Genomic DNA, 72,089 nt, shown 5'->3' on the forward strand with positions numbered 1-72,089 from the left:
CCACTTTTCATCATTTATATCAATGATTTGGATGTGAGCATAAGAGGGATAGTTAGTAAGTGTGCAGGTGATACCAAAATTGGAGGTGTAGTGGACAGCAAACAAGGTTACCTCAGATTACAATGGGATCTTGATCAGATTGGCCAATGGGCTAAGAAGTGTCAGATGGAGTTTAATTGAGATAAATGTGAGGTGCTGCATTTTGGGAAAGCAAATCTTAGCAGGATTATACACTTCATGGTAATGTCCTAGGGAGTGTTGCTGAACAAAGAGACCTTGGAGTGCAGGTTCATAGCTCCTTGAAAGTGGATTCACAGGTAGATAGGATAGTGAAGAAGGCATTTGGTATGCTTTCCTTTATTGGTCAGAGTATTGAGTACAGGAGTTGGGAGGTCATGTTGCAGCTGTACAGGACATTGGTTAGGCCACTTTGAGAATATTGCATACAATTCTGGTCTCCTTCCTGTCGGAAAGATGTTGTGAAACTTGAAAGGGTTCAGAAAAGAATTACAAGGATGTTGCTAGGGTTGGAGGATTTGAGCTATAGGGAGAGGCTGAACAGGCTGGGGCTATTTTCCCTGGAGCATCAGAGGCTGAGGGGTGACCTTATATGGGTTTACAAAATCATGAAGGGCATGAATCGGATAAATAGACAAAGTCTTTTCCCTGGGGTCGGGGAGTCCAGAACTAGAGGGCATAGGTTTAGGGTGAGAGGGACAAGATATAAAAGGGACCTAAGGGGCAACGTTTTCACAAAGAGAATGGTCTGTGTATGGAATGAGCTGCCAGAGGATGTGGTGAAGGCTTGTACAATTGCAACATTTAAAAGGCATTTGAATGGATCTATGAAAAGGAAGGGTTTGGAGGGATGTGAGTCAGGTGCTGGCAGGTGGGACTAGTTTGGGTTGGCATATCTGGTCGGCGTGGACGAGTTGGACCGAAGGGTCTGTTTGCGTGCTGTACATCTCTGTGACTCTGTGCTCACCTCAAAAGCCACTTTGAGCTAGATTTAATTACTCGCAAATGCCAAACCACCTTCAAGACAGGACAACATACCATTTTATTTCTTCTTTGTTCACAACACAATGCGTTAACTTCCTGCGAGTTCCAGAACTTGCGAGCAGTTTAAGAGATGTCATGGGCGAATGCAATGGCTTTACTGCCACGTGTAATATTCATCTTTGAAGATGGTGTAGTTTCTCCCACGTGACATATTGCCACATAGAAAACTGAATAGATCACCACATTTGTGTTGAACGGGCATTTGAAATCACTTCAAACTTTGGTGCATGAATCACTGACAAAGAAAAACAGGAAAATATTGCTGATTTTTTTTCCCTTCACCAGAAAGGTTACATTTTGGAGCCATGGATCAGTCGCTAACACTCACTTTCCAATCACAAGGTTCTGGTCTCAATGGCTGGAGGACAATAATCAAGGTTTACACATTCACACACATTCATATTGCACTCACTGACACTCTCAGAGTCTCATACACAATGTTACATAAATGGCCACTCTCATTCTGACATGTGCTCTCTGTCTCTGTCTCACACACACACACACACACACAAAAGCAAGGGGTATGTAGTTGATCACTCGAGAAAATGGGTTTTGGCTCACATTCATTATGTGGACACAAATCATAAATTATTGGTAAATAAATAATTGGTTATTTATATAAATGATTAAATCCAGTTTATTGAATAATGCTCCACACACTGCAAACAAATAGAACACAAAGACACAAGCCCAGATTGCATGCACACACACGCACGCACACACGCAAGCACACACACTCAAACGATTAACACACAGCCAATCTCTCAAGCAGACAATCACTTGCATTCTCTGGTATACACACACACACACAGAGAGACTGAAACTCATGAAGAATACACTCCCTCACTCTCGAACACTCTCTGAGTCATGATCTTCCTGACAAAATGTTAAACTGAGATTCCATCTGCCCATTCAGGCGAATGCAATCTCTTATGACACCATTTCAAAGAGGGCAGGGTGGATTGGTGCATTTGTCAGTATTTACACTCAACAGACATAATTTTTAAAAAATCTATTTAGTAATCACAATGCCATTTGCTCAATACAAGTTATCTGCTTCATTTCCTACATTACAAAGTTGTCTATGCTTCAAGAAGTACTTAACAGGTTATGAGTTGCTTTGAGATGCCCAAGGCTCATGAAAAAAGTGAATTGAATTGAATTGATTTTATTGTCATGTGTACCGAGGCACAGTGGAAAGCTTTGTCTTGCGAATAATCCAGGCAGATCACATTGTTTGGTAGCATAGATAGTAAATAATAGGTAAAGAGCAGCAAAAACAAAAAACATGTACAGGCCAATATTAAACGTTTGCGAGTCCATTCAGTATTCTAACAACAGTAGGGTAGAAACTGTTATGAAACTGGCTGGTGCGTGTGTTCAGGTTTCTGTACCTTCTCCCCGATAGTAGAGGTTGTAGAAAAACATTGCCAGGGTGGGATGGATCTTTGAGAATGCCATGGGCCTTTCCTTAACAGGAGGCCTGGTAGATGGATTCTATAGACAGGAGGTTGGCCTTTGTGATTGTCCAGGCTGAGTTCACCACTCTCTGTAACCGTCTCTGATCTTAAATGGTACAGTTGCCATACCAAGTAGTGATACATCCAGACAGAATGCTCTCGATGGCGCACCTACAAAAGTTGGCGAGGGTATTTGCCGTCATGCCATATTTCCTCAGCTGCCTGAGGAAGAAGAGATGTTGTTGGGCCTTTGTAACCAGTGCATCCGCATGAAGAGTCCAAGAAAGCTTGTTGTGGATGACCACTCCCAGGAGCTTGACACTCTCCACTTGTTCCACCTCTGTGCTTTAATGTGTAGGGGGGCATGAGTAACATCAAATATTTCTTGCTCCCACAATCAGTTAATGTCTGTATGATACTGCCCACGGAGTAGAATTAGCTGAGCCTCTCTTCCCTTCTCCGTCTCTCCCCATTTCCCTTTTCCCCATTTCCTCCTCCAAATGAAATGATAAACATTGTGGAAACTCACCTGAATAGTTTCCTGATATTTGTCTTTCTCCTAGTGGTTTTCTGCCAGCTCCTTTGTGAAATGTGTAACAAGTCTGTGAGTGGCAATGACTGAGCAATAACTCTAACTCAGACTCACACTCATTTCTGTTTGTTCACACCCACAAGCTCATGTCCAGGGGCTGCTCCCAAGGTCCACGTGCTGACCAACTCTTCCATTTGCAGTATATCCAATTGAACATCATGTAAACTGGTCTGCAATTTAACAATCCGCAGCTCCCTTTTCAACCTTATTTTCAATAAATAATCGTCTCAAGTATTCAGTTAGGGTGTAACTTGACATTGTTTCCAAATTTATTCTGAGCTGAGCTTCCTGTCAATACGTCTGGAATTGGTCAACTCACTGTAAAAGACTGAAAAATGAATAATTGATTTGAAAGGACTTGTCTTTTCCAATGTTAAATATGGAATCAGAATTCTTTTTTACAGAAATGGTTTGTTTAGTGTTTGCTTCATTATATCTGGAATTGGTGTAGTTACAGAATTAATACCTTAAGGTTCATGGGCTGAATTTTTCCAGAAATTGGTCAGATGTCATTTTTGTTGAATTTCATGGAAGGTTTCTCTCTGCAAGGCCTGATGAGTTTGCTCACACTATTGTCTCAAACACACCTCATTACCTATGCACCATCCCCCTTTACCATCCTGCTTGTTGCATTTTTTAAAATCACTATAGCACTGTAAATGGAAGTATTCCCAACTGCCAGAATATCTTGGATCTTTGGTATCAACACCATCTTTAAGATGTAGCCATGCACCTGGTCAAGGACTGACAGTCTGGAGTTGCTAATCAATGTGCAAATAGTGAGTGAGCAACCAATGCTTCTTCGGGTGCATGGGTGTCACAGCTGATCATTCATTGCACATAGGAGTGCACGTTCTTACATCTATAGCTATTTAAATGTTCAAGCCCTGCAGCTTAACTGTCCCTTAGTCACACCTCATCTTACAATGCTGTTGAAGTCAGTGTTGCTGTTTCCCCAAAGCCCACTATAGCACAGCTCCTTCTCATTGTTCAATGTGGGACCATCACATACAGGAGAGCTTTCAAACAGTGTCAAAGATTCATTTTTATTCAGCCTCAAAAGTGAACTGAAAACACATTTCCACTGCATTTGCCTCCTGGAACAGAAATGGACTGCTTGACTTTCAAGTACTAATAAATTTATAATCAAAGAATGATCATTGAACCAAGCCTTCATTTTCTGCAACTAGGTCTCAGTTAAGGTCTATCTGGATTGTTACAACTGAAGCTGCAGAGCTTTATCATACAGAAAGCGATTTATTTCTTCTTCAATATCCTCATCTGCTTCCTCTGAAGACTGCTGCCACTTTACCAGTTCTTCAGCGTCCATCATATCCTGTCTTTGTCTGTCCCAGTTATGCGAGGCACAACATGCAAGGATTATGTGGTGGACTCAGTCTAGAGTGTAATGTAATGTACTCCACCCAGACAAATCCAAGCATTGAACTTCATCTATATGTTACTGAACATCTGCTCCACAATGACTCTGGTTGAAGAATAGGCTGCGTTGTGTCTACACTCTAACTCAGTCAGCGGAGTTGCGCAATGGAGTCATCAACCGTGCTTGAAGAGGGTTGAACTTTTCTCTCAGTAACTATCTGTGTAAGGCATCAGGCTCTTGTAAAGAATCTGGTATATAAGAATTCTCAAGGGTATTGACATCACGGCAGCTCTCACTTTATCTGGTGCAGACTTCTACGATGTGTTCCTGATGATCACAGATGACTTGTACATTGGTGGACTGAAACCCCTTTCTCTTGGTGAACACTGTTGGTTATGATACAGCTGTCTCTAAGCAATGTGTATGCAATCTGTAGGACCCTGTACCTGGGAAAGCTAGCAGTATTGGCAAAGCCTATAGCCCAGGCTGCAGCACTGGCCTTGTCATAGGGAAATGTATTAAAACAGTGAGATCTGACCCAGATTACATTGGCAACAGTATGATACATTTGTGGGTTAAGAATTGAGAGATCCCACACAGGTTTCCTTGGAAGCAACCAGTTTCATCAATATTTAGCATAGCTGTCACTTTGCCAGCCACCAGGAATAGTATAGCCAAACTGAGAGGGCACAGGTCCTGTTCCACAGGTTGGTACAGTTCTGGGATGATATTCCAGAACATCTTCAGTCTGTGCTTCTCAGATCCAGAGGAAACAGAATTTAGGATGATACACTCTGGGTCCCTTCCATATCCTGAGGGAATCTTCAACTCCTTCTTGTGGAGGTTGTTCAGCACCAGCTGGAGCCTGCTGCTGCTCCTGGGCTTCTTGGTACATCTGTTCCTCCTCCATTTCTGTGCACCTTTATTGGGTTACAGCAACAGCAATGATAACCCGTGTTGTAGATTGAAACATAGCAAGCTGCCTGCAAGGAGACTATACGTGGAACTTAAGAAACAGAGCAGCTCATTAGTAATGTGAGCTATCAGGATTTGCGTCACTCACTAATAACTGTTAAACATTTTCCTCCATAGAGTGGGACATGGAGTATTCAAAAAAGCGAGCCATGGAATGTCTCTGTTCGGAAAGTTGACGGAGTGATCTTATTCTGATGGAAACAGAAGCAGTTATATCATGGAGACAGTTTGAGATTGTACATGTATCAGTCGTGACACCTTGACCTCCCAGCCAACAGCACCCAACAATGTGTGTAAGAACATCCTGCTAAATAGTTATAGTTCAAGTGAAGGGGAATCAGTTCTCTGTCTTGTGCAACCTCCGGGATCTTGCATTTTCTTTGCTGTGTAACCCAAAGGTGCTTCTTTTAAGGTTGTTGTGATTACTTCTGCTTCAAAGGGATGACCAGCTTAAATGTGCAGTGGCCATTTAAGAATGGTGTAACAAGTTGCAGGTACACAGGCCAGTAAACAAGACGTTAGGCACACTTGCCTTCATTAGTCATAACATTGAGTATAGGAGTTGAGATGTCAGGTTGCAGCTGTAGAGGACATTGGTGAGGCTGCTTTTGGAGTACTGCATACAATTCTGGTCACCATTCTATAGGAAGGATGACATTAAACTTGAGAGTATGCAGAAAAGATTTACAAGGATGTTGCTGGGACTGGAGGATTTGAACTATAGGGTAAGGCTGAATAGGCTGTGGCTTCTTACCCTGGAATGTTGGAGGCTGAAGGTTGACCTTATAGAGGTTTATAAAATCCTGAGGGTTATGGATAGAATGAATAGCCAAGGTCTTTTTCCTAGAGGGGGGGAGTCCAAAACTGAGAGAGTAAAGATTTCAAAGAACCTAAGGGATAACTTTTTCACATAGAGGGTGGTGCGTGTATGGAATGACCTGCCAGAGAAAGTAATAGAGGCGGATACAATTACAACATTTAAAAGGCATCTGGATAAGTACATGAATAAAAGGGTTAAAAGGGAATATGGGCCAAATGCTGTCAAATGGAACTAGGTCAGACTGGGATGTGTGGCTGGCGTTGATGATTTGGACCAAAGGGATTGTTTCCGTGTTGTATGACTCTATGACCAGATGAGAAAAGGAACCTGGTCCAAACCAGTGTGGCCTGAGATCACTCATGCTGAAACATTAATGTCCTGATCACAAAGAAAGAACCATTGTCTGTTGTTGTGCTACTCTCCCATCAGATGAGGAGGAACTTCTTCAAGCAAAGGGTTGTAAATCTACAGAATTCCCTGCCCAGTGAAGTGTGGAAATAGGCCATTCAAATAGCCAACAACTCTACACCGACCCTCCAAACAGCAAGCCACCCCCCTCTGACTAATGCACCTAACACTATGGGCAATTTAGCATGGCCAATCCAGATGACCTACACATCTTTGGATTGTGGGAGGAAACTAGAGCACCCAGAGGAAACCCACGCAGACAAGGGGAGAAAGTGCAAACTCCACACAGACGGTTGCCTGAGGCTGGAATTGAACCAGGGTTCCCAGTGCTGTGAGACTGCAGTGCTAACCAGTGAGTCATATGTAGCTGAAGCTACCTTATTAAATATTTTTAAGGCAAGGTTAGACAGATTTTTGAACAGTTAAGGAATTTAGGGTGATGGTGAATGAGTGGATAAGTATAGCTGAGTCCACAAAAATTTCAGCCATGATCTTATTGAATGGCAGAGCAGGCTTGATGGGCCAGATGGCCTACTCCTGTGCCTCTTTCTTACATTCTTATGTCCCGAGAGATATCGGGGGAGCCTGTACATGGCTCTTCCTCTGGCTGGGTACACTCTGTGCCGAAGGACTTGGACAGGTTAGGTCAATGGGTAAAGAAGTGGCTGATGAAATACAATGTGGGAAAGTGTGAAGTTATATACTTTGGTTGGAAGAAGACTCCTAGTTCAGAATTCTTTTAAGGTTGACAGTTAGGAATGCAAATACAACTAAAAGGGCTAAAATACAAGAGCAGGGATATACTGCTGAGGCAATATAAAGTTCTGGTCAGATCCCATCTGAAATATTGTGAGCAGTTTTGACCGCTGTATCAAAGGAAAGATGTGCTGGCTTTGGAGAGGGTCTGGAGGTCCCAAGGATGAAGTGCTTTTTATATGAGGAGTGATTGAAGATTCTGGCTCTGTACTCAATGGAGCTTTGTAGGATGAGAGGAGATCTCACTAAAACTTACAGAATACTGAGAGGCCAGGATAGAGGGGATGTGGGGAAAATATTTTGTCGAGCAGAAGAGACTAGAACCAAAGATGTACAATCTCAGAATGAAAAAATGACCCTTTAGAACTGAGATGAGGAGGAATTTTTTCAGCCAGAGAGTACTAAATCTGTGGAACTCATTGTTGCAGACGACTGTGGAGGCTAAGTCACTGAGAGAATTTAAGGCAGAGATTGATAGGTTCTTGATTAGTGAGGGGTTCAAAGGTTATGAGGAGGCAGGGGAATGGGGTTGAGAAACATACCATCCATGATAAAATGGCTAAATTCTTCTCCTATATCTTATGGCATTAAGTTTATTCCGGATTTGATTTAAGTTTCAATTCCACCATGGTGTGATTCAAACCTAGGTTGGTGGATTAATAGTCTAGCACCAGGCCATAACCTTCCCATTTGGATACAACAATTTATGATAAAAACCAGGACTGATGGTGAAGATGCTGATTGGTGATTGCCAGGACTAGTGCAGCTACCATGTTTGCTACCACCAAGTGAAGCATATTGAGAAGAGGAACTTATCTTATTACAATGAAGTTTAATGTAATCAGGTACAAGTTATAATAGTACAATAAATATTGTTACTATGATTGAGGAAACCTACAGTATAGATCTTCAGTCTGTTAGATCCAAGCTGTTCTGCTTTATCACCACCCCCTTCCCCATGTCAGCATGACATCAGAAAATTGGGTGGAGCCTAATGTAGTTTATAACATTAACTCTTTCAGAAAGTATTATCTTATGTAATGACTCTCCATTTTTCTCCCCAATAGGAGTGAACAATGTAGTATACCTGGATTTCCAGAAGGTATTTGATAATGTGCCATATGGCAATATACTCATGATTTTTTGTACATTTCATCTTCAGCTTTCAGAAGGCCTAGTTTGTCACAGGAAATGTCTACTGAAAATGAAAGGAATGATATAGCATCCAACAATCGGGAGATAAATGCATCTACTGTTTCTAACAAAATTTATGCTGCTAAATACTGTGAAATAAGCTGGATCAACATTGTATAAATTATTTTTGTGACTTTTGGTAATAAGTATATTTATGAATTATGGGCATTACTGGCTTGCAAAGGATATATCATGTGGTGACTTGGAACTGAAAAGGCATTTGTACAAGGAGACTACGATCTATTTTCTATTTACTGCACAACAAAAGTGACTTTGGAAAGCACTGTGATTATATTATTGTCAATAAGGAATTTTGCATATTTTCACTTCTTTTATTATGCGATTGCTTGCTTAACAGTTTTTTAAAGTCTGTGTCTGCTGCTATTTGGAATACTTGATCTACACTTAAATTCTCTTTTGAAAGAACTTTATTGAGTGAATCATATTAGAGACCAATCAGAACTTTGTCACGAATGAACTCTTGTATATGTTTTCATGGCTACCAAATTCAGATAAGAAAGGGATTAAATGACATTATTGCAAAATAACTTGCAGAGCAATATTTAATGGCATACAGTTGTGAGCTGCTTGCTGTGGATAAACTGGTAAGGACACAAATAATATATGGGACTGTTTGTTCTAGAAGCCAAATTATCTGCAAGGTAGCAAAGGAATACTAATGCTAATGTTCATAGCTATACAAAGAGGTTGTAGTTTTATTGAATCTCTGAGCCTTGAAAGAAATCATTAAAACATGAGAGACATCTGACAATGGAGGACAATTGATACAAGTCAAACACTAACCATTACGTTAAAGACAAATTGTAACCGATAGTGCAATCAGACTTGAGAATATGATCTTCTATTACAAATAGACAGTTGTACCTATGTAGTGACAGGTTTATTGTACTCTTATTCGATGCATGATGTAAACCTAATCAATAGCAATGATTTATACAACTGTACACCTTATTGTATATGCTAATTTCTTGTGAGCAAATCCAAGAGTATAACTGTTTCTATAATTCTTTGTTTGGTATCTCCAGCGTGCCATTTTTAGATATTCTGGAGTTCCTTGCTATAACTCGTAATAAAGGCCAATCTCTGCCTGGTCACTCTGTGAATAAGGGTCGGGGATGGTAGGGCAACTATGAGACCCTGGAAATGGCCACAACAAAATGGCACATTCAACATAAGTTTCAGTTTTCTTTTACCAATATGACTTACTTCCCTCCAAGGCCCCAAGCGATCCTTCCATGTCCACCACAAGTTCACCTGCACCTCCACACACATCATTTACTGCATCCGCTGCACCTGATGTGACCTCCTCTATGTTGGGGAGACAGGCCACCTACTTGCGGAATGTTTCAGAGAACACCTCTGGGACACCCGGACCAACCAACCCAACCACCCCGTGGCTCAACACTTCAACTCCCCCTCCCACTCCACCAAGGACATTCAGGTCCTTGGACTCCTCCATCGCCAGACCATAGCAACACGACGGTTGGAGGAAGAGCGCCTCATCTTCCGCCTAGGAACCCTCCAACCAGAAGGGATGAACTCGGATTTCTCCAGTTTCCACATTTCCCCTCCCCCCACCTTGTCTCAATCAAATCCCTTGAACTCAGCAACACCTTCCTAACCTGCAATCTTCTTCCTGACCTCTCCGTCCCACCCCCACTCCGGCCTATCACCCTCACCTTGACCTCCTTCCACCTATTGCATTTCCAACGCCCCTCCCCCAAGTCCCTCCTCCCTACCTTTTATCTTAGCCTGCTGTACACACTTCCCTCATTCCTGAAGAAGGGCTCATGCTGCTCCTTGGATGCTGCCTGACCTGCTGCGCTTTTCCAGCAACACATTTTCAGCTCTTCATCAGAGATGCGTTAAAGACATTCCCTTTCCGTGAAGGATTTCCCAATGATCTGTGGCTATAGACTTCCTCAAATTGGTTTCACTCCATAAAATTCAATAAGGTTTTGACTGTCTTAATGCTGTCTAACATGACATCATTGGTGCCGATGCTTTTGCATCAACGGTATTTTCAGGTCAAATTCAAGAGCAGATGGTCAGAGACTTAAATTTTTTAATTTTAAATTTTTAAAAAATATATTTTAATGACTAACATCAATAGAACTACTTCATTGTTGAACAAAAAGTTGCAATTCAAGGCATTTAAAACAAAGAACAAAGAAAATTCGGCCCTCCAAGCCTGCACTGATCCAGATCCTCCATCTAAACTGTTGCCTATTTTCTAAGGATCTGGATTCCTCTGCTCCCTGCCCATTCATTTATCTGTTTAGATCCATCTTAAATGATGCTATTGTGCCTGCCTCTACCACCTCCGCTGGCAACGCGTTCCAGGCACCCACCACCCTCTGCGAAAAGAACTATCTCCCTTAAACATTTCACCTCTCATCTTGAACTTGTGACACCTACTAATTGAGTCCCTCACGCTGGGAAAAAGCTTCTTGCTATCCACCCTGTCTATACCTCTCATGATTTTGTAGACCTCAATCAGGTCTCCCTCAACCTTCGTCGTTTCAATGAAAATAATACCAATCTACCCACCCTCTCCTCATAGCTAGCACCCTCCATACCAGGCAACATCCTGGTGAATCTCCTTGGCACCCTCTCCAAAGCATCCACATCCTTTTGGGAATATGGTGACCAGAACTGTACACAGTATTCCAAATGGGGCTGAACCAAAGTCCTATACAATTGTACATTACCTGCCAAGTCTTCTATTCAATTCCCCATCTGATGAAGGAAAGCATGCCATATGCCACCTTGACCACTCTATCAATCTGCATTGCCACCTTCAGAGTACAATGGATCTGAACACCCAGATCTCTCTGTGCATCAATTTTCCCCAGGGCTTTTCCATTTACCGTCTAGTTTGCTCTTGAATTGGATCTTCCAAAATGCATCTCCTCGCATTTGCCTGGATTGAACTCGATCTGCCATTTCTCTGCCCAACTCTCCAATCTATCTATATTCTGCTGCATTCTCTGACAGTCCCCTTCACTATCTGCTACTCTACCAATCTTAACATCAACTGCAAACTTGTTTATGAGACCACCTATACCTTCCTCCAAGTCATTTATGTATATCACAAACTACAGTGGACCCAACACAGATCCTGTGGAACACCACTGCTCACAAATCTCCTTTTAAGAAACTCCCTTTCACTACTACTCTCTGTCTCCTGCTGCAAGACGGTTCTCTATCCACCTAGCATGTACACCCTGGACCCCATGTGACTTCACTTTCTCCATCAGCCTACCATGGGGAACCTTATCAAACACCTTACTAATCATAAATAATTTCCCTAAATTCATTATTAGGCTCTTATATTTTGAATTGCAATAACAACTTTTACTTCCCCATTTCTTATTTTCTTTTTTCCAATCACTTTTCTCTAAATCTGTACCTAAAGAATGAATTGAACAAACTGCTGTAACTGTTTTTTTGGGGAAAAGACCTTTTTCTTTGCTTCTTCCCTTGGGTCAAGACTCAGACTTCAAAGTAACGCATTATTACACATTTAATACTAAATACTGCTCTACATGGCAATCATAGATACACCAGCACCTGATTTATAATTGGAATGTACCGATGAACCCTTGTACACTCATATACAAATCTTCTAATCAGTTTTCCGGTCTGTGTTCCTGCAATCTAGTAGTCTTCTTCTATGGAATGCAGTCTTCCAGAGTGTAGAGTGTTCTAATTCTACCCAACCTGTCTGTGTCTCAAAATAGTACAATGATTAATTTCAACTGAGCATACTCATCTCTGCTTTTTATCAAGTATGCATACATATGTACGATACACAAGTCAGTTTTTTTAAAATACTGAATAAAAATTGACATTTTAAAAGATCGTTTTTCCATTTAACAACACACTTTTTTGTGTGTTTTTAATGTTTTTACCACTTATGTAAAATTTAATTCTGCGATTTTGTACTCAATGCCAAGTCTCATGACATCATGGTTGTGTTACAACAAAGTCCTTACTCAACACTCTTAAATACTCATATGTTACAGATCCACAACCAGCATAAAAAAATGCCAATTAATACCTCACAACTCAAATTTTTTGTCAGAAAAGCAATAGTCAGCATAAGATAAAGCTAGCTATCCAATCTATATACAATTCATTTACAGTGGTTAAATTATGAGGCAAAATGATATACTGGAATACATAAATGAGTAGAAATCATATCCAAATTGTTCATTTAAATATTTCAAACATTGAGCTTTCTCTACATAAAATAAATTCAGTTCCAGCAAAAAATTCTTAAATGCAAGTTTTCAAGGTTTTTTTGAGTGGAAAACCCAAACCTCTTTAAGCCCATTGTTAGTGAAAGTTTCTACAGATTATGCATTTCAACCAACTCCAAAAACTTAAAGTATAATCCATTAAGCTTAAAAATCTTTGAATTATGCGGTTTTAATTTCATTAATGACTCGGCAGCAATTGATTGCTTTCCAAGTGCCATTAAGGCAATGACATGCAAAGTGAAATTTTGTGTGAAACCTTAACTCTTTTTCACATTGACGTGGCAGGTGGGTAGACAAGTGCCAAATGGAATTCAACCCAAAGATATGTGAGGTCTTGCAACTGGAGAGGTCATAAGAAAACAAAGGAATATTCAATTATGGGGATAATGAGGAGTAGAGCAAGTGAGGGACCTTGGGCTGAATGTTCACAAACTCCTAAAGGTAACTGGATAGATTGATTAGGTGATTAGGGAGACATATTAAGGAGAATTCTTTCCTTGTTAGCCAAGGCATAGAAATATAAGAATCTGAAGGATATACTGAAAAGGCATTAGTCACTAGTTAGGGCAAAGTTTGAGCACTGTGCATAGTTCAGATCATAGGAAGATATCACTGCAGTCTTTGACAAAAGAATAGATTTTAAGTAGTGCCTTAAAAATGAAAGCAAGGTAGAGACGTTTAGTGAGGGATTTCCAGACCTTCTGGCTTTCACTGCTGAAGCAATTGAAGAAGAAGATACCTTGTCAATGAGGAACATGCCTCAATGTCCCATTCGCCCATCACTCTTGTGGGAAGAAGTACACTGGCTCTTGGGAAAGGGAGTGCTCTTGGCATGGAATGAGATCCATTATACTCTAACAGTTTGAGAAAGTGATAGACATTTAATATATTTAAGTTTGCTGACTATACAGAAAGGAGAACAGTGTTGTAAACATATGTGTACACTGATGGGTTAATGATGGTGATAATGAGATTGTAAGATGCATCATGATGTAACAGTGACGTTAGCAGTCACATTGCATGAGACTAAGAGGAAAGTTGGAATAGTTTGTATCAGAGACAGAAGTAATTACGATGGGATTTAGAATATAGAACAGTTTCAATAAAGGAGTTTTAAAAAGGCATACTGATGTTGTCACTTCAAGGGAAATGGAAATCTTTTCAATCCAGTGATTGGTAGAAAAGAGATCTGAACAAACTACAGTGTCTCTGATGATGGCTCCAATTTAAAACATTTTGCTGCTGTTTACACAACACCATGGGGAGAAATTGGAAGAAGACTTCCAAAGCAAAAAAAAACTTCCATTGGTGAAGTGCCCACTGAGAATGAGTAGTGCTGTGGTATAATTCTATCCCGAGATGTTCAACAACATTGACGGTTCACAGAGTGGGCCAGAGCTGGGAGCTTTGGAAAAGGTCGTTCCAAAGGTGTTGGGACTGAGTGGGGAAAAACTGAATTGTTAAGTTTTCATTCGTGTTTTCAAATTACTTCATGACCATGCCACTCTCTCCATCTCTGTAATCACTTCCAGAATACAAGCCATTGAGATACTTCTGCCACAGAAATTCTGCTTCATGATTCAATATTATCAGGGTTGCTTATCCAATTCAATACCCCATACCTACTTTCTCCCCATGCCCTCTGATCCCTTTAGCCATATGTGTTGTACTTATCAGCTTCTTGAAAACCTTCAATGTTTAGGTCTGAAACAGTTTCTAGGCAGAGAATTCAAACAGCTCACCACTTTGTTGATGAAGAAATTTCTCCTCAGCTCTGTCCTAAATGGTCTACCTGCTATCCTTAGACTGTGACCCCTGGTTCTGGACACCATAGGTATTGTGGCTATCCTTCCTCTGGTTACCCTGTGTACTCCTGTTAAAATTCTATTTGTTTCTATGAAAACCCCCCCTCAATGTTCTAAATTCCAGTGAATATAGTCCTAACTGATCCTATCTCTCATATTCCATGAGTCCTGACATCCCAAGCATCAGTCCAGTTAAGCTCTTTCTATGAAAGCTAACATGTTGCTTGCCTTCTTCAGTGCCCACCCTATCTGCCTGCTTACAGTCAGTGACAAATGTAAGAGGATACCCAGGTCTCATTGCATCCCTCCTTTCCTAATCTCCTTTCCTAATCCCAAGGAGAAAAAAGTATTAATTTAAACTTAATGATTATTTTGAGCTGATGAAATCTCCTGAGACACCTTCAAGCCAGCATGAAGACCGGTAAAGGAAAGGAGCCTAAAGGAGGACAGCAGACAGGGCACTCCCCTACTGCATCGGGGGTGCCTACAGCCAGTACTCAGTCTCCCGGGATGGCCCTTTTGGATCCAGCAGGACATCAATACTTACTCTCGGAGTTTGTTAAACTCCGAGAGTGAATTCAAGCAACATTAGAGCCACTTTCTGCCATGCTAAAAAAGCATGAGCAGGAAGTGCGGCTCCTGGAGGCAGTGGAGGAAAGGACCGCAGCAGAGGAGACCCTGGCTGAAGTCTCGGGAGGAAGGACTCGAACGCTGGAAGACCAGGTTCGGGTCCTTCAGGAACAAATCGATAATCTAGAAAATAAAAATAGAAGAAAAAAAATTTATGGATCGTGAGCCTCCCGGAATGTGAAGAAGGCGAAGATCTCGCTGACTTCCTGCAGGGATGGCTCCCAAAGTTTTTGCAGCTAGATCTGGAGTCGGGCCTGGTAGGTGTTGAGCAGGCCAACACAGCATGCAGGTCCAGGCTGGAACAGCGCCCCCATGTGGTCATAGTGCAGCCCCTGTATTATAAAGAAAAACAGTTAATAGTGGAAGCAGCAAGAAGATTGGGAAAGCATTCACAAGTCTTAATGTATAAAGGTTCAAAGAAGATTTTTTTTCAAGATTTCTCAGGAGCCCTGGTCAAGAGGAGAAGAACATTTGATGATGTTAAAAAAATAAGGAACTTAAACATCCAATACTCCATGAGCTACCCAGACGTTTCGCATCTCACCCATGGAGGAACGGTATATAAATTTGACTCTGCTGAAAAGGCATAGGACTTTGTGAAATCTCTGAAATGAAGGGCCTGAGTTAGGACAGGAGGGGAGGGGGCATTATTGTGAACATTGATTTGGAGGGGAAGATTTCAAATTACCCCCCCCTTTCTATTTCCCTTTACCCCCTCTCTCTCTTCCCCTTTTTTTGCGATTGTTGGTTGTACATGTGTGGTGTTTTTTAGATTAGATTCCCTACAGTGTGGAAACAGGCCCTTCGGCCCAACGAGTCCACACCAACCCTCCGAAGAGCAACCCACCCAAACCCATTCCCCCACATTTACCCCTGACTAATGCACCTAACACTACAGGCAATTTAGCATTGCCAATTTACCTAACATGCACATCTTTGGACTGTGGGAGGAAACCGGAGCACCGGGAGGAAGCCCACACAGACGCAGGGAGAATGTGCAAACTCCACACAGACAGTCACCCAAGGCGGGAATTGAGCACTCATCCTTGTCACTGTGAGGCAGCAGTGCTAACCACTGAGCCACCATGCCGCCCTACGTTGTAAATTTGTTAAAATGGAACTATTTCATATATCGGCCGGCCGGATAATATGTAGGATTTTTGTTTTAATGCTGTCGCTTTGATTTTGCATTTGGGGTGACTATATTTGTGACTAAGATATGTGGGGGGTGGGGGGGTGGGTAATGGGAATTCACTGTTTCAGAATGTAAACAATAAGTCTTTATTATTTGTGAATTGCCTGGGGCTAGGCCACGGCCTCAGCTAGAGGGATTAAAATGGTAGTAAGGATTGGGAAGGGTGCCCTCTACGGGCAGGGGGGATGATCCCGAGTGAATGGGGGATTATTTGCGTATTTGTTTCAATTAAATGTAGTGTTTATTTTCTTAGATATAGTTGTTTCTGTATGAATAGTTCTTAGATTTTATAGAGTTAGTACCTTTGTAACTCGTCACACGTCACACTCGTTCCTTCCTCCTGGGAAACCATGGGCTGTCCTAGATGATGGGCTGAATTAGTGGTGCTGGAAGAGCACAGCAGTTCAGGCAGCATCCAACGAGCAGCGAAATCAACGTTTCGGGCAAAAGCCCTTCATCAGGAATAAAGGCAGTGAGCCTGAAGCATGGAGAGATAAGGTAGAGGAGGGTGGGGGTGGGGAGAGAGTAGCATAGAGTACAATGGGTGAGTGGGGGAGGAGATGAAGGTGATAGGTCAAGGAGGAGAGGGTGGAGTGGATAGGTGGAAAAGAAGATAGACAGGTAGGACAAGTCAAGGAGACAGTAACTGAGCTGGAAGTTTGAAACTAGGATGAGGTGGGGGAAGGGGAAATGAGAAAGCTGTTGAAGTCCACATTGATGCCCTGGGGTTGAAGTGTTCCGAGGCGGAAGATGAGGCGTTCTTCCTCCAGGCGTCTGGTGGTGAGGGAGCGGCGGTGAAGGAGGCCCAGGACCTCCATGTCCTTGGCAGAGTGGGAGGGGGAGTTGAAATGTTGGGCCATGGGGCGGTTTGGTTGATTGGTGCGGGTGTCTCGGAGATGTTCCCTAAAGCGCTTTGCTAGGAGGCGCCCAGTCTCCCCAATGTAGAGGAGACCGCATCGGGAGCAACGGATACAATAAATGATATTGGTGGATGTGCAGGTGAAACTTTGATGGATGTGGAAGGCTCCTTTAGGGCCTTGGATAGAGGTGAGGGAGGAGGTGTGGGCACAGGTTTTACAGTTCCTGCGGTGCCAGGGGAAAGTGCCAGAATGGGAGGGTGGGTCGTAGGGGGGTGTGGACCTGACCAGGTAGTCACGGAGGGAACGGTCTTTGCGGAAGGCGGAAAGGGGTGGGGAGGGAAATATATCCCTGGTGGTGGGGTCTTTTTGGAGGTGGCGGAAATGTCGGTGGATGATTTGGTTGATGCGAAGGTTTGTAGGGTGGAAGGTGAGCACCCTTGGGTTCTTGGGTTCGTTGTATGATTATTGGAGGAGATTTCAATCCCCTTATAGATCCAAAGATTGACAGGGTGCCAGAGGGCCTGGCAGGTATGCCCGCACAGTTTAAACAGTTGGTGGGCGTGTGTGATGAGTTGGGATTAGTGGATGTGTGGAGGTACCTCCACCCTAACAGAAAAGATTTCACATTCTATTCCAACCCACACAAATGTCATACGCAAATTGATATGTTTTTTTATGCCATCTGATGATCTGGACAGAATATTTGCACGTAAAATAGCGAATATATAGCTGTTTTGGATCATGCGCCAGCATACTGAGATATTAAAGTCAAGGAAGCAAATGCATGTCACTGGAGCGTGGATACATTTTTGTTAGGGGATAGTAAATTTATTGAATATATTTCAAGGGAATTCAGGACCTTTTGTGATATTAATTCAGGTACGGCTAGTAATCCGGCAATACTTTGGGAGACCACTAAGGCATATTTACAAGGTCTGATTATTTCATATTCAGCAACTAGAAAAAGGCAGAGGGAGGAGCAACAGGAGTTGCCAGAGGCCCGACTGAAGGTAGCTGAGAAAACATATTATAATAAACCGTCATTGGTTAAACTTCAGCGGGTCACAGCTCTCCAGGCTGCCCTCGACTCAGTACACACACAAGTGGCTAAAAATGAGGTCTCATTTGCCAAACAAAGACTGTTTGAATTCAGCGATAAGCCTGGTAAATATCTGGCTTATTTAGCTCAGAGGAAAAAAGCCTCCCAATCTATGACCTCTGTTAGGGAGAAGACTGGTACGATTACCCGTGATTCAAAAAAGATCAATGCTAGGTTTAGGGAATATTTTGAAGAGCTATATCGGAGGGGAGTGAACATAGTACAATGGGAATGCAGTCTTTCTTTGAAAATCTGGCCTCCCCAATGTGAGTAAGGAGCAGGCTTCCCTTTTGAATGCACCTCTAACAGTACAGGAAGTGCAGGAAGCAATAAGACATTTTCAAGGTGGCAAAGCACTGGGGCCAGTCGGATTCCCAGTTTATAAGGAATTCATAAACATATTAGTGGACCCACTTCTGGGGATGTACAAATAATCTTATACACAGGATTGTCTGCTGTCTACTCTTTGGGGAGCTAATATCACCCCTATTTTAAAGAAAGGGAAGGACTCAGAAGAATGTACTTCATATAGACCAATCTCGCTACTGAATGTAGATTTCAAAATTTTATTGAAGATGTTGGCTGTGAGGTTGTAGAAGATTTTGCCCCATATTACAAAAGAAGGCCAAACAGGTTTTATTAAGGGCTGCAGTTCCTCTAACAAAATTAGGAGAGTACTGAATACAGTACAGGTATGACAGCAAAGATTGATTCCAGGGTTGGTGGTCTCCTTTGATGCAGAAAAAGCCTTTGATCAGATAGAATGGCCATATCAATTTGAGGTTCTAGAGTGTTTTGGTTTTGGGGGGATCCTTTGCCAGATGGGTAGCTGTACTGTAAAAGGGTCCTAAGGTGGCGATTATTACAAACGGTATTAAGTCAAATAATTTTAATATTAGAAGAGGTAGTCGACGGGGTGCCCTTTATCACCGCTGCTATTTACCTTGGCGATTGAACCATTAGCCGAAACTATTAGAAGAGACTTTGAAATACAGTAGTAGAGTCAAAGGTGGGAATAGGGGAACATAATATTACCTTATATACTGATGACTTCCTTTTATTCTTGGACGATCCGAAGAAGTCTATTCCCTCGCTGATCCAAACAATTAATTAATATGGTAGTTTTTCGGGTTATCGGATCAATTTCACAAAATTGGAAGCCATGCCAGTAGGGGGCTTGTAGGGGACTTAGTGGAGATGCCTAACTTGAAGGATAAAATACAATTCCCATTTAGGTAGTCACCAAAAGTTCCATATAGATTAGATTCCCTACAGTATGGAAACAGGCCCTTCAGCCCAACAAATCCACACCAACCCTCCGAAGAGTAACCCATCCAGACCCATTCCCCCACCGTAAGTTTACCGCTGACTAATGCACCTAACACTATGGACAATTTAGCATGGTCAATCCACCTAACCTGCACATCTTAACCTGGACTGTGGGAGGAAATCAGAGCACCCGGAGGAAACCCACGCAGACACGGGGAGAATGTGCAAACTCCACGCAGACAGTCGCCCGAGGCTGGAATCAAACCCAGGTCCCTGGTGCTGTGAGGGAGCAGTGCTAACCACTGAGCCACCCCGCCGCCCCATTCTATATTTGGGGATTTTTATTACCGCTTCCTTTCACCTGCTATATAAGGCTAACTTTGTACAATTACTAGAGAGGATGAAACAGGACTTTCAGCGACGGGAGGGATCACTGTTACCATGGCTCGGCTGAATAGCTCTGATCAAGATGAATGTCCTTCCTCAACTGCTATATCCCATGAGAATGCTCCTATTACTGTTATCTAGACAAGTACTATGGAGAATTAATGGTTGGCTAGAGTCCTTTATTTGGTGCCATGGACATCCTCTAATTAAATTTCCTAAATTACAGTTTTCGCAAACTGAGGGAGGGGTGGATCTTCCGGATTTGAAGAAATATCAAATAAGTGCTTTGTTAACATGTGTTGGTGACTGGGCACAGGGGAGTTTAGAATCGATATGGCTTGATATTGAAGCCTCACAGTCGAAATGTCCTCTAATTAATTTATTATTTATGGACAAGATGAAATCCGTGACCCAGCAATGCAATAGTCCAATTGTCTTGAATATGGTGAATGCTTAGAGGATAATGAGGCAAGACAAGGGCAATTGGTTTAAGACTTCGCCATTTACCCCATTGGTAAGAGCCCAAGGATTTAAACTGGGGCAATGGACTCTGGCTTTAGAACATGGGAGAACAAAGGAATTCTATGTTCGGGAGATTTGTTCGAGGGAGAGGTCCTGATGTCATTCAGTCAGTTATGTCAGAAATATGGATTATCCAATAAGGACCTTTCCTGATATTTCCAGATAAGAGACTATATACAGAGAAAGACCACACTCCTGGCCCAATGTTATAAATCAGATGTGGAGAAAAGAGTACTCTGGTGTACAGATAATCTTTCACTTAGTTCTTTATATCATTTACAGAAAGGCTGTGCTCTGGGGGATATGGAAGGACTCTGTAAGACATGGAACCAAAAGTTAGGATAGAACATTTCACTGGAGATATGGGAAGATACCTGGGAGAATGTAAGGAAAATTTCAGTATGTAACAGAGAACAGGCTATGCAATTGAAGATCTTACACAGGGCTTATATGGCACCAGAAAGGGTAGTTAAGTTTAAGAAAGGAGTGTCACCAGAATGTCCCAAATGTAAAGTTAATATAGGTACCCTCACACATTGTTATTGATGATGCTACAAGATGCAAAAATATTGGAGTGCTATAATAAGGGAGTTAAAGGACATTCTGGGACTGAACTTAACACAGATCCCGTAATTCTTCTTTTGGGGCTGCCAAACGTGCCCTCCCTGGGAGAATATGGGAAGAGACTGTGTAATATCCTTGCCATTGCATGAGGAAGAACATTTTACTAAATTGGATGTCAGAAAAACCACCAGGTCTAATGGGGTGGCATAAGCTGGTGATGGAGCATCTCCCCCAAGATTACCTCACAAATATGGTGCACCACAAAATGGACCAGTTTTATAGGATGTGGCAGCCCTTTATAATTATGTTGAAACTAACTTGTCAGCAATATTAGTCAGGGCCGTGGGAACCTTTATGGGTGCCCATGGGTCCCCGGGAGGAGGATACTGGAAGGAAAAGAATATAGGTATTGAAGGGGGTACTCCCAAAGATAGAAGCCTCAGTGGAGGGGTGATGAGTAAGACAGAACAAAGTAGTAAGACATTATATAATTTAAGTAACTTGAATGTAATTTAAGCTTGTATTTATTTAGTGTTTGTAGTTTAGTTTTAGTAAAGTAGATAGGTTTGTTTTGGTCGAATAGTGGGTTGTTTAATAGCAACAGTACTATGTTATGGCCTTGTTCTTTGTACTGTTTTTTTTTCTATTTTGATGGTGTTACTTTTTCTTCTTTATACATGAATGTTTTGTAAAAGATTTTAAAAAGCTTTCCAATAAAAATATTTATAAAAAAAGAAAGGACTTTTCTCAGGTGATTGAACAATGTAAACTGACATTTTTGGGACTAGTGGGATTGTATTTTACAACGTTTCAAAATATTTAACAATGTGTTATGTGTAAATTCTTTAGTTTAGTCAGTTTATCTTCAATTCATTTGCATTATAAACTTATGTTTAATGGTAAAAGTAAATCCGCAGCATTGCACACTTATGTTTTGGAGAAAGATCACCTTATTAAAACTGCATAAGTAAATATGATCCATCAATGCAGAGTCCAGCCTGGGATCTGACTTGTTCTATAATGACATCAGCTGGGATTGTAAGATTACTGAGTGAGTCTGAGGTGCAGAGGGCAGGGATGGTTAGCCGTTGTAGGGGATGAGGGAGGTGTGGAAAGAATGTTGCATGTGATACTGAGGGTTGTAGACCATGAGACTTGGTGAGTTACATTTGCTGTGGCAGAGTTGGATTATCTGTTGGCCCTGTAGGTGTGATGGAGAGAGGAGGTAGTGTCACACACCACTGTGGCATGTAGGAGATCATTATCTTCTTTGCAGCACTGCTGACCAGCCCTTTTGACATGAGTGTCAGCACTGACAGGTGCAGTATATCTGTCCAGACTGGCTGGGTCTGGTGGTGTGCCCCCCATTCCCTGTAGTCAGGAGGACTGACCTCCTCTCCATCACCCTGACCAGCAGAACCTCGAGATCCTTAACCCGGGAAGCAGGGAGGCAGTTTGGCTTTAATCAGCACCAGTTGTTCGCAATGTTGCACCTGGTTCACAGAACCTGTGTTGTCCATCATAAACATGGTATTGCAGCATTGTGGGCTGGAGGGTGATGGCAGGAGTAGGGACATCCGTTTTATTTCACCAAGTAATGAGACTAACCTCTTGTCTGCATAACTAATGAATTAGCTCGGTCAATTTCACCCAACAGCAAGTCCCAGAATGACGTGTAATCATAATCGAAACTTGAAATATTATTGGACCTTATGTTTTACGACGAGGGTTTCAATTATGTTCGACGGGGTGGAGTATGTTTTTGGAAAAAGGCGGGAAGTGCACGACTATTTTTGGCAACAGTTCGAGTAGGAGAGAGAGCTAATTCCTTGAAAGAACGGTTGTTGGATTTGCAGAAACACGGGCGGAATTGAGAGAGTTCAGGCTGTCACGAACTCCTTAAACTTTCCGCAAAGGAGCTGAATCAGAACAATTATTAGAAAAATACAGAATTTCAGGAAAGAGTTCAGGTAACTTTCCACATTCCAGTTTACTTTTACTGGCGGGGGCGGGAAAGGAGAGATGGGTTTATGCGAGTTCGTTAGCTCGGAATGCAAAGGGGGAATGGACCACTTTCACTGTTTCTCTCACTCAGTCTCTGTGGACGCGTGTGCCTGTACTGTAGACCTCAGCGCCTCTCTCTGTTTCTGTCCATGTGTCACTGTGTGTGATGTGTCTGTTTCTCAGTGTGTCAGTCTCTCCACCTCCTGCCGGTTGTCTGAGTTCAGCTGTTTTATTTTACTGGACAAATAACCTCCACATTATTTTACTGGGACCCAGCAGCCATTCACTGAATGAATGAATGAGTAATTGAAGGACTAAATGCAGGAAGTACGGAATCTACCAGCGGGCATAAGTGAACGAGCAAACCGAACGTTTTGAACATTTATCCTTTATTTCCGAAGAAAGTGAGGATGCTGACTGCTTTAAATCGTAAATGGAATATATCACAATGTACTAACATGAAAAGTTGAATTTTAATTAAATTGGTATCAACAATCTATTAATATTTCAATGAAACAAGCGAGAGACACGAGGATTCAGTGTTATCTGTATTCTACCATCAATAGCTTCAAAAAGACTATTCATTTAAAATACTTCAACAAAGTAGTCTCACTGAGTTTGAATCTAATTCTAAATTGATTGAACCGAAAACCCGGAATTCACTAACATTGTCACTGTGCCCAAGCCAACGGTTTTTTAAGCTAATTTCCGGTCTAAATTGCAGAGGTTTCCCGCCACTGTTCGGATCAAGGAGTGGGTGGATGCAAACTTCTGATCCGATATGAATGTTCTCCTTTTCTCAAGTATTGTTTCGTCAAATGTTGTTGTGAGAAACAAAGCCCACTCACTTCAATAATTTCAGTCTGAGACAAGATCTGAATCAGTAGTGTCGTTTATTTTACACTTGTGATGTCCAGTGTCTATAAGGCAGAGGACACACACGCCAAATTCAATTCATACACAACATTTATATGATTTGATTTCTTTTGTTTTACACTGCTCCTCCCGTTTACATCTTCCACTTCCCTAAGACCGGCACCCATTACCCCTGTTTATCTCTTGCCTTATCCGGCCTTGTCTGTGACAGAATGCTTATTTCTGGCCTCACAAGGCGGTTTGACCTCATCCCACTATAAGTCATTGTAGGGCATATTCTTTCTTCATCATTATCTACCCCCTCCATCTGTGCCTTTCCCGAGGCCGTTCTGATCCCTATGACCCTTTTAATTGGGGTTTGTTCCTCTGTCTCTGTAAAAGTGGGAAACAGATGTTTATACCTACTGTTTGTACAGGCGTATCTAGCTTAACTTCATCCCCTCACAACATCTTATCTACTTGCCCGTAATGTCTACTATTGTTTTGCAGTCACATTTCATTCTGACATACAATTTTAGGTAATACAAAAACAATTATATATTTCCTCCACATCGTTTCCATTCTTGTTGACTCAGCTCGTGGCTAAAACAATTACACACTGGTGTGAGCTCATTTACTTTGTAAAATGGAATTGCAGAATTAACATTATTTCCCCCACATCCCACAATTCCCCCTCTTTCTTTAATTACCCTTTGTTATCTTCTGCATTTTTCTTTTAGGGGCACCTGTTTCATCAAGGCTGTTTCAATCAGTCTTTGGGTGACTCCTCATATACAGGGTATGATACAACAGCCAATGGCCACCAATACCCCGACTACTACTATCAGGGAAGTAAGGATAGAAACCACCACCCCCTTCTACCTTCCAAACCAGGATTCAAGCCATCCTGTGAGAGATGGGTCTACTCCTGAATTCTCAGCCAGTTCCTCTGCTAAGGTAGTCAATCCCCTTAAGGCCCGAGTAATTGAACCATCAGGTGCAGTGTTATCAGGAATAAAGGTACAACAGCTTCCTCCTAACATCACGCACACACACACACACCCTTTTTCTGCTAAAATCATATCAAGGGCCATTCTGTTTTCCCATGCCATCCTACTTGTCGGATCAAGCTGTTCTGATATTCCTTTAACCGCATCTCTTGTATAATTTATAAATCGCTGTTGATTATAGAAAATGTAATTTATCCAATCTACATTTTTATTAATTGTTACCCATTAAAAGAGAGCTGACTCAAAGCCTGCTGCAATCTGATTACGAGCCTTGAACTCATCAGGTAACCCCCCCCAGGGACTCCTACAGAATCGAGATAAATCCTGTCATCAAAAGAAGTGTCTAACAGTAATCTCTTACCCCTTCCCTTTTTCCCTCCTATCTTTTCCTTCTCAAATTCCAGGGTAAATGGAATTGCCAATTGTACAATTGCACATATCCCTCTCCAATCTGGAGGTAGCGTGGGTCTCAATATTTTGCCTCCACAGTACCACCACAGAGCCGCTCGGGGAACCTTTAGTGCTGCATAGTTCCCTCCCTTCTCCGTTTCGGTAACATTCTTAATCTCTGTACATAATTTCAGCTCCCCCAAATCTTTCAACTGACTTGTACCTCGTCTACGCACACACGATGTGTGATTTCCAACTGCAGCGGAAAATAGGGGGGGGATCTTTTGCATCTTTCTTCTCCAAGGGAGGGAACATCAGAGATAGGGAGGTACAATTCCTATCATTCCATGCAGTCTCATCCTGATACAGGGCTATCATACATTTCATGCCCTTCCTGCCTCGCTTCCACCCGAGTGGAAAGGGAACCACCTGGGCCACTGGCCTACCGGAGGCACATGCATAGCAATTGCTTTTGTTCAAACTTTTTACAGTATACTTTACCCATTCAACCCAGGCAGTTGCATCCCCATACCCAATTTCTATTTCAATGGTCTGTTTCAAGTCCTTTACCTCTATAAATTTTACTACTTTAGGATCAGCGGGAGGGGTGAAAGATTGTATCTTATTACCCAGTCGTTCTACCCGTTTTCCCCGTCCTACGCTAATTCGAAAACAATAGCCCAAGAAATCCTTCCCATTTGCTTTCATTTCTATCCCAAACATTTCATTTCATTGTATCTCATAGGTGCCCCCTCCCCCCCAGGATTGTTTCGTGCCATGTGGTTTTCCTTATTGTTAGGTATATTGGGTTACACTTTTTATCGGGACAGTCGCGAGCTGGTCGGAAGGGGGCCCGGTGTACTGTGACGAGACCATTATACCAAGTACCATCCCCAAGGCCATCCCCATAGGACTTAAGATGTATCTCAAAGCTGCAGTACTGTCTCTGATTATCTACATCCCCACAATTTACTAAGCTGCATGCATCAGCGTCTATTACTTGTGGATTATCAGATTCAGGAACCGTTAATAATGCATATGAAAGTGATATTTGACAAAATCCCAATACTAAAAGGGCTAGCATCATAACTCTATCAGCATTCCCAGTATTCTAAACATCGTGCTGAAGCACAAAACGACTTAATATACAATCTTACAGAAATAATCCCGCGCTCGCGTCACCACTGTATAATTAGTTACTCAAAGTTTCTTTAGTCTGAGTTTCAGCGGATCTTGCGTTGATTCGGCTGTCCAGACTTCTTCCTCAACTGGAGATTCCACTGGCCCTTTGATCCAAGTGTAGTGAGTCCAGCCTTTCTCTGCTGTCCTTATTGCCGTTTCGATAGTCAAAAGAGCCTGGTACGGCCCTTCCCAGTCCGGCTGCAATTTAGTCCAGTCGCCCGGCCGGATGGGATGAACGGTGAATTCAAGGGGTGGAGTCTGTGCCAATAAACCCTGTTTCCTGAGGAAAGTCAAAGAGGAGGACAAGCCCAGTATATACTTCTTTAAAAACAAATCTTTAGTTTCGGGAATTGGCAATTCTCCATTCGTTCCCAGGTAAGGTAATCCAAATAAGATTTCATAGGGGGATAGTCTCAAGTCTTTCCTTGGGGCTGTTCATACTCGCAAGAGAGCTATAGGTAAACATTTGGTCCAAGGGAGTCTGGTTCCTATTATCAATTTAGAGACCTGTCGTTTGAGTGTTTGGTTCATTCTCTCAACCCTTCCCGATGATGGTGGGTGCCATGGAATATGGAACTCCCAGGAAATTCCCAACCCTTTCATTACCCCCTGTAACACTTTAGAGGTAAAGTGAGTTCCTTGGTCAGAATCTAGATGATTCACTAGCCCATATCGGGGAATTATGTGCTCCAATATTGTTTTAGACACTCCACTCGCAGTGGCAGTAGCTAGGGGGTATGCCTCAACCCAACCAGATAAATGATCTCCTATGACTAGCATATATTTTAGTCTCCCTACCCTGGGTAGTTCAGTATAATCTACTTGTATACTCTGGAAAGGTCTCAATCCTGGGTCTCTTCCTCCCGGGGTCTGTTTTCTCAAGACTTTCTTATTTACCTTTCTGCATATGATACATCCCTCACATATTTGTTTAGCAATTGTATATATTCCTTTACATCCATATTCCCTAAGAACTAAATCACACATTGCTTGTACTCCCCAATGGCTGCCTTGGTGTAGGACAGCCATAATCTCTCGCATCATCATTTTGTTTAACATTCTCCTTCCATCAGGTAACCTCCAATGCCCATCTGCTGTTTTTACAGCCCCTAAATCTCTCAATTCTTTTTCTTCGCTTTCAGTAAATATAGGAGCTTCCCTAGGACCTGGGACAGTAGGTATTAGGGAATGAATCACCACTTCTTGTGGGTTCAGGGCGGCTTCCCTAGCCACTTCATCGGCTGATCTATTCCCCCTAACCTCTGGTTCATTTCCTTTCTGATGACCATTTACATGCACTACTGCTATTTCTCAGGGGAGTAATAGGGACTTCAAGACCCGTTTAATCAATTCTTCATGTACTAATTCCTTCCCCCCTCTGGGTTAATACTCCCAAAGCCGCTCCCTTATCCACGGTAGCAAAGAGGTGGAAAGGTTTATCTAGGGAAGGTAAGGCTAACACGGGGGCATGGATCAGATCTCTTTTGCCTCATCATCCCAACTTAGACATTTTGGTTCCCCCTCTAATAGTCTGAGATATAATTTCTTAATCTTCTGTGCATAGGAATCAATCCACAATCTGCAGTAACCCGTTAGACCCAAACATTTGTGTAACTCCCGTTTAGTGCTGGGCAGCGGCATTCCCACTATTCCCTCTATCCGTTCCGGGCTTATCTTTCGCTTTCCCTCACTAACTAAATGTCCCAAGTATTTCACTTCTTGATTAAACGGTCTTTGTTCTAACATCTGTCCAAATAAATTTGGGGATTCCGTAAAACCCTGGGGGAGCACAGTCCACCGGTATTGCTGTTTCTGTCCTGTCTTAGGGTCTTCCCACTCAAAGGCAAACAAATTCCTTCTTTCCTCTGCCAAGGGACAAGCCCAAAAGCATCCTTTAAATCTATCACACTAAACCATTTGTGGTCATGAGGGATCTTACTTAATAACGTATAGGGGTTTGGCACCACTGGGTGCCTGATCTGTACTATTCATTTTAATGTTCTCAAATCCTGCACCAATCGATAAGTTCCATCGGATTTCCGCACTGGTAGTATTGGGGTATTATAAGGAGACATACATGGCTCCAACAGTCCATCTCTAATCAGTCCTTCAATTACTGGCTGCAGTCCTCGTTTACCTTCTATGGAAATGGGATATTGTCGATCACAGACAACGTCCCCTTTCCTTTTTTTAAATTTACTTCAAGGGGAGGGATCTGTAGTTTTTGCCACAATTCCCTTCCCTAGCCCATACAATAGGGTCTATCTCTCTCTCCACATCCTCTGTCAACATTGCCATTTGTACAACTAATTCTTTTTCCTGAATTCCAATCCCCAGTTCTAAGAGGATAATTAAGTCTCTCCCTAGTAAATTACTTCCTATATCAGGGATATACAACAGTTCCCCTGTGACCCAACCTTAGGACCTTCTATCATCATAGGTTCAAATACTGGAACAGTAAATCCTTCCCCTTTTACCCCTGAAACAGTAATTGACCGTGTCGACATTTCTACTTTCTTTGGTTTAAAATTCAGCGATGACCGTGCTGCCCCCGTATCTACTAGGAAGACGACCTCTTCCCTACAGGGTCCCACCTTCAGGTTTATCAAGGGTTCCTGGTGGGCCCCCGAGGGCAGGAACCCCTGACACCCCTATTCTTCATCAAAATTCATAAGCGGAATTGCCCTCTCTTCCCTTTTCAGAGCAGGACACTCCTGCTTAAAGTGCCCTATCTTTCCGCAATTATAGCATCCTGCCTGTGGAGACCTCCAGCTCTGCCCCTATCGCTCGAACCCTCTATCAAATGCTCCCCCTTGTCCTCTCCCTCTCCCTCTCTGTCCTACATGCTGCCACCCGCCGCTCCGGTTGCTCAATACTGGTTCCATTCTTTTCTTAACAACCTCATCAACCGTAGTTACCATCATTTTCACCTTCTGTTTTTGTCTCTCATCCTCTCTCTTTACAAACACTTTCTGTGCCTCTCTTAACAATTCATCTCATGGCTTTTCAGTCCACTCTTCTATCTGCTGTATCTTTCTCTGTATGTCTGGCCATGCCTTTGTCACAAAAATGTACTTTCAAAAGATCCTGTGCCACTGGGTCCTCAGGGTTCATTCCAGAATATTTCCACATTGAGTCTCTTAATCTTTGCAAGAAAGCTGAGGGAGTCTCATCTTTCTCCTGTCTAACTTCAAAGTCTTTAGTCAAATCCTGTGACTTCAGAACTGCCTCTTTTATTCCTTTTAGAATCAGGTCTTTCAATTCCCTCATTTCTTCTCTATGCTCTGGATTTTGATTTTCCCACTGGGGGTCTCTGAGGGGAAACTTCTTCTCTACCTGTCCAGCATCCCCATCTCCAATGGGGTGTTCCCTGTCCCATATTTTAATGGCTGCCCCCCGTATAAGTCCCCTTTCTTCCCCAGTAAATAGTATATTCAAAATAGACATTAACTCAGCCCAGGTATACAGACTGGGCCCCAAAAATTGATCAATTTGTTCAGACAACCGGATCCTCAACCAGGACCTTCATTTCGTTTTTAAATGTTCTGACCTCCCCACTGCTGAGGGGGGGGGGCACTTACAAACCCAATCTCTTTGTCCGCTATTGGTACCTCCCAAAGGGGATAAGTCATTACGTTCTTCCCCTTTTTCTTTTTTTTTAAAGAAATATTGCAATATTTCTAGCTCCCCATAACTTCAAACACCAATTTATCAATTCATGCTTGACTAACTTTAAAGCCTGTTCCAAACTTGTTATATATATATATTTACGTTCATTTATTCAGTATTTAATATTTAAACTGTAAAATGCATACAGTTCCCAATTTTGAAATCCACTGTAATCACCCAGTTTTAGTCCCTTAATTTAAATCCAAAATTAGTTTACTTAAGTAGTCCTGACCAACCATTACTCAATTACAATACTATAGGTCATAAAATAATCAGAGCTGCCTTAAAAGAATTTGTCTATTCAAGTTTAAAAAAAACTTCTAATGCATGAACAATGGCCAAATCCAAGGTCACAGATATTAACCATAGAATTTTGTTTTTACTACAATCTAATGTTGAACTGAAACTTCAACTGTCCTCCATAAATCGCTTTTATGTAAAGATAAAAGAGATTAGTTAGAAACTGATAGTAAGGCAGTCATGACCTGTAAGAAGAACAGGAGTTATCATTCTTTTTTATTCATAATCTCTATAGAATCCTTAACCTTAAAAGAAATCGTGTTAAGTTTCCATAATAAAAATCAGATTCAAAACAGTCCCGGAACTTAAGCTCCAGGGAATAAAACGCAAACATTCAATCACCAACAAACAAATGTGCATTCAAACCAAATCAAAAAGGGTTAAACTTTCTACCAGCTGTACAGCTCTTTTCATTCTCTCTCTCTCTCTCACTCATTGACAAATAAATTCAGATAGTTACAAACCCAGTCTTTGTCCGACCTGTATTTTGGCCAGAAGAGGTGGACGAAGAATGGATTCCTTCGTCCATACGAAGCAACAATATTTAATCATCTTTCTTTTTCCCTTGTACAAATATTATTTTGCCAATTCCACAACATCCTCCCCAAAGGACTTTCTGGAGGTATGTTGTAAGGGACCCCGCCTCCATTTCCATTGCCTTTTCCTTCTTTTGTTTTCCCGGAGGCTTTTTCCTTACCCACGGCACAACCCATATTGAGTTCCTTCGTTAGTCCCCTATTAACTACTAAAGCTCAATCCCGGCCACCAAGGCAATACTTAAAAGTCAATTTTCTTACCTTGGTCTGTGCACAGAGTTGCCTGGCCCCTTTGTGCCGTATTGTCTATCGAGCTCCTATCACTGTCTGATTCAGATGTCTCTCTTGTGGGATTCGTACCAGTCGCCTAAGGGAGCGGACGAAACCGGGACACGAGTCCACTCCTCAATGGGGAACGGGACGCGTCTTCCCAGTGTCCAAGGCCAGCCACTCCCCCCGGCGATGGAAGAACATCCCGGATGAGCCCCCAATTGTGAGAAACAAAGCCCACTCACTTCAATAATTTCAGTCCGAGACAAGATCTGAATCAGTAGTGTCATTTATTTTACACTTGCAAGTGGGTGTGGTGTCCAGTGTCTATAAGGCAGAGGACACACACGCCAAATTCAATTCATACACAACATTTATATGATTTGATTTCTTTTGTTTTACATTGCTCCTCCCCCGTTTACATCTTCCACTTCCCTAAGACCGGCGCTCATTACTCCTGTTTATCTCTTGCCTTATCCGGCCTTGTCTGTGACAAAATGCTTATTTCTGGCCTCACAAGGCGGTTTGACCTCATCCCGCTATAGGTCATTGTAGGGCATATTCTTTCTTCATCATTATCTACCCCCTCCATCTGTGCCTTTCCCGAGGCTGTTCTGATCCCTATGACCCTTTTAATTGGGGTTTGTTCCTCTGTCTCTGTAAAAGTGGGAAACAGATGTTTATACCTACTGTTTGTACAGGCGTATCTAGCTTAACTTCATCCCCTCACAACATCTTATCTACTTGCCCGTAATGTCTACTATTGTTTTGCAGTCACATTTCATTCTGACATACAATTTTAGCTAATACAAAAACAATTATATATTTCCTCCACATCGTTTCCATTCTTGTTGACTCAGCTCGTGGCTAAAACAATTACACACTGGTGTGAGCTCATTTACTTTGTAAAATGGAATTGCAGAATTAACATTATTTCCCCCACATCCCACATTGTGTTCCATAATCGTTCACATTTGGGGACGAGGACCAGAGTGCGGCGGCTGTAGTGTACCTTCTAGGTAAAAACAATGACTGCAGATGCTGGAAACCAGATTCTGGATTAGTGGGGCTGGAAGAGCACAGCAGTTCAGGCAGCATCCAAGTAGCTTCGAAATCGACGTTTCGGGCAAAAGCCCTTCATCAGGAATAAAGGCAGTGAGCCTGAAGTGGGTTTCCAGCACCACTAATGCAGTCATTGTTTTTACCTCGTTGATTTTAACCCTACTGCAAATCCTCTTGCAAGGATGCCTGCCTTGAAGAAGTTTTCCTCCTCTCTCTACAAGAATCTCAGGGAGTCCCTCTCCCACTGCAACTCCCAGGTCATTTCCTCTGCCCTGAAGCTCTTCAATCATGTCGTGAAACAAACTCGACTCTATGCTACTTTCTCCCCACCCCCCACCCTCCTCTAGCTTATCTCTCCACGCTTCAGGCTCACTGCCTTTATTCCTGATGAAGGGCCTTTGCCCGAAACATCGATTTCGAAGCTATTTGGATGCTGCCTGAACTGCTGTGCTCTTCCAGCACCACTAATCCAGAATGTAGTGTACCTTCTGCCTCATTCACTTTCAGATTTCCTGTCCCTTGGTCTCCTCGGGCTTCTCACAATCCCCATCCCATTTTCAGTTTTCATAGGCGTGACAGGAGAATTTCCAAACCTCGAAATGTGGTCACAAATGGGCCGTGGAAGGATTGAGAAATACTGGCATGGATTCATAGATTCTTCATCAACATACTGCTGATTATTCAAAGTGTAATCAAAATTGTATTTCAAAAAATAAATATTTCATTGACTTTTAAAGGATAATAGTTTTTTTTAATTACAAACGGGCTATTTAAAACTAATAAAGTCGAGAGTATGATATAAACTACATTAACCAAGCCAATGCACCCACCCAATACAGTCTATTATATGTGGAGAAATGGGAAGGGTTAAGGGCAAGATTTGTGTTCAGCTATAAAATCACCTGCCAAATCTGAAAATAATAGATTGTGACGACCGCACGTTACATAGCAGGGAGAAAAGTTAAATGGAGAAGAAATGCAAACCATTGTGTGGTACAAGAAACCTATTATTGGTGAATAAAAGTATCCCTAGAAAATTTTAAAATATTCAGCACAATAGTTGTTTCCTTGAATGTTACATGTTGCTTCATATTTGTACAATCAACTGAAAAGTGATGTTCGAATTGCTGTCATACAGACTGGACATTTATTGCTGTATCTACTGGATACATATCAAGTTTGGCTTCACAAACATCACTCTAGAATTAACACATTTGACAACACCTAATCACGAAGTTCCACACGGTGAAGATCAATGATGACACCAGCGAGACCACAGACCAGCTCAACTAGTGAACTGGTTACAGGAATGGTCAGAACCGTAAGGCAACTGGAGACAATTTGGGTAAACTGTTGAAAATGTGGCAGAGCAATATGTGAAGCAATTGTTAAACTGATAATATTTGGCTACACCATGCAGTTCGCGTAGGAAATGTCTACAACACAGTTGAGCTTTCTCTTGTTTGTGTTAATGACTTGCTGGCCAATCCCTTACCCTGTCCCTTAACCCTGATCCTATCTCCTTCCCCATTCTGGTCTCCTGCCCTGGCATGCAGCCAGGAAAGGGTGGGTTGCAGATGGCCCTGGAAAGGGTTGAGGATGCCCATGGAAAGGCCAGGGATGGCACTGAAAGCTTTTTATTTTTGATCTTCGTCTAAGCAAGACTAGCTGTGGGAACTGGACTAAAGTCCTTTCCTTAACTTGTGAGAACTTCCAAATGTTTCCACTGACATGAAACGAACAGACCTTTCCTAACAATGTGAGTGACTAAGGGCAGAGAGAATCTGGGATTAGCAAATTCCTCCTCTATCACTGCTGTGGATCTGAGTGTCCAGTTCCAAAGCAACCATCAGCAAGAATATGAGGAGTATTAGGAGTTTAACTTGATAGCTATCGGAGTTTAAGAAAGCTTGGCATTTGATTGTCAGTCATCATAGCTGTGGGTGCATTCTCTAATGCAACAATTCAAGCAATTAAGTCAACTTTTCAACTGAAACAGTATTCTCCCCTCACACAGTGGAACTGTTATTTTCCCTTTGTCTTGGTATTTGTTGCAAATTGACCTGATGAGTACAAGGCAAAAAGCTTTGACAAAATATGACATTGTTTTTCAGCAAACAGATATTTGAAAAGCTGGTTGAAGCCACTTGGCCTGAAAGGAATACTGAGAGATATAAGGAAAGAAACTAGAAAGTCAGTCCACATAATCTTATAATCCTCCTTAGATACGGGTTAATGCTGCAGAACTTGACACTCAAGTCTGTTAAATTGACTCACTTACAATATAAATTAAATTTTGTCTAGGAGAATGGCATCTACAAGGTAAGGTTTCCGTTTTTAAAATTAATCTTATTGTGGCAAAGTCTTTTCCCTGAGGTCGGGGAGTCCAGAACGAGAGGGCATAGGTTTAGGGTGAGAGGGGAAAGATATAAAAGAGACGTAAGAGGCAACTTTTTCGCACAGAGGGTGGTACGTGTATGGAATGAGCTGCCAGAGGAAGTGGTGTAGGCTGGTACAATTGCAACATTTAAGAGGCATTTGGATGGGTATCTAAATAGGAAGGGTTTGGAGGGATATGGGCTGGGTGCTGGCAGGTGGGACTAGATTGGGTTGGGATATCTGGTCGGCATGGACGGGTTGGACCGAAGGGTCTGTTTCCATGCTGTACATCTCTGACTCTATGACCAAACAAGAGAGTCGGTGAATGAAGAAGGGGAACCAGCAGATCCCTCCTTCCTGCGATTTTGGAGGTTTCATGTGACCCATTATAAATTGGGGACCCCTACCTGGGGACTGATCATAAAATGAACAAGGTGGCAATTATGCTCAACTCTCTCAGAAGGATCAGGTGACAGGAACGATAAAAATCAATGGGAACCTTTATTGCATTTGGTCAGAAATGATTTATTGCTTCCTAATGGTTTTATTAACAAATCTGACTCAATATCCATGTAGAGCTTGACCATCATTATGCAAACAATGATTCTGTTCACATTGGCCAGGAACATTTGAAATGTTTATCTCTTAAATAACATTGCTCAATGGAGATTGTCTCATCAGTCGCACATTGTTGTTGTGGGCCCTCAGAAAGTGCAAACAGCAGGTTCAGAAGTGCTCATTAAATGTAAGGCATATTGGATGGGTTGATTAGTTCCAATGATTTGAGGATGGCATTTAATAGCTATTAGGTAAAAACAATGACTGCAGATGCTGGAAACCAGAGTCTAGATTAGAGTGGAATTGATGTTTTGGGCAAAAGCCTTTCATCAGGATGCTGCCTGACCTGCTGTGCTTTTCCAGGAATTTAATAGCTATTAGTCTCTTCTGTTTGCCCCATTCTGATATGAGCTTAGAGCCATGGTTAACAGCCCTTACACTACCTTACATTGTGCATTGGGAGATTATGGAAGCTGCTATATAAGTGGGTCTTCTTTTCATTGTGCTTAGCTAGCTGATGCCTTTAACAATAATCTGATGAGCATCTTCCTTTTTGCTAATTTTTCCCCTCTCCACATTTAGGATCAACCAGCCTTCATGAAGAAAAGGAGAAAAGGACATAGTGGAGTGTCCACAATGAAATTCTCAGCGTTATTAAATGTTCAGGTCTTCCAACTTGTTTCAGGTAATTCATATTAATGATGGCAACCAAACCAAAAAAAAGTGACAACTTTTCTCCTACTGTGTCCATGTAACATTGACCTCTAAAGAGTGAAACCTCTCTGACAAAGGAACATATTACATTACTGAAGTCTGAAAATTGGATGTGCTGAATGCAGAGACATAGGGTGGAATCTTTTTTTTTGGTTAAGTGTGAATTATGACAAGTTTTATGGAGGGATTCTAGCCGCAAGCCCTTCAAGATTTCTCAACGTATCTAGTCACATGTGTCTCATTAACTACATGTCCTACTGTTGTAGTGTTCTTCACATCTGATTCATACTCCATTTAATACTTCCCACTTCCAGAACAATTTGTCAGTCAGCAGATATTGCTGAGAAACCAGCATCCTCAAGGGCCAACAGGCATGGCAAGGTAAGGTGTGGATGTTGTAAGTATGCAGATAATTAAGCACGAGGACAGCAAGTGAGCAGCCTGAAACACAGCCTGGACCAATCGCTGATCTCGATCCCTGTCCATGCCTGCCACGGCTCCCAACTGCAGCCCCAGCGTCTAGCTGCTGGTGTGCTGTGTAATACAAGTCTGTGCTTCCTAAACAGCCTGCAAGAAGGTGGAAGAGGTATCATGGTGGTCATGAGGGGTTAGATGAACATTGATGAGGGGTGCACACAGTTAGTGGATCATGCCCTGAGATGCTCTTTGATCCTAAGAAACACGGAGGTCTTTTGGAGCAAGCAACTAGCTGAAGTCACCAGGTACCAGCTCTGATTTCTGTGTGGGATTTTTTTCAAGTCAGGCTTCTTTGGGGTGTTTGATGAAATAGGAAGCTGTATATTAATGAGGGGATTTAAGCTTTTAACAAGCAATGATCCCTCTTGATTGGGACCACGCCGCTGCTGAGGGTGAAAGTCACCACACCCCTTGTCCTAAGTAAAAAGCCATTCCTGACTTCTCTTCCAAGTCTGCCACAATGCTCACTGAGACTCCTATGTGATTTCCCTCAAAGGTGAGAAACCTTCCCCACTCACAATCATGTTGCTATGAGCGCAGGGAGAATTTCAGCCTGCACTGACCTGTGAATCATTTGGTGAAGTGACAGATTACAGTCTGCCTCAAAGGAGTAGCACCATTTTAATTTCCTCTCTTAGTATTTTATCATCTCACATTATTTCAAGTTAATGTGTCCAACCTTTGTGTTTTCCAGTGTTCCATCTGTGTGTGGTGTGGGGAGGAGAACTACTCGCCAGACCAAATACCATCACTAATGCTCCAGCAGGAGGACGGGTGCTGTTCCCTATTCAGTCCCAAGGAAGAAAAGATCAGTATAATGTCACATTCATATCAAAATTTCCACGGACCTTTGAGATTTTAGAATGGAAGTCAAATAATCCAGAGAAGCTGCATATTGTGTACCCACTGTATCGACACAGAATTGGAATCGACAGAAACTCTGTCATTTTGTACAATGTACAGGTTAATGACACTGGGGAATATGAAATGCATATTGATGATTGTGGAACGATGTTGAAAAGACATGACAGAAGTGGTTACAGCGTGAAAGTTTTGGGTAAGTGTCAATATTGCTGTTAGAGTTGGAACTGCTCAATTCTTACGAGCACAGGGAGAAATTCAGCCTTCAGTAACTTTCCAGCTCTCACCAAGTGCCCAGGGCTTAGTGGACAGATTGCTAATTCTGACATCCTAACCTCACATTTTGAAGAAAACTGAACTATAAAATAAACAATCTCCACGCACCTTTCCCTTCAAACTCACTTATGACAACAACCGATGAGTTAAAATTAATGCGTCCAATCCATGTTTATGTTTTCCAGTATTTCACTTGTTTGTGGTGTGTCAAGATGCACTCCTGGTCAGACCTGATACCACCACTAACGCTAAAGCAGGGGAACAGGTCCAATTCCCGATGCACCACCAGGGCAATGATTCATACGATGTAACGTTTGGATTGAAATTTCCACGGGCCTTTAAGATCTTTATATGGAAATCCAGTCATCCAGAGAAACTATACATTGTGCACCCACTGTACCGACACAGAGTTGGAATTAAGAGAGATTATGTGGTGCTGAATGGTGTACAAGTTAATGACACAGGGGAATATGAAATACATATTGACTACTATGGAACAAAACTGAAAAACCGTGGTCACAGTATTTTCATGATGCATGTAATTGGTAAGTGTTTAACACTGGAACCTCTGTTAACTTTGTTGATGTAGCAACAATGTATCAGTACAAAATCTGCTGCTTTCAGTAAAGCGTACAAGGACTCATTTCGTAAATTGTTTTAATCATTTTTAAATAGCTTCTGTGTTAAATGTATCAAACCTTCATTGAATATGCTATTGTGCCAACCGATCATTTGCACATTTGTAAAAGAACTAGTGCCACCAAGTAAAGCTGAATACCCATGTGGAAATGATGACTATTTTTCAACTAACAGTTTACTCAAATTAATAATTACTCTAGTGATCATAATGAGGCATTATTGAGCCAAAACAGGTAGTCAATCTTGACAACACATGTAACCACATGAGTCAGCTGCAAATAAAACTAGTGCAACTGAAGGCATTATTCTATACCTTTAGGCGTAGGTAAAGCAAGTTTGCTATGGAAAGTAATGCAAAACCACTTCAACTACCCCCTAATCAAACATAGGCTAGGTAACCACAATATCATTTTGTGTCACTGCTTTTGGACAACTTAAATTGGGTCATTGTTTGTACATCTTGGGACATTCAGAACTTCACGCAAGCTGCATTGCTCATTTGTTGATGTACAACATTGCTGTTGTAGAATATACCATCAGAACATGGCTAATTAAAGGAAAATAGAAAAGCAATTTGGATTGCTATTCTTCTTTTTCAAGAACACAAAAATGCCTGATGCATATGACAATCCTAAAAGAATGCTACCAAAAGTACCAGTGTTTTCTTGCATAATCCTTAAATTGAGTGCATTTGTGAAGCAGAAATCAATGCACAGGTTAATATCAGAATTTGTGTCACACTTGAAATTCAGGCTTTAACATTAAGCTTATAAACCACACAAAAAATGGAAAAGTTTGCATTTGTGTTCTGTTAATTATGAATATCAGAAATTCTTTCAGAACAACATATAAAATGAATTATTCTGAAGTGCATTGACTACATCATCTGTGTTTTTCAGAACCGGTTTCCCAGCCTATGACAGCAATTAATGGTAACTGTGTGAATTCACCAAATATCACTTTGAGCTGCTCTGTCTCCAAAGGATCAAATATCACGATTCACTGGGAGAAGGTGTCCATGTCTGGAGTTCTCAGTGAGACATATGATGGGAGTGTGCTTGCAATAGACTGTGCGCATGAAGAGGAGCAACATGAATATCGATGCTTTGTTAAAAATCTAGTCAGTAATGCAACCAGCAACCGAGTGACTATTGGCCCACATCACAGGACCAATACAAAAGGTGAACAAGGGGAGGTGGTGTAGTGATAAAGTCACAGGACTAGTCAGTGAGAACTTCAGGCTCATGTTCTGGGGACATGCCTTTCAATCCACCATGGCATAATTTGAATTCTGTTTTTTAAAAAAACTGAAATAAAAATCTAACTTGATTGTCATCAAACCGAACCAGTTTTACTGTTGTGTAGTGAAGGGAATCTGCTGCCCTACCAGTGATCCACAGCAACGTGTTTGACTCTTAACTGCCCTCCAGGAGATAAGAGACGGGACTGTAAATGCTGCCCTAGCCAGCAATGTCCATTTATTATGAATTAATTTTTAAAAATCTGCACTCTTACAGGAACCTTTGTTATTTACAGTTTTCCTTCATAGGAATGCAACTGACTGTGTGTCCTGATGATGGCCAATTAATGTGTTTTTCTAAACCCAAGGCTAATACAGCTTCCAAATCTGTCAATTCCTGCAAATGGGATGCATCTTTATTATAATAGATAATGTGTAATGTAATCATGAACAGAATAATGGAGAGGTTAGAAGTTTTGTTTGGATATGGCAAACCTCATTGGAAACTCCAACAGAAGCTGAATCAAGACTTGCTTTTCAAAGACAGATGGATGGATGTTAGATAAGTAAACATTTATTAGTAATTGCAGAAAGGATAGGAGAATGGAATAAGTGGGTCATCTTCTCTGAAAGCTAGGATGAGTCTGATCAGTTAGATGGTCCTCTCCAGTCTCATAAACTGTGACACATCTGTTTTAGATCAAAGAACATGTCTGATGGTCCTAGTCCCTCTGGCGATGGTCATTGTGGTTTCTGCCAGTGTGTACCTTTGGAATACTCACCGCTCATAAAATGGTAAGTATCTCAGTTCAAATTAGTAGAAACTGCAGAAAATTGGTGAAGTGCTATCCAAAGATGTTCTGCTCCATTGTGAGCCTGGTTTCTAGCATATCGATGCGATTTATTGTAAAAAATATTATTAATTAAAGGAGTGATTATTAACTGATTAAAAAAAAACATGAAACGGTTAAACTATCAGTATTTTTGTTTTCTTCCAGCAGTGGTCTGGAATTGAATTCCTAATCACCCAGAGCTTTAGGAGACAACATTGAATTCCTACAACCTTTGAAAAAGATCCTTAGCATTGATCCACAAAATAAAATGGTTGAGTTTTTTTTAACGAGAACCATATCCTCAGTGAGCACTTCCGCAACTTGCTGTCTGATGAACATAGTAAAACAATTTTATGCCCAAAATGTCGACTCTCCTGTTCCTCAGATGCTGCCTGACCTGCTGTGGCTTTTCCAGTGCTGTACATTTTGACTCTATTTACAGTGAGTTGTGTTCTGTAATTACAGAGCAGTCTAGCTGTGTCTAATGATTTGAGAGATGTAAAATTTCACGTGACAAAAAAAAGCTTTGAATGAGAAAAGGAAACAAATCATTCAATTTGTAAAGACCAAAGAAATTAACAAGCAAATCTCAATGAAATACTTACTTTGATTTGGTATAATGATCTAATACAAATAATGTTTGTAAAATATTAATTTTTGTCCATTTATTACACAATGATAATCAGCAACAAGAACGTTCAACTTTTTTAAGCATCCTATATATTCTCTATTAAATATAAATTAAAAGTTTCTTTTAATAATTTAAAAGTAAATTTAATATAAATTAAAGGTTAATTTTCAGTGATTTATCATTACTAAATAATAATTTCATGCAAATAAATCAAAGAACTGCCAATGCTGGAAAACTGAAATAAACATAAAACAAATTTCTGGAGAAACTCAACTGATCTGGCATCACCTGTCGTGAGAAATTAGAGAAAACAAAGTTAATATTTTGACTCTCTGGTCTCCTTCCTATTGGAAAGATGTTGCGAAACTTGAAAGGGTTCAGAAAAGATTTACAAGGATGTTGCCAAGGTTGGAGGATTTAAGCTATAGGGCGAGGCTAAACAGGCTGGGGCAGTTTTCCCTGGAGCACAGAGGCTGAGGGGTGACCTTATAGAGGTTTACAAAATTATGAGGGGCATGGATCGGATAAATAGGCAAAGTCTTTTCCCTGGGGTCAGGGAATCCAGAACTAGAGGGCACAGGTTTTGGGTGAGAGGGGAAAGATATAAAAGAAACCTAAGGGGCAACTTTTTCACACAGAGGGTGGTACGTGTATGGAATGAGCTGTCAGAGGAAGTGGTGGAGGCTGGTACAATTTCAACATTCAAAAGGCATTTGGATGGGTATATGAATAGGAAGGATTTGGAGGGATATGGGCCGGGTGCTGGTAGGTGGGACTAGATTGGGTTGGGATATCTGGTCGGCGTGGACAGGTTGGACCGAAGGGTCTGTTTCCATTCTGTACATCTCTATGACTATGATTCCATTTACCTGAAGAAACGTTTACTCTTTTCTGTCTTCAGATGCTGCTAGACCTGCTGAGTTTCTCCAGCAATCTGTGTTTTTGTTTGTTTCACAATTCCATCATTAGTCAGATTCAATTCTTCAGGGTCTTGGAAAAGTCCAAAGAGCTGTGAAGCAACTGCTCAATGAGTAGTTCAGCTGACAGTGGGCATAAAGAAGCAGTATTTGCTTGGTGCAATTGAGCAAGATTGGAGTTCAAGAAGGATAAATCCAGGAGCTGCACTGGCTTGGTGAAGCTCGCTGTCAGTGAAAAGCTGGAGCCTGCAAGAAAGTGTAGTTTCAGAGTCGAGCGGAGCATAGAGCCAGACAGGAAGGTAATCACCGAGAATTGGTGCAGTCCTTGACAGGGAGTTTCAGAGCCAGATCAGCAAATAATGAATTCCTATTATGTTAATGAGATTCAATGGAGGCTGGAGGTGAATGGGATAGTTTGGGGGAGGGGGAGTAATTTGACGATGATAGTGACTGGGTATGGTTACTGCAAAATCCATGGGTTCTATCCTGGTTGGGTGCATCCTTTTTTCACTTGTACAAACTAAGAGATTTTACTTTTTTACGATCCATAATTTAACAAGGTGAATTTATTTACAATTCAAAAGAATAAAGTGTCGATCATTTAGTTTGACTTCTTAAGTAATTTATGGTCGTTTGATACCACCTTTCCAAATGAAGACATTAGTTTTTCCTGTGACTGTGACTGAATAGCTTGGTGAAATACTGATTAAATCAGACTACTACGTCCTCAGATTAAAATCTGTGCAGAATCAGACTGGCAGTAATGGAGTGACTAACTGTTTGGAAAGAAGACCTAAATTCTACTGAAGCCATGGATGGAATAGACCGGGGGTGGGGAACCTGCAGCCTTAAGGCCTCATGTGGCCTTCTAGGCCATTGTGTGTGGCCTTTTGAATGAATACAAATTTTGCAGAAAAAATCTTTTATTTTTTATTAATATGTTTTTTCATCCTTTATTATTTTATGTTAATCTTAAAATGAATGTATTTAAAATACCAGAGAGTAAAAGAAAATTCATCGAAATAATTCCCACTTATTGCTGCGATTCGACATTCTCCTACTTAACCAAAATCAATACGCCCTTAAGGTCACAGATAACACATACCCATCTAGAGGATCAGCTAAAACTGCAGACCTCCATGCTGCAACCAAATATTCAAATGCTTTCCTACAAAAAGTAGTAACAACAAAGTAATTAAAACGTTAATTAACTTTAGAATTAACTTTTTCTTTTTATTAGTTAGTACATAGTAGTTAGATTTTTACGAAATAATGTGAATTTTGAAGAATATATAATTGAAGTTTCTTGGATGTGGCCTTATTAGATTACAACTAACATAATGCGGCCTTCCAACATGAAGAGGTTCCACACCTCTGTAACAGACAATTTAATACTTAATGCACTATATGTAATTTTTAAGTCAAAATCTTTTGTAATGTAATTTTACATTTTAATAAATTAATATTTTTGTGAAAATATGTCTTGGAATTCTGGATTTTGTTAATTTTGTTTGTCATTAACACTCTCAGACTATAAAGTGGTGGACAACTGTTCTATCTTGGTGTGAGAGAAGGAGGGAGGGAGAGTATCAGGGAGGAAGAGGAGACAGAATACAAGGGAAATATGAAGAGAGTAATATGAGGGGGAGAACGTGAGTATGTGAGGGAGGGGGAGAGAGTATAATGAGAGGAAATGTATGGAATTACATTCTTAATTACATTTCAATTTTTCTCATGGAGCTGGTCAGCAAATTTCAGAAAGGTTTAAGAAAAGGCGAGTTTAACAATTCCAATCAATATATCAATTATTTAAATGTCTAATTAATGCAAATGGCCATTTGTGAGTGAACCCTGAGACTGAGCCTTAAATACTTTTCCCTTAGTTCAGCTTTGTTTTCATCCCTTTCCCTGATGACCAGGACTTTGTGCCTCTTCTTTGTCTCTCTAGCTCTGGTTCTTAAGGGACAGGCAAAACAATTCTGGGTTAATACCTGAAACGTTGACTTCTCCACCTTCTGATGCTGCCTGGCTTGCTATGTTCTTCCAGCTTACTGCTTGTCTACTAGTTTACTCTGCTGCTTGGCACTCTTAAGTGGCCATTTGTATTAATTACTCATTTACATGATTGTTTGGAATTGTTTATGCATTCTCAAACTTCCCTTTTCAGTTATCTCAAACCTTTCTGAAATTTGCTCATGAGCAAGAGAAGAATTGGAATGTGGCCTTTCATGCAAAAAAAAGTTTGATGATTCTTAATTTAGAACTAGTGCCAAACCAGATAGGGGACCCAAACTTTAAACATATCATCCACCACTCGTTCTCAGATTTGAATTTCAAATATTGTGAGTGATTTCTCCTTTCAATTGGTTTGAAGCTGAAGTGAAAGAGCTGATGTTTAAAAAGTTTTAAGTTCTTTTGGATGAAGGTGGAAAAGTAGGTGAGTATGTGAGTGTGAGGAACAGTTCCAAGCCACATGTTTTGGGGGGTGGGTTAGAACAGATAGTGGTGAATGGGAGTGAATTCACTGAGACACTGCTCAGTCATTACCTTTCACACTCAGACTTTCCACAAAGCACCTGTCACAGAACAACTATTAGAAGGACAAGATTTCAGGAAATGTTTCAAGTGAACTTTCACAAGAATCTCTCTTACATAAAGCAGGAGAAATGGTAGAATTGAGAGGAAGACACATGGTGCGCGAGTAGAAACATCTTTAAAGCTCTTCTTTGTCAATATTTTGCAGAGACTTACTGACTATGTAGATCAGAACAGAAACGTATTCTTTCAAAAGAGGGGACAAAAGTTAACCGATTTGTCAATATTTACTTTGGTGGTCGATATATGAGATCTAACAATAGCACCTCTGCCCTCCACTGCATCATCACCCTGTCTCTGGATTTTGTTCCTGTTCATGATCAGTTAAAAAGCAGAAATAAAAATGAATTGCTGGAGAAACTCAGCAGGTCTGGCAGCATCTGTGAAGAGAGAAAAATAATTAATGTTTTAAATCCAATAGAACTCTTCTTCAGAGCTGGAGGTAAGGTGCTGCCAATAAAAATGGTCACAGCAATGTGGTTGGCATGATCAGTAAGTTTCAAATGACACGAAAATTGGTGTTGTGCTAAATATTGAGCAGGAAAGCCATAGACTATAGGACTATGGGTTGAACAGTGGCAATTGAAATTTAGTTTTGAAAAGTGAGAGGTGATGCATTTTTAAGAGGACAAACCAGGCAAAGAAGTACATAATGAATGGAGTCACCCGTGGAAGTACAGAGGATAAGGGGGACCTTGTTTATAAATCGTGAAGGCAGCAGAACAAGTAGTTGGGAAGGACCCAGGATATTTGCCTTTTTAGTCAGGGTATTGAATATAAGAGCTGGGAGGTTATGGTGGGGCTATATAGTATGATAGTCAGACCACAGCTGGCTGGACTGCACATAGTTCTGATTGCCACACTATCAAAAGCATGTGATTGTACTGCAGAAGATGTAGCAGAGATTCACCAGGATGTTACCTGTGCAGAAGTGATTGAGTTTTGAAGCGAGGCTAATTCGGTTGTGGTTGTTTTCCTTTGAACAGAGAAGGCTGAAGGCAATCTTAATGAATACTGAGGTGCATATCTAGGGAGAAATAGTTCCCCTTAATATAGAGGCCAATTTCTAGGCAGAGCAGTTTAAAGGAAAGTGGCAGGAGTATGAGTGGGGATTAGACAAAAGCATTTTTCTCACATAGAGGATGCTCGATATCTGGAACTTGCTACTTGAAAGGGTGGTAGAAGTGGGAACCTTCAAGACATTTAAGAATTACTTATAGACTTATACAGCATAGAAACATACCCTTTAGTCCAATTAGTCCATGCCAATCATAATCCCAAATTAACCTAGTCCTATCTGCCTGTCCTTGGCCCATTTGCTTCCAAATATTTCTTATTCGGCACAGTGGCGCTCAGCGGTTAGCACTACTGCCTCACAGTACCAGGGACCTGGGTTCACTTCCAGCCTCTGGTGACTATCTGTATGGAGTTTGTACATTCTCTGTGTCTGCACGGGTTTCCTCTCACAGTCCAAAGATCTGCAGGTTATGTGAATTGGCCATGCTAAATTGCCCATAGTGTTCAGGGCTGTGTAAGTTAAGTGCATTAGTCAGGGGTTAATACAGGATAGGGGAATGATTCTGGGTGGGATACTCTTTGGAGGGTCGGTGTGGATTTGTTGGGCTGGAAGGCCTGTTTCCACACTGTAGGGATTCTATTCTGTTCATGTACTTAGCCAAAGGTCTTTTCAATGAAAAAATGTTGGCCCTCGTGTCTTTTTTAAACCTTTCTCCTCTCACCTTAAAAATGTGTCCCCTAGTTTTGAAATCCCCCTGTTATTCACCTTATCTTTACTCCTCATGATTTAAAACCTCCGTAAGGTTATCCCCTCCACCTCCTACGTTCCAGTGAAAAAAGTTCCAACCTATCCAGGTTTCCCCTAGAACGCAAACCTTCTCCAGCTAGATAATATCCTTCCTATAAGAGGGCAGCCAGAACTGGACACAGTACTCCAAAAGAGGCCTCACCAACCTTCTGTACAACCTCAACATGATGTCCCAACTCTTACACTCAGTTGTCTGACCAATGAAAACACGAGTACAAAATGCCTTCTTAACTACCATGTCCATATGTGACACAAACTTACAGATTAAGTACCCAAACCCCTAGGTCCCTCTGTTTTACAACACTATCCAAGGCCTTACTTTTAATTGGAGACATCTGCTCTTGTTTGTTTTAACAAAATACATTACCTCGATGAACACTTGATACCAATGCCATACAAGGTGACAGGTAAAGTGCTGAGAAATGGGATAGAACAGATAGATGTTTGATGTTCAGGGCAAACATGTTCATGCTGTACAAACTCTTTATGATTCTGTGATCAAGGTGTGTACCCAACAATGCAGTTTCAACAAAAAGCAATAGGAAATGGAAGCATTTTGGAAGCATCCAGTTCTGGATGCTTATATCTTATACTGCATTATGTAAATAGGTCACAAACATAGAAAATTGAGTCAAATGGCTGTGGCTTTCAGAGCTGCTATTCTTCCCCATAGTACTGGACAATATTTATGTTTTACTGAAATGGTTTGTGTAGAAGAAAGGCTTAATTCTAGATATGTAAACAGTCAGTCTCCATCAGTGAGGATACAAGATATCACATGATAGCAGACTCTAGAGACATCATTCTGTATAAAACCTCATGTCAAGCCTACTTTTCTAAATAATTAGCAGAATGTTAACTAAAAAAAGTAATCCGACCAAAAGTTTAAACACGGCAGCATCTCGAGACCTTTACCCAGGAAGTAACCTCTTCTCAAACCCACAACCATGATATTAGAGTTTTTTTTTGTGTTTTTTTCAATCTAGGTGGAATAACTGACTGTGTTAATGAATTATTCCTAAAGTAATATTCATGTGAATAAATCCCTCTCCTATTTTCGACACGTACCACAATCAGCCATTCACCCAACGTGGAACGTCAAATCATATCTGTACATTTCACTATTTTTTGGTAATTAGTTTAAATGAAGACATTGTGGCTGAGGGATTGATTACCTTGTACTGTGTACTGAGCAAAAAGGAAGACCCAAGAGCATACTGATGGAGTTTCTGAGGTTAATGAACCCAGCCCAATCAGCAGTTGAGTCAATGACCTTTCTCCCATGAAAAGGTCAGAAAAGGGAATCCTGACTGCAGGACTGCAGAAGTTTGATGTGATCCTTTGGTGTTTTTCTTTGCAGCGCTCTGTGTCACACATTTTGACTCAGTTGTTTATGTTGTAATTTAACCAGGCTGGCATCACATTTTGAAATATGCCTGCTACTGGGATATGGTCTCCTGCACTCTTCATTGAACCAGTCTGTTTTGATCCTAATGGTCAAGTGGGGCATATGCTGAATCATTAGGTTCCTGTTCATATAAAAATGTAAAACTGCAAATGATGGTAATCTGAAATAACAACATAAAAATGCTGAAGAAACTGAGCAGCATCTGTAGAGAGAGAAACAGGATTAAGATTTGACTCCAGTATGATTTGTCTTCGGAGCTCTGAATTTAAATCTGAGGCGTTGGGGGAATCCAATGATATTAAATAAAATAGTTACTCGGGAAAAGTTAAACTATTAAATATAACTCTGCAGCTTTGATGTCCAAACTCCTTCAGGGTCACATTCCTAACCTTTAGATATTGACCAAATCAATCAGCTAGCTGCCTGTCATGTCATTCATGTTTATATTCTTGTTGGGTTCTTCTCAGCGTGCTCTCTCTCTCTTACTTTGTTTTTTGCTCTGTCTCTTTCCTGGTGTGCTTTTGGGCCTTCCATTCCTCTTGCAGCACACTCTTTCTCCATCACTACCTTTATCCTCCCCCTTCCTCTAGCTTCTGGATGTTTCCACAGGGTTCACTGTCTCCCAGCAACTAATAGCAACACTTCGGAGTAAAATTTGAATGAACTATTCTTGGTGATCTGATGAACAATACAAATGATATTGAGACAATGTAATGTAACTGCCTATAACTTGATCTACTATTGACTCTAGCTCATTTATAAAATTGTAATCCCTGTAACTTGACATTTTCCTGTCATCCCTGCGATACCGAACCTGCTCTTCACCTGTTGTGAGAGATGTCGACAGCTGGCACCTTGTTGGAAGGGGAAACCTTACTGGATATTCATCTTAAAGGTGTGTGAAGATCTTGAGTTGGAAACTGTCACCAATGCCTCTTCGAGTACAAATCAAAAGGTTTAAAAGTGGTGAAGAATGATCATGTGACCAAAACAAAAACAATTCATGCTCAGGTAACAAGAGGTAGTTTGTTACACAGTAGTGAGTTGGAAGCTTACAATTGGAAGACTAGATAGTAACAGCAACACTGACTAAGACATTGTTGTCTCCAATGGGATATTAGGTGTGCATAAGCTATCTGATTACAAGCTGCAGAACAAATAGACTGACTAATTCCACCAAAAGGCAGTCAAATATACATGTGTCTGCGTGTGTGGGTGTGCGTATGTCAGTTAGCTTTTCAGACCAATGCTTTTATACAACAATCTTATACATCAGCTGGTGATCATTCTGTGTCTCCAGCACTTCACTCAAATCATCTGTCTGTATGCTGTCAAACTGCATTTTCAAAGTTAATAAGGACACATTGCGTCAGTTCAACGTAAAGAAACCAAAATCCTTTTCTTTCAGCACTATTATAATCTCAGTTTCCTCACCACTGACCCCATTTTCTTCCCCCACCAATTACTGAACTGAACTCAAGCCTGTCCTTTCTGTTTTACATTATTGTGAGCCTGGCTTGCTGTTCATCTTTAAGACACCATTGTGCTTTTCTGGCTGATTGCATAAGAGAGAGAGATAGGTGTGTCTTCTTGGAGGTTAGTGAGCAATAGCACTTAAGACAATGTGGCTTTGATAGTAAGTTTTGCCACTCTGATTAGTCTGTAAATGATCAACCCAGTCAAATACTCCCTTGTTAGATTTAAGTCTATTGTCACATGTACTCGTTAAAAGTTTACAAGTCACTACTCGTAGTGCCATATTAGATACAAATGTACCTAAGTACAGAATCTTCCCTATGGTGTGAGGAGTGTACCTGTTTTTGGAGTGAACAGGTACACCTGCACCACTCCCCACCTCTTCCTCCGCTTCACTGATGACTGCATTGGCGCCACCTCGTGCTCCCGGGAGGAGGTTGAGCAATTCATCAACTTCACCAACACATTCCACCCTGACCTTAAATTTACCTGGACCATCTCCGACACCTCCCTCCCCTTCCTGGACCTCTCCATCTCCATTAATGATGACTGACTTGACACTGACATTTTTTACAAACCCATCGACTCCCACAGCTACCTGGATTACACCTCTTCCCACCCTACCTCTTGCAAAAATGCCATCCCATATTCCCAATTCCTCCACTGGATCTGTTCCCAGGAGGACCAGTTCCACCACAGAACACACCAGATGCCCTCCTTCTTTAGAGACCACAATTTCCCTTCCCACGTGGTTAAAGATGCCCTCCAACGCATCTTGTCCACATCCCACACCTCCGCCCTCAGGCCCCACCCCTCCAACTGTAACAAGGACAGAACGCCTCTGGTGCTCACCTTCCACCCTACCAACCTTCGCATCAACCAAATCATTCACCGACATTTCCGCCACCTCCAAAAAGACCCCACCACCAGGGATATATTTCCCTCCCCACCCCTTTCGCAAAGACTGTTCCCTCCGCGACTCCACGCCCCCCTACAACCCACCCTCCCATCCTGGCACCTTCCCCTGCAACCGCAGGAACTGTAAAACCTGTACCCACACCTCCTCCCTCACCTCAATCCAAAGCCCTAAAAGAGTCTTCCACATCCATCAAAGTTTTACCTGCACTAATATCATTTATTGTATGCGTTGCTCCCGATGCAGTCTCCTCTACATTGGGGAGACTGGACACCTCCTAGCAGAATGCTTTAGGGAACACCCGCACCAATCAACCATACCGCCCCGTGGCCCAAAATTTCAACTCCCTGTCCCACTCTGCCGAGGACATGGAGGTCCTGGGCCTCCTTCACCGCCGCTCCCTCACCACCAGACGCCTGGAGGAAGAATGCCTCATCTTCCGCCTCAGAACACTTCAACCCCAGGGCATCAATGTGGACTTCAACAGTTTCCTCATTTCCCCTTCCCCCACCTCACCCTAGTTCTACACTTCCAGCTCAGCACTGTCCCCATGACTTATCCGGACTTGTCCTACCTGCCTATCTCCTTTTCCACCTATCCACTCCACCGTCTCCTCCCTGACCTATCACCTTCATCCCTTCCCCCACTCACCCATTGTACTCTATGCTACTTTCTCCCCACCCCCACTCTCCTCTAGCTTATCTCTCCACGCTTCAGGCTCACTGCCTTTATTCCTGATGAAGGGCTTTTGCCCGAAACGTCGATTTCGAAGCTACTTGGATGCTGCCTGAACTGCTGTGCTCTTCCAGCACCACTAATCCAGAATGTGGTTTCCAGCATCTGCAGTCATTGTTTTACCTATATGAGGACTTTAATCTGAATATAAATTCACACATAGAGTTAGTTTTCAGTTCAGATGGTGTTAAGTGGAACTTTGAAACATCCAGTCTGTTTTTAAGCTTTGGATGAGAGAAAGAAAAGGATAATTTGAGTGGAAAGAATTTAAATGTTAGTACAGAAAAGATCATTCAATTTCCTTTTTAAAAAATGCTCGTGATTTGGAAAAACTGCTTTCTTTGTTTGAGAGCAAACCATGTGCTTTCTTTGTTTCAACTGAATAGCTCCACCTACCTTTCAACTGAACAAAAATGATTCCGTTTTGAGCCAAGTGAATTTTGTTTGTTTTAATAGTGAGAATATGCTATCACAGCGCAACAACCAATGCCTAAACAGATTTAAGAGTCATAGAACTTTATTTCTGTATAATAGTTTGGACTGAAAACTTTGCCTTCCAAGCAATGTTCTTTGTTGTGGGGTTTCAGATGCTTTACTCATTATCTTTTGAAATTTGAAGTGTTTACAAATTAGTTGTAGTTCAATTTCCTACAACGATAGACATTTCCATCTTTGACAAATTGAAAATAAACATAAAGTCTGATCATTGTTTCTGATATTTAAATTGATAAATTGAACTATTGACAGGCAACAATACTATTACTTAAAGTTGAGATAATTTATATGGAAACATTGTTAGAATGATTTTCTAGGCTAACACATAAAATGTTACAGTTTTAAAGGCAAAGAACAAATAAACGTAACATTTGCTTTCGTTGAATCTGCTTGCATGTTCATGGCTTGAGAATTGACAGTGTTCTGGTCATGGATAAAGGATTTGCTTGACTCAGGTGGTTTGCAATAAAGTTGTAATGAAGAATTAACAATGGGTTTTCATTATTTTTAATTATGCATTGGACATTGAGATTTTAAGTGCAAAGTTTGTGCAGATCACACCACTCAGGAACAAAGGAATTCATGAACTTGAGAAAAGAAAACTGTATTGGAGGACGAAGATACTGTCTGATGAGAAAATAAAGGCTCTAAGAATGGTTTAGCTAATGTTCAAAAGCATTCGTTGAAAGGCTGAATGTTTAAAAGTGAACTAAAAATGCATTAAGATACAAAAAACACTAGCTTCTGTTTCAAACTAGTCTGGATCCACACAGCAATTGCATGGACAAAAGAGTGATTGTTTCTCAATAGGTTAATAATTAAAGGAATAATGGGAGGAATCCTCATTCGAGTCATTTCAATTGCATTAATTGGGTCCTTTCACAATATAGGGTGAAGTCCCGCAGATTGCGGTGGTTCACGGACTCCCAGCCCAACTGCTTGTTCTGTGGTGCTGTGGAGTCCGTGGACCATGTATATATTGGGTGTGGGCGTTTGCACTCCCTTTTTGATTTCCTCAAAAACCTCCTCCTCTGCTTTTGGCTGCACTTCAGTCCCACGCTCCTGATCTTCGGGCACCCGGTACGGAGGAGGGAGGGCAGGTCCGAGGACCTCCTCGTGGGTCTGCTCCTGGGCCTGGCCAAACTGGCCATCAACAGGTCCAGGCAGCGGGCCGTGGAGGGGGTCGTTAGGGCCGACTGCCTGCCCCTCTTCCGGGGTTACGTTAGAGCCCGGGTGTCCTTGGAGAAGGAGCACGCGGGTGTCCACTGACACCCTGCAGTTGTGACTGGCCACTTGAGTGTTTCCTTCCCTTCTGGAGAGATTGGACCATTCCTGTGACCGTGCGAGGACTGTTCCTGTTGCTGCTTGGGGCCTGCCTCCCTGCTGCTGCCTGGGACTTGCCTTGGGGCCCCTCCCCAGGACTTCCACCACCACTACCACTGCTGCTGTGGCCTGAGGAGAGGCCTGCCTCTACTGCTGCTGCTGCCCGGGGCCTGCCTCTGCCTTTGCTGCCTGGGACTCGCCTTGGGGCCCCTCCCCAGGACCTCCACCACCACCACCACTGCTGCTGCTGTGGCCTGAGGAGAGGCCTGCCTCTACTGCTGCTGCTGCCCGGGGCCTGCCTCTGCCTTTGCTGCCTGGGACTCGCCTTGGGGCCCCTCCCCAGGACCTCCACCACCACCGCTGCTGCTGTTGCCTGAGGCCTACCTCCACCACTGCTGCCTTGGGCTCGGGTTTGGGGCTGCCTGGGACTTTCCTTGGGGACCCTCCCCAACAGGCCTGCCCCCCACCACAGCTGCAACCGAGGAACTGCCCAGGACTTGCCGCAGGCCTACTTTCCACCACTGCTGTTGCCTGAGGCCTGCCTCTACATCTGCTGCCTGGGACTCAATTTTGGGGCTGCCTGGGACTTGCCTTGGGGACCCTCCCCAACAGGTCTGCCCCACACCGCTGCGACCGAGGGCCTACCTGGGACTCGCCTGAGGCCTGCCTCCACCGCTGTTGTCGCCTGAGGCAGGTCTCCACCGTCGCTGCCTGGGACCCTCCCTGCGACCTCCACCACTGCCGCTGCCAGAGTCCCGACTCCACCACCGGCAGCAGAGGATGGCGAGCCCGAAGGTCGCGGGGCCCAGCCGCACCTACGCCGGGGTAGCCGCTGCCTTAGGCTCGGCTGGCCCAGCCCCGGCTGCAAACCACACCCCCTTCAGGCACCTGACCAAACGCCTGGGGGTCAAGGCCTATCCCCACCCCAATATGACCATCGAGGCCTGCAGCAAGGCTATGGCTAGTGTGGTCGGCCCACTGGCCATAGTCGCTGCGGCCCGGATGTACGGGAAGGCCGTGTTTTTCCTAAAGACCGAGCAGGCGGTCCACCTGGCCGTGGAGAGGGGGCTCGCTGTGGGCGGGACACATTTGCCCGTCGACCCTCTGGAGGTCACGGCCCAGAGGGTCGTGATCTCCAACGTCCCGCCCTTTATTGCCAGCGAGCTCCTTCTCCCCCACCTCACCACCTTGGGGGAGATCCGGTCAGGGATCCAGCCGCTCCTGCTCGGTCTGAAGGACCCCGCCCTCCGTCACGTCTACTCCTTCCGTCGCCAGGTGTTTATTTGCCTGGCCCGGGAGGAGGTCACGGAGGGCTCGTTTACCCTCCTCCACGAGGGCGCGGCCTACCGCGCCTTCTGGACGGCGGACGGCGTGCGGTGCCACCTGTGCCGCGAGGTGGGGCACATTAGAAGAAACTGCCCCACCCAGAAGGCCGCCCAGCCCTCGCCAACGGCTGACGGTGGTGCCGCCGCACCCACTCCCCCTCCCCCAAAGTCAACACCGCAGGCCCCGGCACCGGAGCCTGAGCCGGAGGCTTCCGATCCTCCAGCCTCCGGCAGGGAGGGGGGTGAGCGTCCAGCCGGCCGGAAGGCGCTCAGAAAGGCACGACGCGTCAGGCCCGCCCACGGGGAGACCACCCTATCCCCATCCCCGACACCCAGCCCACGACCTGCCCCGCCCCGGCACGACGATGCCCCTGCGGCCGTGCCAGCGTCGCCCCGGCGCGGGAACCCTGACCCCCAAACCCCCGGACCCGTACCCGACCCTGACCCCACGTCTACCCCCCGCCCCGATGGAGAAACCCCTGGGGCTGCGACGCCCGCCCCGGGCGCTGCAACACCTGGCCCGGGGGACCCTGAGCCCGAGCCCGAGCCCGAGCCCGAGCCCTGCCCCGCCCAGCCACACCCTGGCACTAACCTGGGGGGGACCACTGCTGCCCAATCTCCTGCAGCCACCGTGTCTCCGGGCCCCGGAGAGGGAACTGGGCCCCTGCCCCGCCCGCCGTCACCTGATAAACCAGGGGCGGGGCAGGAAGTGACACGGCTGACCCTCCCCACCCTGGCCACGCCCCCTGCCTTCCCCCAGCCAATCGTATTCCGGGAAAGGCTGGGGGGAGGGGCCTCAGGCCCCATGACCACCAAGGCGGGCGGGGAGGGAAAGGCCCATAAATCCCCCCCTGTCTCTCTGGGGAAGAGGGGCTGGCCCTTGGAGGGGAGAGACAGTCCTGCAGCGCGCCGGCGGCGCTGCCCCTCTCCGGGGGACGGGCCCACGGGACCCCCCAACGATCCCGCACCGCGGCCTGACCTGCCCAACAACAACGACGACGAGGGCCGCGGTGCGGGCGTCGACAAAGGACCCTTTACTGGGTCGCCGAGCGGCGGAGGGGAGGTAGGTGTTATCCCCGCTCCTCCCTCCCAGACTGTTTTTCCGGGAGCCTTGGCCCTGGGGGACGACCTTTTCCTGGGGGATGACCTTTTCCCCGAGGAGCCAGGCGTCCCGGTGTCGGGAGGAGAGCGGGGCCCCGAGCCTCCGCCGCCCGACGACCCGAACTCGGGGCGTTCCGGGACGGGGTGCGCCGAGGAAGGTACCGCCGGTGACCCTGGGGGTGGGGTCGCCGGGGGTTCGAGGCCTGTTGGCGGCGCCGGACCAGCCCCCATCCTCTCGGTGGGGGAGGGGTCGGCGACCGAGGGCGACCTCCCGGAGGAGGGTTCGGGATCGGTGGCGGACACCGGGGACGACGCGGACTCCGTCTGCAGTGACGTTTTTGAGTCCCAGGTGCCCCCCGCCGATCTCCCCCTCATCCCCCTCGAGGAACTCCGGGAATTTGTCGAGGAAACTCGAGGTCGCCGGGATAGAGCCCAACTGGCGCTCGACCGCTGGAGCTCTTTTGAGAAAGTTTATTGGTCGGCCCACGCTGCTCGCCAGGCGCCTGGGCTCGACGTCAACGAGCGAAAGCGAGTCAGGAACTTCCTGGGGGCACTCCTGGTGAGGGCGAGGGACTCCTGTGCCCCTCCCTCGTCCTCCCAGTAATTGTATTTGTTTTTAACTGTACTGGTGGTGGTAGCACAATGCTTCCGACATGGAGACTACTATAGCCAGCCTCAACATCAACGGCAGCAGGGAGTCACAGCGCAGATTCCAGACCCTCTCGGTCCTCCGGGACGGGAGGTATGCGGTGTGCTTCCTGCAAGAAACCCACACTACCCCGGGAGACGAAGCCACCTGGCTCCTGGAGTGGCGAGGGGGGGTCTACATGAGTCACCTCACCCGCAGATCTGGCGGGGTGGCTATCCTGTTGGCCCCGCATTTTCAGCCCGAGATCTTGGGGGTCAGGGAGCCGGTGCCAGGCCGTTTGCTTCACCTGACGGTTCGGCTGGGGGGCGCGGTGCTTCACTTGGTGAACGTATACGCTCCCCTGGCCGGGCCGAGGCAAGCGAGCTTCTTCGAAGAACTGTCCGCTCATCTGGCTTCCATCGACGAGAACCAGTGCGTCGTCCTCGGGGGAGATTTTAACTGCGTCCTCGAGGGCAGGGACCACGGCGGTACCCGCACTGGCTGCGCGTCGGGGAAGAGGTTGGGGGACTTGGTCAAGTCCTTCGACCTGGTGGACGTCTGGCGGACTCTCCATCCCGACTCCATCGCCTTCACCTTCGTGAGGCCTGGGGTCGGAGCGTCCAGAATCGACCGCCTGTACGTTTCGCGGGCGTACGCCTCCTGTTTTCCGAAGGCCTCCACGCGGCAGGTGTCGTGCACGGACCATCGCCTGGTGTGGGCGGAACTCCTTCCGTTCGGCGCCAGGCTCGGCTCCGCGTACTGGCACTTTAACAACCTGCTGCTGGAGGACGAGCGGTTCCGGGACTCGTTTCGTCGTTTCTGGGCCGGCTGGAGAAGGAAGCGGGGAAGCTTCCCCTCCCTGAGGCTATGGTGGGACGTGGGCAAGGCTCACGTCCGCGTCTTCTGTCAGGAGTACGCGAGGGGGTCGACCAAGAGGCGGAAATCCAGGATCGCGGAGTTGGAGAGGGAGATGCTCGACCTGGAGTCACGCCTCGGTCAGCCCGACGCGGACCCGGCCCTGCGCGGGGTGTACGAAGAGAAGAAGGCCGCGCTCCGGGACCTGCAGCTCGTCGGGGCTCGGGGCGCGTACGTGAGGTCGCGGATCCAGCTCCTGCAGGACCTGGACCGCGGCTCCCCCTTCTTCTACTCGCTGGAAAAAAGGCGCGGCACCCGTCAGCAGCTCCTTGTGCTGCTGGCCGACGACGGGTCCCTCGTCTCGGATCCGGAGGGCGTCAGGGCCCACGTCCGAAACTATTACACGGCTCTGTTCTCTCCGGATCCGTCCAGCGAGGACGCTCGCAGAGTTCTGTGGGAGGACCTGCCGCAGCTCAGCCCGGAGGACGCCGGAAGGCTCGACGCTCCCGTCACCTTAGAGGAGCTGACCGGCGCCCTCGACCGGCTCTCGAGGGGCAAAACCCCGGGGCTGGACGGGCTGACTGTGGAGTTCTTCAGGGCGTTCTGGGACGTCCTGGGGAACGACTACGCACAGGTCCTGGGGGAGTGTCTAAATGCCGGACAGCTGCCCCTTTCTTGGCGCAGGGCGGTCATCGTCCTGCTGCCGAAGAAGGGGGACCTTCGTTCTTTGAAGAACTGGCGTCCGGTCTCCCTCCTCAGCACGGATTACAAAATCTTCGCCAGGGTGTTGTCTTCTCGCCTGGCTTCCGTGCTGGCCCACATGATTCACCCGGACCAGTCCTACACGGTCCCGGGCCGGAGGATACACGACAACGTCCACCTGGTCCGGGACCTGATCCATTTCTGTCGACGGGCTGGTCTGCCGAGCGCCTTCCTGTCCCTCGACCAGGAGAAGGCGTTCGACAGGGTCGATCACGAGTACCTGCTCGGGACTCTGCGGGCGTTCGGGTTCGGGACGCGGTTCGTCGCCCGGATCCGACTTCTGTACGCCGCCGCAGAGTGTCTGGTTAAAGTTAACGGGTCCCTGACGGCGCCCCTTCGCTTCGGGAGAGGAGTGCGTCAAGGCTGCCCCCTGTCCGGCCAGCTGTATTCCCTGTGCGCGGAGCCTTTCCTGCGCCTCTTGCGGAGGAGGTTGTCGGGGCTGGTTCTGCGCGGCGCGGGCACGGGGGTGGTCCTCTCGGCCTACGCCGACGACGTGCTCCTCACTTTCACCGACCCGGCTGACCTGGGGAGGATGCGCGAGTGCCAGGCCGTGTACTCGGCGGCGTCTTCCGCCAGGATCAACTGGGCCAAGTGTTCCGGACTACTGGTCGGCCCGTGGCGGGTGGACTCTCTGCCGGAGGAGTTACGGGGGTTCAGCTGGAGTACCACCCATCTCCTCTACCTGGGGGTCTACCTCGGCCCGGCTGAGGAATCCTGGCCGGCCAACTGGCAGGAGCTGGAGGCCAAAGTCTCGGCTCGCCTAGGCCGCTGGACAGGACTGCTCCGAGTGCTATCTTACAGGAGTCGAGTGCTGGTCATAAACCAGCTGGTGGCCGCCATGCTGTGGTACCGGCTGGTCACTTTGGTCCCTCCTCCTGGCTTTGTCGCTGACATCCAGAGAACGTTGGTCGACTTCTTCTGGGACAAAAAGATGCACTGGGTCGCCGCGCAGGTTCTGAGTCTCCCTATCGAGGAGGGCGGTCAGTCGCTGGTGTGCGTCCGCACCCAGGTCGCGACGTTCCGCCTTCAGACCTTGCGGCGATACCTTTACGTCGAGCCTCCTCCTAGGTGGTGCGCCCTGGCGACGTATTTTTTCCGCCAGGTGCGTAACCTCAACTACGACACGCAGCTCCTGTTCGTCGACCGTGACGGTTTGGAGGTCGCCCTCAAGGTGCTGCCTGTCTTTTACCAGGACCTGATCACTGTCTGGAACATGGTCGAATCGCGTCGCGCCTACCCTCCGGCTGGAGTAGCGGCTGTCGTCAGGGAGCCGTTGCTCAGGAATCCGCACCTCCGTACTCGCGGGTTCGAGTGGCTGTCGGAGGGGAGGGCCGTGGCGGCGAGGGCGACCAGGGTCGGGGACGTGCTGGGTGCCGGGGGCCTGGGCTGGACGCTGCCGCAGGACATAGCGAGCAGGGCAGCGGTAGACGTCCGGTACGTGGCCACCGCCATCCGACGCCTTAAAACGGCGGTGCTCGGACCCGACGTAGTGCACCAGTTGGAGGACGCTCAGGTGTGCGGTGGGATCCCGTCCGCGCTCACCCCGGCCCAGACGGAATTTCACATTGGCCCCAAGGTCCCGTACTTCCCGCGGGAGCCTGTGCCCCACAACCTGAGCCGCCTCCGGAATTTTAATTTTGTTTCTTTTAGGGACATAAAAAGGAGGGCCCTGTATCGACTGCTGCTGCACACCGTCCACCTCTTCTCCCTCATCCACCGTCCGGACACGCCTTGGCGTGCCCATTTGCCACCGGGCGGTGGAGATCCCCAGTGGAGGGCTCTCTACGCGGGAGTCCTCCCCCTTTCTCTCGGGGATCTGGGGTGGAGGGTGCTGCACGCAGCAGTCCCCTGCAACCGCAGATTGCGGTGGTTCACGGACTCCCAGCCCAACTGCTTGTTCTGTGGCGCTGTGGAGTCCGTGGACCATGTATATATTGGGTGTGGGCGTTTGCACTCCCTTTTTGATTTTCTCCAAAACCTTCTCCTCTGTTTCTGGCTGCACTTCAGTCCCACGCTCCTGATCTTCGGGCACCCGGTACGGAGGAGGGAGGGCAGGTCCGAGGACCTCCTCGTGGGTCTGCTCCTGGGCCTGGCCAAACTGGCCATCAACAGGTCCAGGCAGCGGGCCGTGGAGGGGGTCGTTAGGGCCGACTGCCTGCCCCTCTTCCGGGGTTACGTTAGAGCCCGGGTGTCCTTGGAGAAGGAGCACGCGGTGTCCACCGACACCCTGGAGTCGTTCAGGGAGAGGTGGGCGCCGCAGGGAGTGGAGTGCATCATTTCTCCCTCCAACTCTATTTTGATTTAGTCCCTACCCTCCCCTTCACTGTTTTGCTCACATAGCATTGCCCTGTGGTTTGAAGGGCAGTGCTTGTCACTGGCCACTCGGGTGTTTTTCCTATCTTCCTGGTGGTGGAAATTGAATAAAGATTTGTGCACTTTGTGTCCTTCCACTGTGTCTCACACCTGCACACACACACCATGGGTGCTGGGGAATAAAAATAAGCACTACCGCACTTAGGCGGTAAAAGAGAAAAAAAAAAAAAAAAAAAAAAAAGAAAAAAAAAAAAAAAAAAAAAAAAAGAAAAAAAAAACATATAGGGTGAAGTCCCGCAGATTGCGGTGGTTCACGGACTCCCAGCCCAACTGCTTGTTCTGTGGTGCTGTGGAGTCCGTGGACCATGTATATATTGGGTGTGGGCGTTTGCACTCCCTTTTTGATTTCCTCAAAAACCTCCTCCTCTGCTTTTGGCTGCACTTCAGTCCCACGCTCCTGATCTTCGGGCACCCGGTACGGAGGAGGGAGGGCAGGTCCGAGGACCTCCTCGTGGGTCTGCTCCTGGGCCTGGCCAAACTGGCCATCAACAGGTCCAGGCAGCGGGCCGTGGAGGGGGTCGTTAGGGCCGACTGCCTGCCCCTCTTCCGGGGTTACGTTAGAGCCCGGGTGTCCTTGGAGAAGGAGCACGCGGGTGTCCACTGACACCCTGGAGTTGTGACTGGCCACTTGAGTGTTTCCTTCCCTTCTGGAGAGATTGGACCATTCCTGTGACCGTGCGAGGACTGTTCCTGTTGCTGCTTGGGGCCTGCCTCCCTGCTGCTGCCTGGGACTTTGGAGAGGCCTGCCTCTGCTGCTGCTGCCTGAGGCCTGCCTCTGCCTTTGCTGCCTGGGACTCGCCTTGGGGCCCCTCCCCAGGACCTCCACCACCACCACTGCTGCTGCTGTGGCCTGAGGAGAGGCCTGCCTCTACTGCTGCTGCTGCCCGGGGCCTGCCTCCGCCTTTGCTGCCTGGGACTCGCCTTGGGGCCCCTCCCCAGGACCTCCACCACCACCACTGCTGCTGCTGTGGCCTGAGGAAAGGCCTGCCTCTACTGCTGCTGCTGCCCGGGGCCTGCCTCCGCCTTTGCTGCCTGGGACTCGCCTTGGGGCCCCTCCCCAGGACCTCCACCACCACCACTGCTGCTGCTGTGGCCTGAGGAGAGGCCTGCCTCTACTGCTGCTGCCCGGGGCCTGCCTCCGCCTTTGCTGCCTGGGACTTGCCTTGGGGCCCCTCCCCAGGACCTCCACCACCACCGCTGCTGCTGTTGCCTGAGGCCTACCTCCACCACTGCTGCCTTGGGCTCGGTTTTGGGGCTGCCTGGGACTTCCCTTGGGGACCCTCCCCAACAGGCCTGCCCCCCCCACTGCTGTGACTGGAGGAACTGCCTGGGACTTGCCGGAGGCCTGCCTCCACTGCTGCTGCCTGGGACTTGCCTTGGGGGCCTTCCCCAACAGGCCTGCCCCCCACCACAGCTGCAACCGAGGAACTGCCCAGGACTTGCCGGAGGCCTGCCTTCCACCACTGCTGTTGCCTGAGGCCTGCCTCTACATCTGCTGCCTGGGACTCGATTTTGGGGCTGCCTGGGACTTGCCTTGGGGACCCTCCCTAACAGGTCTGCCCCACACCGCTGCGACCGAGGGCCTACCTGGGACTCGCCTGAGGCCTGCCTCCACCGCTGTTGTCGCCTGAGGCAGGTCTCCACCGTCGCTGCCTGGGACCCTCCCTGCGACCTCCACCACTGCCGCTGCCAGAGGACCGACTCCACCACCGGCAGCAGAGGATGGCGAGCCCGAAGGTCGCGGGGCCCAGCCGCACCTACGCCGGGGTAGCCGCTGCCTTAGGCTCGGCTGGCCCAGCCCCGGCTGCGAACCACACCCCCTTCAGGCACCTGACCAAACGCCTGGGGGTCAAGGCCTATCCCCACCCCAATATGAGCATCGAGGCCTGCAGCAAGGCTATGGCTAGTGTGGTCGGCCCACTGGCCATAGTCGCTGCGGCCCGGATGTACGGGAAGGCCGTATTTTTCCTAAAGACCGAGCAGGCGGTCCACCTGGCCGTGGAGAGGGGGCTCGCTGTGGGCGGGACGCATTTGCCCGTCGACCCTCTGGAGGTCACGGCCCAGAGGGTCGTGATCTCCAACGTCCCGCCCTTTATTGCCAGCGAGCTCCTTCTCCCCCACCTCACCACCTTGGGGGAGATCCGGTCAGGGATCCAGCCGCTCCTGCTCGGTCTGAGGGACCCCGCCCTCCGGCACATCTACTCCTTCCGTCGCCAGGTGTTTATTTGCCTGGCCCGGGAGGAGGTCACGGAGGGCTCCTTTACCCTCCTCCACGAGGGCGCGGCCTACCGCGCCTTCTGGACGGCGGACGGCGTGCGGTGCCACCTGTGCCGCGAGGTGGGGCACATTAGAAGAAACTGCCCCACCCAGAAGGCCGCCCAGCCCTCGCCAACGGCTGACGGTGGTGCCGCCGCGCCCACTCCCCCTCCCCCAAAGTCAACACCACAGGCCCCGGCACCGGAGCCTGAGCCGGAGGCTTCCGATCCTCCAGCCTCCGGCAGGGAGGGGGGTGAGCGTCCAGCCGGCCGGAAGGCGCTCAGGAAGGCGCGACGCGTCAGGCCCGCCCACGGGGAGACCACCCTATCCCCATCCCCGACACCCAGCCCACGACCTGCCCCGCCCCGGCACGACGATGCCCCTGCGGCCGTGCCAGCGTCGCCCCGGCGCGGGAACCCTGACCCCCAAACCCCCGGACCCGTACCCGACCCTGACCCCACGTCTACCCCCTGCCCCGATGGAGAAACCCCTGGGGCTGCGACGCCTGCCCCAGGCCCTGCAACACCAGGCCCCGGGGGCCCCGGGGACCCCGAGCCCGAGCCCGAGCCCTGCCCCGCCCAGCCACACCCTGGCACTAACCTGGGGGGGACCACTGCTGCCCAATCTCCTGCAGCCACCGTGTCTCCGGGCCCCGGAGAGGGAACTGGGCCCCTGCCCCGCCCGCCGTCACCTGATAAACCAGGGGCGGGGCAGGAAGTGACACGGCTGACCCTCCCCACCCTGGCCACGCCCCCTGCCTTCCCCCAGCCAATCGTATTCCGGGAAAGGCTGGGGGGAGGGGCCTCAGGCCCCATGACCACCAAGGCGGGCGGGGAGGGAAAGGCCCACAAATCCCCCCCTGTCTCTCTGGGGAAGAGGGGCTGGCCCTTGGAGGGGAGAGACAGTTCTGCAGCGCGCCGGCGGCGCTGCCCCTCTCCAGGGGACGGGCCCACGGGACCCCCCAACGATCCCGCACCGCGGCCTGGCCTGCCCAACAACAACGACGACGAGGGCCGCGGTGCGGGCGTCGACAAAGGACCCTTTACTGGGTCGCCGAGCGGCGGAGGGGAGGTAGGTGTTATCCCCGCTCCTCCCTCCCAGACTGTTTTTCCGGGAGCCTTGGCCCTGGGGGACGACCTTTTCCTGGGGGATGACCTTTTCCCCGAGGAGCCAGGCGTCCCGGTGTCGGGAGGAGAGCGGGGCCCCGAGCCTCCGCCGCCCGACGACCCGAACTCGGGGCGTTCCGGGACGGGGTGCGCCGAGGAAGGTACCGCCGGTGACCCTGGGGGTGGGGTCGCCGGGGGTTCGAGGCCTGTTGGCGGCGCCGGACCAGCCCCCATCCTCTCGGTGGGGGAGGGGTCGGCGACCGAGGGCGACCTCCCGGAGGAGGGTTCGGGATCGGTGGCGGACACCGGGGACGACGCGGACTCCGTCTGCAGTGACGTTTTTGAGTCCCAGGTGCCCCCCGCCGATCTCCCCCTCATCCCCCTCGAGGAACTCCGGGAATTTGTCGAGGAAACTCGAGGTCGCCGGGATAGAGCCCAACTGGCGCTCGACCGCTGGAGCTCTTATGAAAAAGTTTATTGGTCGGCCCACGCTGCTCGCCAGGCGCCTGGGCTCGACGTCAACGAGCGAAAGCGAGTCAGGAACTTCCTGGGGGCACTCCTGGTGAGGGCGAGGGACTCCTGTGCCCCTCCCTCGTCCTCCCAGTAATTGTATTTGTTTTTAACTGTACTGGTGGTGGTAGCACAATGCTTCCGACATGGAGACTACTATAGCCAGCCTCAACATCAACGGCAGCAGGGAGTCACAGCGCAGATTCCAGACCCTCTCGGTCCTCCGGGACGGGAGGTATGCGGTGTGCTTCCTGCAAGAAACCCACACTACCCCGGGAGACGAAGCCACCTGGCTCCTGGAGTGGCGAGGGGGGGTCTACATGAGTCACCTCACCCGCAGATCTGGCGGGGTGGCTATCCTGTTGGCCCCGCATTTTCAGCCCGAGATCTTGGGGGTCAGGGAGCCGGTGCCAGGCCGTTTGCTTCACCTGACGGTTCGGCTGGGGGGCGCGGTGCTTCACTTGGTGAACGTATACGCTCCCCTGGCCGGGCCGAGGCAAGCGAGCTTCTTCGAAGAACTGTCCGCTCATCTGGCTTCCATCGACGAGAACCAGTGCGTCGTCCTCGGGGGAGATTTTAACTGCGTCCTCGAGGGCAGGGACCACGGCGGTACCCGCACTGGCTGCGCGTCGGGGAAGAGGTTGGGGGACTTGGTCAAGTCCTTCGACCTGGTGGACGTCTGGCGGACTCTCCATCCCGACTCCATCGCCTTCACCTTCGTGAGGCCTGGGGTCGGAGCGTCCAGAATCGATCGCCTGTACGTTTCGCGGGCGTACGCCTCCTGTTTTCCGAAGGCCTCCACGCGGCAGGTGTCGTGCACGGACCATCACCTGGTGTGGGCGGAACTCCTTCCGTTCGGCGCCAGGCTCGGCTCCGCGTACTGGCACTTTAACAACCTGCTGCTGGAGGACGAGCGGTTCCGGGACTCGTTTCGTCGTTTCTGGGCCGGCTGGAGAAGGAAGCGGGGAAGCTTCCCCTCCCTGAGGCTATGGTGGGACGTGGGCAAGGCTCACGTCCGCGTCTTCTGTCAGGAGTACGCGAGGGGGTCGACCAAGAGGCGGAAATCCAGGATCGTGGAGTTGGAGAGGGAGATGCTCGACCTGGAGTCACGCCTCGGTCAGCCCGACGCGGACCCGGCCCTGCGCGGGGTGTACGAAGAGAAGAAGGCCGCGCTCCGGGACCTGCAGCTCGTCGGGGCTCGGGGCGCGTACGTGAGGTCGCGGATCCAGCTCCTGCAGGACCTGGACCGCGGCTCCCCCTTCTTCTACTCGCTGGAAAAAAGGCGCGGCACCCGTCAGCAGCTCCTTGTGCTGCTGGCCGACGACGGGTCCCTCGTCTCGGATCCGGAGGGCGTCAGGGCCCACGTCCGAAACTATTACACGGCTCTGTTCTCTCCGGATCCGTCCAGCGAGGACGCTCGCAGAGTTCTGTGGGAGGACCTGCCGCAGCTCAGCCCGGAGGACGCCGGAAGGCTCGACGCTCCCGTCACCTTAGAGGAGCTGACCGGCGCCCTCGACCGGCTCTCGAGGGGCAAAACCCCGGGGCTGGACGGGCTGACTGTGGAGTTCTTCAGGGCGTTCTGGGACGTCCTGGGGAACGACTACGCACAGGTCCTGGGGGAGTGTCTCAATGCCGGACAGCTGCCCCTTTCTTGGCGCAGGGCGGTCATCGTCCTGCTGCCGAAGAAGGGGGACCTTCGTTCTTTGAAGAACTGGCGTCCGGTCTCCCTCCTCAGCACGGATTACAAAATTTTCGCCAGGGTGTTGTCTTCTCGCCTGGCTTCCGTGCTGGCCCACATGATTCACCCGGACCAGTCCTACACGGTCCCGGGCCGGAGGATACACGACAACGTCCACCTGGTCCGGGACCTGATCCATTTCTGTCGACGGGCTGGTCTGCCGAGCGCCTTCCTGTCCCTCGACCAGGAGAAGGCGTTCGACAGGGTCGATCACGAGTACCTGCTCGGGACTCTGCGGGCGTTCGGGTTCGGGACGCGGTTCGTCGCCCGGATCCGACTTTTGTACGCCGCCGCAGAGTGTCTGGTTAAAGTTAACGGGTCCCTGACGGCGCCCCTTCGCTTCGGGAGAGGAGTGCGTCAAGGCTGCCCCCTGTCCGGCCAGCTGTATTCCCTGTGCGTGGAGCCTTTCCTGCGCCTCTTGCGGAGGAGGTTGTCGGGGCTGGTTCTGCGCGGCGCGGGCACGGGGGTGGTCCTCTCGGCCTACGCCGACGACGTGCTCCTCACTTTCACCGACCCGGCTGACCTGGGGAGGATGCGCGAGTGCCAGGCCGTGTACTCGGCGGCGTCTTCCGCCAGGATCAACTGGGCCAAGTGTTCCGGACTACTGGTCGGCCCGTGGCGGGTGGACTCTCTGCCGGAGGAGTTACGGGGGTTCAGCTGGAGTACCACCCATCTCCTCTACCTGGGGGTCTACCTCGGCCCGGCTGAGGAATCCTGGCCGGCCAACTGGCAGGAGCTGGAGGCCAAAGTCTCGGCTCGCCTAGGCCGCTGGACAGGACTGCTCCGAGTGCTATCTTACAGGAGTCGAGTGCTGGTCATAAACCAGCTGGTGGCCGCCATGCTGTGGTACCGGCTGGTCACTTTGGTCCCTCCTCCTGGCTTTGTCGCTGACATCCAGAGAACGTTGGTCGACTTCTTCTGGGACAAAAAGATGCACTGGGTCGCCGCGCAGGTTCTGAGTCTCCCTATCGAGGAGGGCGGTCAGTCGCTGGTGTGCGTCCGCACCCAGGTCGCGACGTTCCGCCTTCAGACCTTGCGGCGATACCTTTACGTCGAGCCTCCTCCTAGGTGGTGCGCCCTGGCGACGTATTTTTTCCGCCAGGTGCGTAACCTCAACTACGACACGCAGCTCCTGTTCGTCGACCGTGACGGTTTGGAGGTCGCCCTCAAGGTGCTGCCTGTCTTTTACCAGGACCTGATCACTGTCTGGAACATGGTCGAATCGCGTCGCGCCTACCCTCCGGCTGGAGTAGCGGCTGTCGTCAGGGAGCCGTTGCTCAGGAATCCGCACCTCCGTACTCGCGGGTTCGAGTGGCTGTCGGAGGGGAGGGCCGTGGCGGCGAGGGCGACCAGGGTCGGGGACGTGCTGGGTGCCGGGGGCCTGGGCTGGACGCTGCCGCAGGACATAGCTAGCAGGGCAGCGGTAGACGTCCGGTACGTGGCCACCGCCATCCGACGCCTTAAAACGGCGGTGCTCGGACCCGACGTAGTGCACCAGTTGGAGGACGCTCAGGTGTGCGGTGGGATCCCGTCCGCGCTCACCCCGGCCCGGACGGAATTTCACATTGGCCCCAGGGTCCCGTACTTCCCGCGGGAGCCTGTGCCCCACAACCTGAGCCGCCTCCGGAATTTTAATTTTGTTTCTTTTAGGGACATAAAAAGGAGGGCCCTGTATCGACTGCTGCTGCACACCGTCCACCTCTTCTCCCTCATCCACCGTCCGGACACGCCTTGGCGTGCCCATTTACCACCGGGCGGTGGAGATCCCCAGTGGAGGGCTCTCTACGCGGGAGTCCTCCCCCTTTCTCTCGGGGATCTGGGGTGGAGGGTGCTGCACGCAGCAGTCCCCTGCAACCGCAGATTGCGGTGGTTCACGGACTCCCAGCCCAACTGTTTGTTCTGTGGCGCTGTGGAGTCCGTGGACCATGTATATATTGGGTGTGGGCGTTTGCACTCCCTTTTTGATTTCCTCAAAAACCTTCTCCTCTGTTTCTGGCTGCACTTCAGTCCCACGCTCCTGATCTTCGGGCACCCGGTACGGAGGAGGGAGGGCAGGTCCGAGGACCTCCTCGTGGGTCTGCTCCTGGGCCTGGCCAAACTGGCCATCAACAGGTCCAGGCAGCGGGCCGTGGAGGGGGTCGTTAGGGCCGACTGCCTGCCCCTCTTCCGGGGTTACGTTAGAGCCCGGGTGTCCTTGGAGAAGGAGCACGCGGTGTCCACCGACACCCTGGAGTTGTTCAGGGAGAGGTGGGCGCCGCAGGGAGTGGAGTGCATCATTTCTCCATCCAACTCTATTTTGATTTAGTCCCTACCCTCCCCTTCACTGTTTTGCTCACACAGCATTGCCCTGTGGTTTGAAGGGCAGTGCTTGTCACTGGCCACTCGGGTGTTTTTCATATCTTCCTGGTGGTGGCAATTGAATAAAGTTTCGTGCACTTTGTGTCTTTCACTGTGTCTTACAGCTGTACACACACACACACCATGGGTGCTGGGGAAAAAAATAAGCACTACCGCACTTAGGCGGTATTTTATTTTTATTTTTTATTTGTTTTTTAATTTAACCCCCACACTACCGCACTTAGGCGGTAGTGTGGGGGTTAAATTTAAAAAAAAATAAACATGAGTGTTCGAGCCTAGGAGTCTTTGGAGAAGGAGCACGCGGTGTCCACCAACACCCTGGAGTTGTGACTGGCCAATCGGGTGTTAAAAAAAAATATAGGGTGAAGTCCCTGGTGGTGGAAATTGAATAAAGATTCGTGCACTTTGTGTCTTTCACTGTGTTTCACACCTGCACACTCACACCATGGGTGCTGGGAAAAAATAAGCACTACCGCAGTTAGGCGGTAGTGTGGGGGTAAAAAAAAAGAGAAAAAAAAATAAACAGGAGATTACTGGCCACTCGGGTCAAAAAAAAACAATAAAATGTTATTGAAGGGCCACTGCGTGTCACTGGCCACTCGGGTGTTTTCCCTCTTTTGGAGATTGGATCAGTGTGTGAACACGTGCAAGGACTCTCCCTAAAAAGAAAAAAAATAGGGTGAAGCCCCTGGTGGTGGAAATTGAATAAAGATTCGTGCACTTTGTGTCTTTCACTGTGTCTCACACCTGCACTCACACACCACAGGTGCTAGGGAAAAAATAAGCACTACCGCAGTTAGGTGGTAGTGTGGGGATTAAAAGAGAAAAAAAAAAATCAGGAGATCATTGCCTTTTGATGTGACGGACACTGCTTGTCACTGGCCACCTGGGTGTTTTGCCTCTCTGGAAAAAAAGTAAAGATTCGTGCACTTTGTGTCTCTCACTGTGTCTCACACCTGCACACACTCGCCATGGGTGCTGGGGGAAAAAAAATAATAAGCACTACGGCCGTTCGGCGGTAGTGTGGGGGTTTATTTAAAAAAATTAATCAGTAGTGTATCACACAGCATTGCCCTTTTGTGAAGGGCATTGCTTGTCACTGGCCAAAAAAAATAAAAAAATAGAAGAAAGAAAAGAAAAAAAAAAATAGGGTGAAGTCCCTGGTGGAAATTGAATAAAGATTCGTGCACTTTGTGTCTTTCACTGTGTCTCACACCTGCACACACACACCATTGGTGCTGGGGAAAAAATAAGCACAACCGCAGTTAGGCGGTAGTGTGGGGGTTTAATAATAAAAAAAGAAACAAAAAAAATAAGTAAATAAACAGGTGTGAGCATTGCCCTTAAAAAAAAGCATAGAAATCTCACACCTGTACACACACACACCATGGGTGCTGGGGAAAAATAAGCACTACCGCAGTTAGGCGGTAGTGTGGAAAAAAAAGAGAAAATAACAATATAGGGTGAAATCCCTGGTGGTGGAAATTGAATAAAGATTCGTGGACTTTGTGTCTTTCACTGTGTCTCACACCTGCACACACACACCATGGGTGCTAGGGAAAAATAAGCACTACCAGAGATAAGAGCAGTGCTTGTCACTGGCCACTCGGGTGGAAACAAAAGAAAACAAAAATAGGGTGAAGTCATTTGTAATCAATGCCTGTAATCAGACAGTATGTTTGCTTCCTGCAAAATAAAAATAAATATGTTTTTTAATAGTGGACAGGACATGTTCGTCAATGCTTTTGCGTGAGATTGGACAATAAGATTGCTATGTAAATTGTATAAGGAAAGAATGAAGGGAAAAACTAAAACAACAAAGTGAGATTAAACGTTATGGGTAAAATCTAGTATCTTGTAAGTTTAGTGAGGGTCAGAGAAGTGTTGATTGGGTCAGTACGTGAATATTTTTCTCTTAGCAACATTTGTCTGAAGTATTTTTAAGAGGCTGCACTAGACAAAGAACTGATTTCCGTTCACCTTGAACTACAAATATTTAGCAACCTGTTCTTACGCACATTGATGGGTGATGTTGGCTGGGAGCACAAGGTCTCATGACTCATATAGCGTGTACATTCTCAAACTATCTCTATGAAATGACTGCTGCTGCTTCCATCAGAATAAGATCCCTACATCAAATTTCCATACAGAGGCATTCCATGGCTCACTGGTTGGAGAGATCCAAGACTCACCCTGTGGAGGACAATATTAAACTATTATTAGTGAGTGATGCAAATCCTGATAGCTCACATTACTAAGGAGCTGCTCTGTTTCTTAAGTTCCACGTATAGTCTCCTTGCAGGCAGCTTGGTATGTTTCAATCTACAACACGGGTTATCATTGCTGTTGCTGTAACCTAATAAAGGTGCACAAAAATGGAGGAGGAACAGATGTCCCAAGAAGCCCAGGAGCAGCAGCAGGCTCCAGCTGGTGCTGAACAACCTCCACAAGAAGGAGTTGAAGATCCCCTCAGGATGTGGAGGAGACACAGAGTCTATCATCCTCAATTCTATTTCTTCTGGATGTGTGAACCACAGACTGAGGATGTTCTGGGACACCATTCCAGAACTGTTACAACCTGTGGAACAGGACCTGTGTCCTCTCAGATTGATTATCCTATTCCTGATCTCACTGAATCAATATAATTCCCTGTGTCTAGGCCAGTACTGTAGCCTGGGCTGTAGGCTTTGCCAATATTGCTGGCTTCCCCAGATATAACGTTTTATAGGTGAGATATGCATTGATTGGAAATGGCCATACCATAATCAAACAGTATTCATCAAGGGAAAGGTGTTTCATTCCACCAATGAACAAGTCATCTGTGATCATCAGTCACACATCTTAGACGTCTGCACCAGGTAAAGTACATTAATACACTTGAGAATTCTTCTGTACCAGATTCATTACAAGAGCCGATTGCCTTACACAGATAGTTACTGAGAAAAAAGCTCTACCCTCTGCAAGTATAGCTGATGACTCCATTACACAACCCTGCTGACTGAGTTGGACTGTAGATACAATGCAGCCCATTGTTCAAACAGGGTCATAGTGGAGGCAAAAGTGAGGACTGCAGATGCTGGAAAGCAGAGTTTGGATCAGAGTGGTGCTGGAAAAGCACAGCAGGTCAGGCAGTATCTGAGGAGCAGGAAAATCGAAGTTTCAGGCAAAAGCCCTTCACCAGGAATAAAAGCAGGAAGCCTCCAGGGTGGAGAGATAAATGGGGGGAGGCACTAGGGAGAAGGTAGCAAAGAGTACAATAGGTGAGTGGGAGTGGGGATGGAGGTGAGAGGGGAGTGTAGAGCAGATCGGTGGGAGGGGAGATTGACAGGTTGGACAGGTCATGAGGATGGTGCTGAGCTGGAAGTTTGGAACTGGGGTAAGGTGGGGGGAAGGGAAATGAAGAAACTGATGAAGTCCACATTGATGCCCTGGGGTTGAAGTGTTCCGAGGCGGAAGATGAGGCATTCTTCCTCCAGGTGTCAGGTGGTGAGGGAGCGGCAGTGGAGGAGGACCAGGACCTGCATGTCCTCGGCAGAGTGGGAGGGGGAGTTGAAATGTCGGGCCACGGGGCAGTGGGGTTGATTGGTGCGGGTGTCCCAGAGATGAACCCTGAAGCGCTCTGCTAGGAGGCGCCCAGTCTCCCCAATGTAGAGGAGAACACATCGGGAGCAATGGATACAATAAATGATATTGGTGGATGTGCAGGTGAAACTTTTGATGGATGTAGAAGGCTCCTTTGAGGCCTTGGATGGTGGTGAAGGAGGAGGTGTGGGCACAGGTTTTGCAATTCCTGCAATGGCAGGGGCTGATGCAACAACAGGAGGGTGGTTTGTTGGGGGGCGTGGACCTGACCAGGTAGTCATGGAGGGAACAGTCTTTGCAGAAAGGGGTGGGGAGGGAAATATATCTCTGGTGGTGGGGGTCGTTTGGAGGTGGCGGAAATGTTGGCGGATGATGCGATTAATGTGAAGGTTGATGGGGTAGAAAGTGAGGACCAGGGGGGTTCTGTCCTTGTTACTGTAACAAGGGGTATGGTTTGAGGGCAGAGGTGCAAGATGTGGATAAGATGCATTGGAGGGCATCTTCAACCACGTGAGAAGGGAAAGTGCGATCTCTAAAGAAGGAGGCTAGCTGGGGTGTTCTGTGGTGGAACTGGTCCTCTTAGGAGCAGATACGGCAGAGGCAGAGGAATTGGGAATACGAGATGGCATTTTTGCAGAAGGTAGGGTGGGAAGA

At 46.7% G+C, this 72,089-nt stretch overlaps 1 protein-coding gene across 2 annotated transcripts; it reads left to right on the plus strand.

Moving 5' to 3' along the window:
* Positions 1–22,920: 22,920 nt before the first annotated feature.
* On the plus strand, positions 22,921–43,487 carry LOC140479057 (uncharacterized). 2 transcript variants are annotated; one of them, XM_072572869.1, is made up of 7 exons: positions 22,921–23,235; positions 36,063–36,165; positions 37,366–37,728; positions 37,994–38,353; positions 39,347–39,628; positions 40,387–40,482; positions 40,689–43,487. In XM_072572869.1, the coding sequence occupies exons 2-6, from the start codon at positions 36,078–36,080 to the stop codon at positions 40,476–40,478; spliced, it is 1,185 nt and encodes a 394-aa protein (XP_072428970.1). In that variant the 5' UTR covers positions 22,921–23,235; positions 36,063–36,077; the 3' UTR covers positions 40,479–40,482; positions 40,689–43,487. The 2 variants fall into 2 exon arrangements, with proteins under 2 accessions (XP_072428970.1, XP_072428969.1); XM_072572868.1 differs by having other exon boundaries at positions 22,924–23,235; positions 40,686–43,487.
* The last annotated feature ends 28,602 nt before the right edge of the window (positions 43,488–72,089 follow it).

This window comes from Chiloscyllium punctatum, chromosome 6 (genome assembly GCF_047496795.1).
Source record: "Chiloscyllium punctatum isolate Juve2018m chromosome 6, sChiPun1.3, whole genome shotgun sequence".
Classification (NCBI taxonomy): Eukaryota; Metazoa; Chordata; class Chondrichthyes; order Orectolobiformes; family Hemiscylliidae; genus Chiloscyllium; species Chiloscyllium punctatum.

Excerpts from the sequence above, each read along its gene's own strand:
- LOC140479057 (XM_072572869.1), top strand. The coding sequence starts at position 36,078 with ATGAAGAAAAGGAGAAAAGGACATAGTGGAGTGTCCACAATGAAATTC. Across the intron at positions 36,166-37,365 it reads GGTCTTCCAACTTGTTTCAG|TGTTCCATCTGTGTGTGGTG; the intron begins GTAATTCATATT and ends TGTGTTTTCCAG. Across the intron at positions 38,354-39,346 it reads TTTCATGATGCATGTAATTG|AACCGGTTTCCCAGCCTATG; the intron begins GTAAGTGTTTAA and ends TGTGTTTTTCAG.